Source organism: Oncorhynchus mykiss, chromosome 14, assembly GCF_013265735.2.
Source record: "Oncorhynchus mykiss isolate Arlee chromosome 14, USDA_OmykA_1.1, whole genome shotgun sequence".
NCBI classification, from domain to species: domain Eukaryota; kingdom Metazoa; phylum Chordata; class Actinopteri; order Salmoniformes; family Salmonidae; genus Oncorhynchus; species Oncorhynchus mykiss.
Window position 1 is genome coordinate 34748523 of NC_048578.1, and position 72089 is coordinate 34820611.

The 72089-nt window shown below is 39.9% G+C and overlaps 4 protein-coding genes and 1 long non-coding RNA gene across 10 annotated transcripts; all 5 read left to right on the plus strand.

Moving 5' to 3' along the window:
• The first annotated feature begins 4878 nt into the window (after window positions 1–4878).
• Window positions 4879–13688, plus strand: LOC110489182 (vesicular integral-membrane protein VIP36). Of its 3 annotated transcripts, none has more exons than XM_036943396.1 (8): window positions 4879–4960; window positions 9631–9749; window positions 9928–10045; window positions 10234–10316; window positions 11214–11375; window positions 11649–11763; window positions 12430–12549; window positions 12734–13688. In XM_036943396.1, exons 3-8 carry the CDS (start codon window positions 9952–9954, stop codon window positions 12892–12894), a joined length of 735 nt encoding a protein of 244 aa, XP_036799291.1. In that variant the 5' UTR covers window positions 4879–4960; window positions 9631–9749; window positions 9928–9951; the 3' UTR covers window positions 12895–13688. The 3 variants fall into 3 exon arrangements, with proteins under 3 accessions (XP_036799291.1, XP_036799290.1, XP_036799289.1); XM_036943395.1 differs by lacking the exons at window positions 4879–4960; window positions 10234–10316 and adding exons at window positions 5020–5276; window positions 10368–10447; XM_036943394.1 differs by lacking the exon at window positions 4879–4960 and adding an exon at window positions 5029–5276.
• A 276-nt stretch (window positions 13689–13964) lies between these two features.
• LOC110489185 (transmembrane emp24 domain-containing protein 9) lies at window positions 13965–19338 on the plus strand. Its single transcript, XM_021561802.2, has 5 exons — window positions 13965–14186; window positions 14763–14863; window positions 15020–15145; window positions 15306–15452; window positions 17707–19338. The coding sequence occupies exons 1-5, from the start codon at window positions 14039–14041 to the stop codon at window positions 17854–17856; spliced, it is 672 nt and encodes a 223-aa protein (XP_021417477.1). The 5' UTR covers window positions 13965–14038; the 3' UTR covers window positions 17857–19338.
• Window positions 19339–19713: 375 nt separating this feature from the next.
• Window positions 19714–24693, plus strand: LOC110489184 (xylosylprotein beta 1,4-galactosyltransferase, polypeptide 7 (galactosyltransferase I)). Of its 4 annotated transcripts, none has more exons than XM_021561799.2 (7): window positions 19714–20593; window positions 20929–20970; window positions 21367–21699; window positions 21957–22182; window positions 22529–22612; window positions 22859–22963; window positions 23108–24693. In XM_021561799.2, the coding sequence occupies exons 1-7, from the start codon at window positions 20541–20543 to the stop codon at window positions 23261–23263; spliced, it is 999 nt and encodes a 332-aa protein (XP_021417474.2). In that variant the 5' UTR covers window positions 19714–20540; the 3' UTR covers window positions 23264–24693. The 4 variants fall into 4 exon arrangements, with proteins under 4 accessions (XP_021417474.2, XP_021417476.2, XP_021417475.1 ...); XM_021561801.2 differs by having other exon boundaries at window positions 23104–23237; XM_036943398.1 differs by having other exon boundaries at window positions 20457–20593; window positions 20818–20970.
• A 1067-nt stretch (window positions 24694–25760) lies between these two features.
• LOC118938727 lies at window positions 25761–27291 on the plus strand. The gene is made up of 2 exons (XR_005035989.1): window positions 25761–26309; window positions 26528–27291. It is a non-coding gene; the product is annotated as an uncharacterized LOC118938727 (long non-coding RNA).
• A 4004-nt stretch (window positions 27292–31295) lies between these two features.
• LOC110489187 (homeobox protein EMX1-like) lies at window positions 31296–54104 on the plus strand. Its single transcript, XM_021561804.2, has 3 exons — window positions 31296–32074; window positions 51451–51635; window positions 52795–54104. Exons 1-3 carry the CDS (start codon window positions 31732–31734, stop codon window positions 52963–52965), a joined length of 699 nt encoding a protein of 232 aa, XP_021417479.2. The 5' UTR covers window positions 31296–31731; the 3' UTR covers window positions 52966–54104.
• The last annotated feature ends 17985 nt before the right edge of the window (window positions 54105–72089 follow it).

Genomic DNA, 72089 nt, shown 5'->3' on the forward strand with positions numbered 1-72089 from the left:
TAAATACTTTTTTGCCCCACTGTATATATATTTTTTAAACCAGCCGATTAAATCGGTAACAGCTTTTTTTTGGTCCTCCAAGAATTGGTATTCATCTGTGTCTGGTGTTAGCCAGTTACCGGCTAGTTAGGTCTTCATCTGTGTCTGGTGTTAGCTAGGTCTTCATCCGTGTCTGGTGTTAGCTAGGTCTTCATCTGTGTCTGGTGTTAGCTAGGTCTTCATCTGTGTCTGGTGTTAGCTAGGTCTTCATCTGTGTCTGGTGTTAGCTGGGTCTTCATCTGTGTCTGGTGTTAGCTAGGTCTTCATCTGTGTCTGGTGTTAGCCAGTTACCGGCTAGCTAGGTCTTCAGCTGTGTCTGGTGTTAGCTAGGTCTTCATCTGTGTCTGGTGCTAGCTAGGTCTTCATCTGTGTCTGGTGTTAGCTAGGTCTTCATCTGTGTCTGGTGTTAGCTAGGTCTTCATCTGTGTCTGGTGTTAGCCAGTTACCGGCTAGCTAGGTCTTCAGCTGTGTCTGGTGTTAGCTATGTCTTCATCTGTGTCTGGTGTTAGCTAGGTCTTCATCCGTGTCTGGTGATAGCTAGGTCTTCATCCGTGTCTGGAATTAGCTAGGCCTTCATCTGTGTCTGGTGTTAGCTAGGTCTTCATCTGTGTCTGGTGTTAGCCAGTTACCCGCTAGCTAGGTCTTCATCTGTGTCTGGTGTTAGCCAGTTACCGGCTACCTTGGTCTTCATCTGTGTCTGGTGTTAGCTAGGTCTTCATCTGTGTCTGGTGTTAGCTAGGTCTTCATCTGTGTCTGGTGTTAGCTAGGTCTTCATCTGTGTCTGGTGTTAGCTAGGTCTTCATCTGTGTCTGGTGTTAGCCAGTTACCCGCTAGCTAGGTCTTCATCTGTGTCTGGTGTTAGCCAGTTACCCGCTAGCTAGGTCTTCATCTGTGTCTGGTGTTAGCTAGGTCTTCATCTGTGTCTGGTGTTAGCTAGGTCTTCATCTGTGTCTGGTGTTAGCCAGTTACCGGCTAGCTAGGTCTTCAGCTGTGTCTGGTGTTAGCTATGTCTTCATCTGTGTCTGGTGTTAGCTAGGTCTTCATCCGTGTCTGGTGATAGCTAGGTCTTCATCCGTGTCTGGAATTAGCTAGGCCTTCATCTGTGTCTGGTGTTAGCTAGGTCTTCATCTGTGTCTGGTGTTAGCCAGTTACCCGCTAGCTAGGTCTTCATCTGTGTCTGGTGTTAGCCAGTTACCGGCTACCTTGGTCTTCATCTGTGTCTGGTGTTAGCTAGGTCTTCATCTGTGTCTGGTGTTAGCTAGGTCTTCATCTGTGTCTGGTGTTAGCTAGGTCTTCATCTGTGTCTGGTGTTAGCTAGGTCTTCATCTGTGTCTGGTGTTAGCCAGTTACCCGCTAGCTAGGTCTTCATCTGTGTCTGGTGTTAGCCAGTTACCCGCTAGCTAGGTCTTCATCTGTGTCTGGTGTTAGCTAAGTCTTCATCTGTGTCTGGTGTTAGCTAGGTCTTCATCTGTGTCTGGTGTTAGTTAGTTTACTGGCTAGCTAGGTCTTCATCCAGCATGGAACAAAATGGTGTGGGGGGAGGGGGTTCGTTCAAAACTCTGACCCTGTTGTCATGCCAACACATCAGTCAGTGCTGCTGTGAACCGCATCACACGAGACATACCAAACGGGAGATGTGTGTATATATATATATAAAAAAATAAAGAGCCTGCCTTTTCAAACTTCCTAGTAGTTAGTCATGAGATAAAAAGTATTTAGTCAAATGTATCATTTCTATCCCCCCAAAAAATATTATGGGTGATATTGGAGTCAATCAAAAGGCTATTTTACATGGGAATTAGAATGACTGTTCAGGACCTTTATTAACATGCCTCAAGACATCACGTTTATCTACTCTTGATTAACAGTTGAGACTGCAATTCTGGGCTATTTTGTTCCGTTATATTAAAATACAGAATGTACAGAATGTTATGTCAAAGAAATCGCTGACATAAATGATAGAGAAATGTCTGGTGCATTTATGGATGACTTTGTCTCATTGATCAGGGATCAACCAACCCTAGATACTGCAGAGTAGATTGGATTTATTTAGATTCATTGAGAGAAGTCATGACTATACATGAATCTGAATTTTTTTTAATTAAAATTTTTACATGTGGTTTGATAGTTATTGTGTAATGAACGCGGCCTGTTTCTCTTTAGTCAGGATACGAGGATGGAAGACATCAGTAACTCAAGGTAAGCTGTCAACTAGCAAATAAATCAAATGATATTTGTCACATGTGCCGAAAACAACAGGTGTAGATCGCATTGTGAAAATTCTTACTTACAAGCCCTTAACAAACAATGTAGTCTAAAAAATAGAGTTAAGAACAAAAAAAATGGCAATAAAATGCCGGTGCAAAAAATTATGTAACACATACAATGTTTGTTTCTTCCCATAAGAACAGACCGAGTGCTTAACTGATTAATTCTATTTTCAGACTGGACATATGATAAAGCTGGAGTCCTATCTGATGTCAAACATTATTAAGCCGTCATGGACGGTAGGCCTTTCTGCTTAAGTTGAGCTCTTTATAATCAAAGTAAAAAAAAACATAGCAGGATAGTTATGGTTTTGTTATTGATGTTGCTGAATGATAAGATCGCTACACTGAACAAAAATATATTTACTGAGTTACAGCTCATATAAGGGAATCAGTCAATTTAAATAGATTAATTAGGCCCTAATTTACAGATTTCACATCACTGGGAATCAAAATAAATTTACATTTAAAAAAAGTAGGGGCGTGCATCAGAAAACCAGTCAGTACCTGGTGATCTCCATTTGCCTCATGCAGCTCGACACATTTCCTTCACATAGAGTTGATCAGGCTGTTGATTTTGGACTGTGGAATGTTGTCCCACTCCTCGTCAATGGCTGTGTGAAGTTTCTGGATATTGGCTGGAACTGGAACACGCAGACGTAAGCGTCGATCCAGAGCATCCCGAACATGCTCAATGGGTGACATGTCTGGTGAGTATGCAGGCCAAGGAAGAACTCGGATGTTTTCAGCTTCCAGGAATTGTGTACAGATCCTTGAGACATGGGGCCGTGCATTATCATGCTGAAATATGAGGTGATGCTGGCAGATGAATGGCACGACAATGGGCATCAGGATCTCGTCACGGTATCTCTGTTTATTCAAATTGACAAAAATGAAATTGTGTACATTGTCCGTAGTTTATGCATGCCCATACCACAACCCCACCTTCACCATGGGGAACACTGTTCACAATGTTGACATCAGCAAACCACTCGCCCTCACGATGCCATACACGCTCGCTATCTGCCAGGTACAGTTGAAACCTGGATTAATCCGTGAAGAGCACACTTCTCCAGCATGCTAGTGGCCATCGAAGGGGAGCATTTGCCCACCGAGGTCGGGTACGACTCCGAACTGCAGTCGGGTCAAGACCCTGGTGAGGACGAAGAGCACACAGATTAGTCTTCCTGAGATGTTTTCCGACAGTTTTTGCAGAAATTCTTCGGTTATGAAAACCCACACTTTCATCAGTTGTCCGGGTGGCTGGTCTCAGATGATCCCGCAGGGGAAGAAGATGGATGTGGAGGTCCTGGGCTGGCTTGGTTACATGTGGTCTGCGGTTGTGAGGCCAGTTGGATATACTGCCAAATTCTATTAAAAAAAACATGAAGAGTAGCTGCTCACAACTTCCTCCAGCTAAATCAAGACAAGACCGAGGTACTTATTGTTGGAGTCAAAGCATACAGAGAGAATCGATAGCCACACAATCGAATTCACGGGCAATAAAGATAAAACCAGGTTTTTTTTAAAAACTAGGTGTTATTTTAGATTTTGAACTAAATTTCAAATCACACATTAGGAATGTGACCAAAATGGCTTTTTACCACCTGAGTAATTTCGTCAAGGTGCGGCCTTTTCTCTCTTATGCATGGATGAGTCTCTCTGTATCAGCCTAGTGGTTAGAGCGTTGGGCCGTCATTGAAAATAAGAATTTGTTCTTAACTGACTTGCCTAGTTTAATATATGTTAAATCATAAAAAAATACAAGCAGGCTTGACTACTGTAATGCTCTGTCTGGTCTACCCAAGAAAGCCATTGGTCAACTTAAAACCCTACAGAATGCTGCAGCACGGGTACTGACCAAGACCAGATGGAGAGGACACATTACATCGGTTTTGAGGTCTCTGCCTGTGAGTTTTAGAATTCATTTTAAGATTATTCTATTGGTTTTTAAATCAATAAATGAATATGCATCCCAATACATGCCCAGACAGACATGCTTTTAAGTTATGTACACACTAGGCCCCTCGGGTATTCTGGCCTTAAGTATCCCAAAGCCTAGGACCAAGACTCATGGAGGCAGCCTTTAGTTATTACGCCCCCAGCCTCTGGAAGAGCAGCACTGCTGCTTGTAAGTATTTCACGGCAAGGTCTACACTTGTTGTATTCGGCGAATGTGACAAATAAAGTTTGATTTGATCTGTGGACAAATTGAAAAGAGATCTTAAAACATATTTTTAGCTTTGCTTTTCCTTAGGGTGCTTTTTTAATTGTTCCGTTTGTGTCATTTCGTTTTTTTATATATTTATTTTTGTTGTGAAGAAATATTTCAGCTTTATTTTCATAGTTTTTATTTGCGACCTTGTGGGTCGACACAGTAGGAAATTACGAACTCTTCAAATAAACAAACTGATGTAGTGGCACCATCTAGTGGAGAAAAAGAAACGTCAGTCGTGCCATTTGCAAAGTTGTGAACATTTGCATACTTCGAACATTCCAACTACAACCAAGCTCCTGATTGGTAGTTTTTGTTGTCTTTAACTATGTGGTCGTCCATGATTGGCTATAGTAATATTTTACCAACAATGAAAACATTATTTACAACTACAAGTTCAAAGCGATAATCAAACAAAACGCTGTTTGAACTTTGAAAGGTAACAATGAAAATATTACTTTCATATAGACGGTTATTTCAACAACAACAAAAATAGGACACGGTTAAAGTTCCTGAACTGAAAAGTAACATAGGAACTATTTTAGTGGGAGTTGCTGTGTCCTACCCGGATCATGAAGATGGTTATCCAGGATCTATGGTGTCTTTCCGAGGCAGCAAAATGAGAGGTGTTGGTACATTTATCAGCAGACCACTGCCTTTCCTATTACTTCACTTTACTCTATTGAAATGCGATATAACAGACGGCAATGTAGAGCACTTAAAGCGGGAGCATTCGCTCATGAAACCGTACCAGGGTAAGTACGCTAACGGCATGTGATAATGATAGCTAACTTTTATATTGTCAACGTTAGCTGCAAGGAGCCAGTTATACTAATTAACTAGATAGTTTGCTAACTAGCCAAATAGTGTGCAACTGCAGCCCGCAATTCGGGGCGTTCCTGCATCCCATTGGTTCCGTCACAACATGCTGACCAGACCGCTCGCGCAAGTTGATTTTGACGCGATCAGGACACGCAGGTTGAAATATCAAAACGAACTTTGAACCAAACTAAATTAATTTAGGGACAAGTCGAAAAGCATTAAACATATGTCAATTTAGCTAACTAGCTTGCTGTAGCTAACTAGTTTTCACCACCCTAACCCCACTCTATTCAGGGGAAACTCACCACTCTAACCCCACTCTATACAGGGGAAACTCACCACCCTAACACCACTCTATTCAGGGGAAACTCACCACTCTATACAGGGGAAACTCACCACCCTAACACCACTCTATACAGGGAAATCTCACCACCCTAACACCACTCTATACAGGGGAATCTCACCACTCTATACAGGGGAAACTCACCACTCTATACAGGGGAAACTCACCACCCTAACCCCACTCTATTCAGGGGAAACTCACCACTCTAACCCCACTCTATACAGGGGAAACTCACCACCCTAACACCACTCTATACAGGGGAATCTCACCACCCTAACACCACTCTATACAGGGGAATCTCACCACTCTATACAGGGGAAACTCGCCACTCTATACAGGGGAAACTCACCACCCTAACACCACTCTATACAGGGGAAACTCACCACCCTAACTCCACTCTATACAGGGGAAACTCACCACTCTATACAGGGGAAACTCACCACTCTATACAGGGGAAACTCACCACTCTATACAGGGGAAACTCACCACTCTATACAGGGGAAACTCACCACTCTATACAGGGGAAACTCACCACTCTATACAGGGGAAACTCAACACTCTATACAGGGGAAACTCACCACCCTAACACCACTCTATACAGGGGAAACTCACCACTCTATACAGGGGAAACTCACCACTCTATACAGGGGAAACTCACCACTCTATACAGGGGAAACTCACCACTCTATACAGGGGAAACTCACCACTCTATACAGGGGAAACTCACCACTCTATACAGGGGAAACTCACCACTCTATACAGGGGAAACTCACCACTCTATACAGGGGAAACTCACCACCCTAACACCACTCTATACAGGGGAAACTCACCACCCTAACACCACTCTATACAGGGGAAACTCACCACTCTATACAGGGGAAACTCACCACTCTGTACAGGGGAAACTCGCCACTCCATACAGGGGAAACTCACCACCCTAACACCACTCTATACAGGGGAAACTCACCAACCTGACTCCACTTAAATACTCTTTATTTGTATGTATTTTATTGGCCTATACACCCCTCTATTCGGAGGACAAAAATAATTTTGTTTTACATTTTTGTTTTTACAGATATTTTGGTACATATATATTATTTCCTAATGGGATCTTTACTGACCAAAGAGCTGGAACACCCGTTTTAAAGTCCCTCTTTCAATTTGATTGATAAACATTAGTACTTCAACATTATTCAAATTAAATGAATGCTATAAAAGTGTATAGTATAAATGACAGTGATTTGTCTTTGAACTTACTGCCTTCTTATCCCTTTCAGCAGCATCTTTGGCTTTGTTTGTCTGTGCCCTGGTGGCATTCATACCACGTTGTGCCCACGTCTTGAAACGGTTACTCTCCCTGCTGAGTTTTTCCCCTGCCAAAGCCGTTGCATCTATTGCAGGTCAAAAAATATGATATTTTACTATTAGGCTGGGATAGAATATATTACTTTTAGGATGGGATAGAATATATTACTTTTAGGATGGGATAGAATATATTAACTTTAGGATGGGATAGAATATATTACCTTTAGGATGGGATAGAATATATTAACTTTAGGATGGGATAGAATGTATTACCTTTAGGATGGGATAGAATATATTACCTTTAGGATGGGATAGAATATATTACCTTTAGGATGGGATAGAATGTATTACCTTTAGGATGGGATAGAATATATTACTTTTAGGCTGGGATATAATATATTACTTTTAGGATGGGATAGAATATATTAACTTTAGGATGGGATAGAATATATTACCTTTAGGATGGGATAGAATATATTACCTTTAGGATGGGATAGAATATATTACCTTTAGGATGGGATAGAATATATTACCTTTAGGATGGGATAGAATATATTACTTTTAGGCTGGGATAGAATATATTACCTTTAGGCTGGGATAGAATATATTACCTTTAGGACGGGATAGAATATATTACTTTTAGGACGGGATAGAATATATTACTTTTAGGACGGGATAGAATATATTACTTTTAGGATGGGATAGAATATATTACTTTTAGGCTGGGATAGAATATATTACCTTTAGGATGGGATAGAATATATTACCTTTAGGATGGGATAGAATATATTACCTTTAGGCTGGGATAGAATATATTACTTTTAGGATGGGATAGAATATATTACTTTTAGGCTGGGATAGAATATATTACCTTTAGGACGGGATAGAATATATTACTTTTAGGCTGGGATAGAATATATTACTTTTAGGCTGGGATAGAATATATTACTTTTAGGACGGGATAGAATATATTACCTTTAGGACGGGATAGAATATATTACTTTTAGGCTGGGATAGAATATATTACTTTTAGGATGGGATAGAATATATTACCTTTAGGACGGGATAGGATATATTACTTTTAGGCTGGGATAGAATATATTACTTTTAGGATGGGATAGCATATATTACTTTTAGGACGGGATAGCATATATTACTTTTAGGACGGGATAGCATATATTACTTTTAGGACGGGATAGAATGTATTACCTTTAGGATGGGATAGAATATATTACCTTTAGGATGGGATAGCATATATTACCTTTAGGATGGGATAGCATATATTACCTTTAGGATGGGATAGCATATATTACTTTTAGGACGGGATAGCATATATTACCTTTAGGATAGGATAGAATATATTACCTTTAGGACGGGATAGCATATATTACCTTTAGGACGGGATAGAATGTATTACCTTTAGGATGGGATAGCATATATTACTTTTAGGACGGGATAGCATATATTACCTTTAGGATAGGATAGCATATATTACCTTTAGGATAGGATAGAATATATTACCTTTAGGATGGGATAGCATATATTACCTTTAGGATGGGATAGCATATATTACTTTTAGGACGGGATAGCATATATTACCTTTAGGATAGGATAGAATATATTACCTTTAGGATGGGATAGCATATATTACCTTTAGGACGGGATAGAATATATTAACTTTAGGATGTCATTATTACTATTAGGATGAGATATCATATATCACTATTAGGATATTATATATTACTATTAGGATGAGATATCATATCACTATTAGGATATGATATATTACTATTAGGATGAGATATCATATATTACTATTAGGATATCATATATTACTATTAGGATATTATATATTACTATTAGGATATTATATATTGCTATTAGGATATCATATGGGGCGGCAGGTAGCCTAGTGGTTTGAGCGTTGGTCTAGTAACCGGAAGGTTGCAAGATGGAATCCCCGAGCTGACAAGGTAAACATCTGTTGTTCTGCCCCTGAACAAGGCAGTTAACCCACCGTTCCTAGTCCGTCATTGAAAATAAGAATTTGTTCTTAACCGACTTGCCTAGTTTTTAATAAAGATAAAATAAATGATAAGGTCCTTGGACCTTGAGGAGTAACGGTAGGCTCCTCCTTAACAGTACATCTTGGGCCAGGCTTGGGGTAGCCAACTCCACTCTACTCTGTTTAGTCCGCTTGGCTAATTCATAACTCTTGATTCCATTGAGCCATTGACCATTACATTGAGCCATTGACCATTACATTGAGCCATTGACCATTTCATTGAGCCAAATGACCATTCCACTTGTGAGGGGAATGGTATTTTGCTAAACTGCGCACAGTAATTTTGTATTTGAAAGATTCTTTCTTGTTTATATGAAAGTTAAGTTTCAAAGGTTTCCAAAACTATATTGCTAGTGAGGATTAATAATGTTTCTAAATGTTAAAACAGAGCGTCGGGGTTGTAGTTCACATGGAGCCAGCTGTTCTCCATACCATCAACTGAGAACCCAATAATGGCTTCTCGAGAGCTGGGCTAGGGGTGGCAATGAGTAATTGATGAACAACGGAATTCTTCACATTCTTCTCCCATGTGTCCCTAAAATCCTGCTTGACTCTTCACCAAAATGTTGTACAGGTGTTGGAAGCAGCCCATCCAGTCAGTGGGACTTCTGGGGGAGCACGCTAGTCACCAGCTCGTATGTGCGCCTGACACCTGATGAGAGAAGTAAACAGGGATCCATATGGAACACAGTGGTGAGTAAGGAACTAGCTTCTATGAAATGTATTCTGTTAGGCATTACAGACCGAAAATACAGTCCACTCTCAAATCCATTATAGCTTGATTGGAGAATATCTACATTTTAAACTAAATAGATAGGTCCAATTCCTGGTTGAACTGATGATCCAATGTCATTGTGTTTTCTCTGTGCAGCCTGTTCATCTGAAAGACTGGGAGATGCACGTGCAGTACAAGATCCACGGGTCGGGGAAGAAAAACCTCCATGGAGACGGCATCGCCATCTGGTACACGAAGGAGAGACTTCATCCAGGTAATACATCATCTTGCCAAAATAGAATCTTTGTCATCAATCACTTCCTCATTCCAGTACAAAGCTTTGGCAATCAAATCAGTAGACTAGTCAATGTGATGTGGTAGCACTGGGTTGCATTTGCCGTAATCACTTGTAAGTCTCAGTCATGTGCTCATCATATCTCAAACTCTTTGCCTTCCATTCAGGCCCAGTCTTTGGAAACCAAGATCATTTTGTTGGCCTGGCTTTATTTGTGGATACCTTCCGCAATGATCTCCATGGGATGGATGTAAGTGCAGCGATCTGGCTGGTTGACTTGACGTGATTCTTCCCTTTGCAGGGTCTGTGTTTGGCAGCAATGCCAAGTTCCACGGCCTCGCCCTTTTTATAGACACCTACCATAACGATGAGGCGGCTGACGTGAGTTGACGCAGCTACATTTATCATTATTCTCCTGCGTTTCATGTCAAAGTGATGGAAGGATTTTAATGTGATGTATTTTCTTTTTGAGTTTCTTTGTTATTTATTTTCATATGAAGCTTTTTAGTTTGTTTCCGAGAAGGACCTTTTTGTAGCATCATCAACATCTCCTTTAATATGTTGCATTCGGCTTATTCAACATTTGGAAATACATGTACAAATAATTTTGTGTCCGGCCGCGACCGGGAGGTCCGTGGGCCGACGCACAATTGGCCTAGCGTCGTCCGGGTTAGGGAGGGCTTGGTCGGTAGGGATGTCCTTGTCTCATCGCGCACCAGCGACTCCTGTGGCAGGCCGGGCGCTGTGCACGCTAACCAAGGTTGCCAGGTGCACGGTGTTTCCTCCGACACATTGGTGCGGCTGGCTTCCGGGTTGGATGCGCGCTGTGTTAAGAAGCAGTGCGGCTTGGTTGGGTTGTGTATCGGAGGACGCATGACTTTCAACCTTCGTCTCTCCCGAGCCTGTATGGGAGTTGTAGCGATTAGACAAGATAGTAGCTACTAAAAACAATTGGATACCATGAAATTGGAGAGAAAAAGGGGTAAAATTAAAAAAATATTTTTTTTTTTTGCATCACAGCGTAAGATGGATTGATTGGTAACTGAGTCAGGACTAGGATCAAATTATTGATTCACAATGTCTTATCTTTATTGAATATTTTTTGTTTGTTGTTTTCTGTTGTTACATCCCTTGTGCTTTACACTAGCGTTCCTTTCCCTACATCTCTGCCATGGTGAATAATGGTTCTCTGCCCTATGACCATGGGAATGATGGACGTACCTCTGAACTGGGAGGCTGCTCTTCTGAGATCAGGAACAAAGACCATGACACCTACCTCGCCATTCGCTACTCCAAGGGTAGACTCACGGTAGGAATCCCTTTTTAAGTGATATAAATTACTATAGTCTAGACATCTTGGACTGGTATCCTAAACACAGATTAGGCTTAACCCAGTCCTGTATTAAATGGCATGCTTAATAGAGATGCTCCTTGGAGCATGCTTTTTGGTCCAGGACTACGCTTCATCTTTGTCTGGGAACCTGGCCTCTTGTGTTTATAGACTATAAGTTATGTAATTGACATGATACATTTCTATTCAAATAATGGCAATTGCTGAATTGTGCCATTCTGATCTCTACAGGTGATGATTGACATTGATGATAAGAATGAATGGAAAGAGTGCATTGACATCGGGGGTGTCCGCCTCCCCACGGGGTACTACTTTGGGGCTTCTGCTGCTACAGGAGATCTCTCTGGTAGGTTGGATCAGGTTGTGGAGACTGATAATTGCTACAGTGGATCTCTGGTAGGTTGGGTCAGGTTGTGGAGACTGATTATTGCTACAGTGGATCTCTGGTAGGTTGGGTCAGGTTGTGGAGACTGATTATTGCTACAGTGGATCTCTGGTAGGTTGGGTCAGGTTGTGGAGACTGATTATTGCTACAGTGGATCTCTGGTAGGTTGGGTCAGGTTGTGGAGACTGATTATTGCTACAGTGGATCTCTGGTAGGTTGGGTCAGGTTGTGGACACTGATTATTGCTACAGTGGATCTCTGGTAGGTTGGGTCAGGTTGTGGACACTGATTATTGCTACAGTGGATCTCTGGTAGGTTGGGTCAGGTTGTGGACACTGATTATTGCTACAGTGGATCTCTGGTAGGTTGGGTCAGGGTGGATTAAATAGAGACTGATTCTTTCAAGATGTAGATCACATTTCTTTTTAGGTCTCGAACACAAATTTAAAAACTGCACGCTGAGAAAGATAATGCCTGACCTTGATTTAAATTCTTATAAAAAAAAAAACCTTGCTGTGCAAAAGAGTACACACAGATTGAACTAATTATTTGTTTGTCATTTCACAGTCTGGCGTTGTACATTTGAAGTCTATGGTGATTCATGCTAACACAACTCTCATGTTGCAGATAACCATGACATCATCTCTATGAAGATGTATCAACTGATGGTGGAACACGCACCTGATGAGGACAGTCTGGACTGGACCAAGATTGAGCCAAGCGTCAGCCTGCTGAAGTCCCCCAAAGGTAGGTAGATTTTATTTGATAAAGAAAACTCATTTCTGTTCTAACCAAATAGACAAAGATGGTATTCCATTTGACAACCGTTAAGTATTTGTCATCTTACTATAAATCATCTACGGTAGGTGAGTAGACTTGTTAGATTAAGAGTTAACCATGATCATTCTTCTTTCATTTTTCTCTTTCAAAGACAACATTGATGATCCTACTGGTAACTTCCGAAGCACACCTCTTACTGGCTGGAAGGTCTTCCTGCTTCTGCTATGTGCTCTACTGGGAATTGTAGTTTGTGGTGTTGTAGGGGCTGTAGTCTTTCAGAAGCGCCAGGAAAGAAACAGGAGGTTTTACTGAGAGGAAAAACATATTTCTGTATGTGAGAGGTATTTGTAAAATGAACTGTTGTGAAAAATACAGATTCAGAAACACATCCAAAGTGAATTTTCTAAAGATTGTACAAATGTTTATATCTGCTGAAGCACCGCGATGATTACAGTCACTTATGGTATCGTCCAATGTTTGTGAAATAACCATGACTAATGGTTACTACCACGTATATGAGTGACCTTTTGATGGAGGCAGTTTGTTTTAGTTTTTATTCACACCCTTTCCCCTGTTATTTTTGTTTTCACAGTACAGGGGATACTTGTGAATTTGGATCAACCTGTAAAAACACTGATTTGTTAAATAACTTTCAAATGAGATTTACTTTCACAACATGTTCTGTATAAGTTGATTTATTTTCACCTCATCTTTTTATACCATTGGATTCTGAGTGATTGGACTGATTTTTAAATATGTTTAGGATTTCAATTCGTTTTTTTACATTGATCTCTAACTGCTCTTGACTTTGAATTCAATATGGGTGTTGGTAAGGATTTCGGGCACATTTACATTCGGTAAGGCCTACCTTGAGGGGCTTTACAAATCTCTCATGTGAGATTGCATCACATTTTACATTAGATCCATGGGAATTGTGTTTTTAACGATTCTGTATAAAGTGTTTCTTTCCTTTTGAGGTGGCTGCTTAAACACGGATTATTTGAGTAGAAATGTCCCTTTACTGTGATTGACTGATTCAAACTGACCAAGGCCGTGTTGCGTTATCCTGTAAGACTCAATAAAACTGGTCTCCCCAAATGATTAAACTCAGTGTCTTCTAATGTGTAGTCCTAAAGCTTTCATATCATTTTGTGTGACAGACAGTACACGTTAGCCCTGCACTTTTTCTAGTGAAGCTCTACTACTGATTAAACTAATTGATGTCTAAATTGAAGACCATAGTCAGTTAATTATTTTCATTTGCATTGTTAGTGTCGGATTTTAAAATAATAATAATATATGCATAATCATGAAACCGGAAGAACATTACTTAGAACTACCATAACCACAAGTCTAACTCGAGTGTTGATTGGACGACGATAAGCGATAGGTTACGTGGCATTGGTGTCCGCGCAGACTCAGATCACAACATCCTTCGTCTATCATCGCCTGGAAGATGGTGGCAGTCAAAATGCAGTCTTGTGTGTTGTTAGTTTTGCTTTTGAACGTTTATTACACCTTTGTCTCCTCGCTGTACTTTCACATCGGGGAGACTGAGAAGAAATGCTTCATAGAGGAAATTCCGGATGAAACCATGATCATCGGTCAGTAACGTTATCTTGGGATTGCTATGCTATTTAGCCTCGGGAAGTCAGCTAACGTTAACCAGCAATCTAGTTAGTTAGCTAGAAATCTAGCCAGCCAACATTACATGTGTCTGTAAACTTACTTTTCAGTTTACTTGTTGAGATACATGGCTAGCTAGCTTCTCAAATTCATGAGCAGGTTAGCTAACTAAGTTCACCAGCTAGCTAACGTTAGCTATACAAATCAAATACAATTTTATTAGTGGCGTACACATTTGCAGATGTTATCGCAGGTGCGAAATGCTCATGTTTCTAGCTCCAACAGTGCAGTTATATCTAACAATAAAAACCTGACACTTGTTATATTGATGTCCTCAACTAGCTACAACTATCATGATGTGGATACTTTTAATAAATATAAACCATATCTAGTGTAACTACATTTTACTGTCGTACCATCCATATTGTAGGTCCTGAAACGACCCCTGACCCTATCAGTTTACCCTCTAGCTAGGCACTTGTAAGGATAAGACCGGTAGAAGCAGTCATTGGCTGGCATGTGTAAACAAATACATTTTTGTCTCTTTTTTTAAGGAAACTATCGTACACAATTGTACGACAAACAGAAAGAAGAGTACCTTCCTGCCACACAGGGTCTGGGGATGTTTGTTGAGGTGAAAGACCCTGATGAGAAGGTAGGATGTTACACTCTGCAACCACTATCATTCACATCATATGGTATTCTCTGAGAGAAGCCTGTGAGAATAATTAAAAACCAAGCTACATTGAATTGAATAGTAATTATACTGAAAAAGTGTTGCTTCCTGTGTGTTTTCTTATCTGGACTCTAGGTGATCCTGTCTCGTCAATACGGCTCGGAGGGAAGATTCACCTTCACCTCTCACACCCCTGGAGAACATCAGATCTGCCTTCACTCCAACTCCTCCAAGTTTGCCCTCTTCGCTGGAGGAATGCTTGTAAGTACATTAGTGTGACAAATGTGGGGGAAGGGTATTGCACACACAATGTGGGTCAATAAGAAAAGCTGATGGCAGGATACAATGGGTGGGGGGGGGTGTAAGTGTTTTGAAAATACCCATGTTTATGCTCCTCTGAATTGCTGTGAACCACCCTCAGAGAGTTCACCTGGACATCCAAGTGGGAGAGCACACCAATAACTATGCAGAGATTGCAGCCAAAGACAAGCTGACAGAGCTGCAGCTGAGAGTGAGACAGCTGGTGGAGCAAGTGGACCAGATCCAGAAGGAGCAGAACTATCAGAGGGTGAGTACATTTTTAAATGTATTATTTTTTTGAACCTTTATTTAACTAGGCAAGTCAGTTAAGAACAAATTCTTCTTTACCATGGCGGCCTACTCCGGCCTAACCCAAATCAAATTTGATTTGTCACATACACATGATTAGCAGATATTAATGCGAGTGTAGCGAAATGCTTGTGCTTCTAGTTCCGACAATGCAGTAATAACCAACGAGTTATCTAACCTAACAATTCCACAACTACTACCTTATACACACAAGTGTAAAGGGATAAAGAATATATACATAAAGATATATGAATGAGTGATGGTACAGAACGGCATAGGCAAGATACAGTAGAGGGTATGGAGTACAGTATATACATATGAGATGAGTAATGTAGGGTATGTAAACATTATATTAAGTGGCATTGTTTAAAGTGGCTAGTGATACATTTTTTTACATAAATTTCCATTATTAAAGTGGCTGGAGTTGAGTCATTATGTTGGCAGCAGCCACTCAATGTTAGTGGTGGCTGTTTAACAGTCTGATGGCCTAGAGATAGAAGCTGTTTTTCAGTCTCTCGGTCCCTGCTTTGATGCACCTGTACTGATCTCGCCGTCTGGATGATAGCGGGGTGAACAGGCAGTGGCTCGGGTGGTTGTTGTCCTTGATGATCTTTATGGCCTTCCTGTGACATCGGGTGGTGTAGGTGTCCTGGAGGGCAGGTAGTTTGCCCCCGGTGATGCGTTGTGCAGACCTCACTACCCTCTGGAGAGCCTTACGGTTGTGGACGGAGCAATTGCCATACCAGGCGGTGATACAGCCCGACAGGATGCTCTCGATTGTGCATCTGTAGAAATTTGTGAGTGCTTTTGGTGACAAGCTGAATTTCTTCAGCCTCCTGAGGTTGAAAAGGCGCTGCTGCGCCTTTTTCACGACGCTGTCTGTGTGGGTGGACCAATTCAGTTTGTCCGTGATGTGTACGCCGAGGAACATAAAACGTACTACCCTCTCCACTACTGTCCCGTCGATGTGGATAGGGGGGGTTCCCTCTGCTGTTTCCAGAAGTCCACAATCATCTCCTTTGTTTTGTTGATGTTGAGTGTGAGGTTATTTTCCTGACACCACACTCCGAGGGCCCTCACCTCCTCCCTGTAGGCTGTCTCGTCGTTGTTGGTAATAAAGACTACCACTATAGTGTCGTCCGCAAACTTGATGATTGAGTTGGAGGCGTGCATGGCCACGCAGTCGTGGGTGAACAGGGAGTACAGGAGAGGGCTCAGAACGCACCCTTGTGGGGCCCCAGTGTTGAGGATCAGCGGGGTGGAGATGTTGTTTCCTACCCTCACCACCTGGGGGCGGCCCGTAAGGAAGTCCAGTACCTAGTTGCACAGGGCGGGCTCGAGACCCAGGGTCTCGAGCTTGATGACGAGTTTGGAGGGTGCTATGGTATTAAATGCTGAGCTGTAGTCGTTGAACAGCATTCTCACATAGGTATTCCTCTTGTCCAGATGGGTTAGGGCAGTGTGCAGTGTGGTTGAGATTGCATCGTCTGTGGACCTATTGGGGCGGTAAGCAAATTGGAGTCGATCTAGAGTGTCAGGTAGGGTGGAGGTGATATGGTCCTTGACTAGTCTCTCAAAGCACTTCATGATGACGGAAGTGAGTGCTACGGGGCGGTAGTCGTTTAGCTCAGTTACTTTAGCTTTCTTGGGAACAGGAACAATGGTGGCCCTCATGAAGCATGTGGGAACAGCAGACTGGGATAAGGTTTGATTGAATATGTCCGTAATATGACGCTGGGCCAATTGTGCCCCGCTCTATGGGACTTCGGATGACGGCTGGTTGTGATACAGCCCGGGATCTAACCAGGGTCTGTAGTGAAGCCTCTAGCACTGCTTAGACCGCTGTGTCACTTGGGAGCCCAAGTCTACATCCGCTGTCCTCTTGAGTAAAGCCCTGGACACACTGGTAGTGTTTGCTTGCCATGAGTCCTTGGCACCTCTGAAAAGAGAGCTGGCTGTAATTTACAAACCGATTCTACATGTAGAAAAATACTAAAATAATGTCAGTCAGACGTCTACCGGCAGGTGGTCCGTAAAACGCAATCAGGGAAACGAACCATTTGGTGCAATGTTTTCTCCTCAAAATACCAGTCTTTTCAAGGCAGTTTGATTTAAGACATTTGCTGAATTCCACATTTACCTCTAGTTCAGATATTGATTCCCTTGGCTTGTGTGCTACTATTTTGTATTCATAATTGCTCTGTCTTTTCCAGTACCGCGAGGAGCGCTTCAGGCAGACCAGTGAGAGCACCAACCAGAGGGTTCTGTGGTGGTCCATCGTTCAGACATTGATCCTGGTGGCCATTGGCTTCTGGCAGATGAGACATCTCAAGAGTTTCTTCGAAGCCAAGAAATTAGTGTAGACCTGCACTCTCATTTTGTTGTTTACCTGAGTCCGGGTTGGGGATCAAATCAGTAAATTCAGGAAGTGAACTTTAACTCTATTCAATTGAAAATTCTCCCGTTGTTTTATATGAGGCATTTTTCATTCATCAATTCAGGTTTTAAATTCACTTCCTGAATTGATGAAAGTGAAATGAACCCAACCCTGGTCTGAATGCAGTACTCAAAACATCAGTCAGAATGTGTGTTTGCTCCCGGAAGTATATGTGCAGACTGGTGAAGTTACTATCCTATCAGTGAAAACCACCCAATTACTTTGTATTTTGATAGGGCTCTGCTTTTGGATTTTTAAGACCCTTTTATGACCTTGATATTCCCCATCCCTGTTTCTATAAGGTATCAGTCTGCAATTAGTTTTATTTATGACCCTCTACATAATGTTTTACTTTAGGCTGGGAAAAAAATGTTTTTTTTTTTACTATTGATGACTATTGATATCAAACATTGTTCTTCGGAAAGTTAAAACCACTTGTATTTCTTTTCCCACACATGCTGCCCCTCCCCTCCCCTTCCGTAATATATTTCTGTTTGTGACTGTCAGTCATATTATAGGCTGCATCTTCTCTCTCAAAATAACAGGTGTGTTTTCAAACTAATTAGACGATGTTCTCACTCTTACATGCGTTGTAATGGGGGTTTTTGTTACTAGCTGAGAGAGAGAGCACCTATTTTAGTTTTAGAGCTGTACAACAGAAATGGTGACTTGATTTATGGAATGTATTTTTGGTCATGTGTGCATACTGGTCTTTGTATCTGGATGTTTTTTTTTATTTAGATTCAAATTAATTTACGTTTCAACCCCTGATGTATTTAGTGTCAGTCATGGTCTGTGTGTTTAGAAACAGAAAGACATCCAGCATTTTTTAAAAATTTTTATGGAGATCTTGAAAATGTGGAACCTTCTCCTGTCTTGTTAGCCAGTATCTGTATTCACAAAGCACCTTGGAGTAGGCTTGCTGATCTAGTATCTGTTACCCCTTGCTATTCATTTGGATTTAAAAGTCAAAGCTGATCCTAGCTCAGCACTTCTATTCTGAGACGCTTACTGATTACGGGCTCGGTCTGTGTTTTATTTAATGGTCCATTTATAAAGCTGGAAAGTGAGACAAGAAACATGACATTTTAATTAATTAAAGGGTGGTGATAGTGTCTCTTAATATGGTAGTTCTATGGAAGAAAAAAAAAGTAATGTGAAATACTAGCTATGCATTTGCTTAAGTAAGTGAGCAGTTCACACAGTTTCTCCCTAACTTGCTGAATACACTGCCAAAGATGTTCACTTTAAAGAGATTTGCTTGTTTTTTTCCCCATCTATACTGCATATCTAAGTGAACCAGGATAGATGGTGTTTTTGGCTTCTGTTTTGTCCATTTCCTTTCTCCAAATTCTCAAGTAGAGTTTTGAAGACACTGATTTAATTCAATAAAGAACTGCTGTCCAGTTAAACAGTTTGCTCTGGTTCTCATCATATACAAGGAGTAAATATCAATTGTACACTTGAAAAGTATTTAGCCAGAAAGCAGTTGCTTCTTGTCTATCATAAAACAATAAGAACTATACTGGATAATTTTTGCAAAAAAATGTTTTCTTCAGTTAATCTGTTTTTTTGTTTTTCCATGATGTTCCTAAAATGATTCCTAATTGTGTTAGTTCATCATTGGCGTTTTTTGTTGTTGCCTTTTGTTATGGTTAGATGTCAGAGGTTGTTGAGTATGATATTAATCTAATTGATTTGAATTGTTTATTTTGGGTGGGGATATTTCAGATTCTGTCAATTTGAAAACTTGTCTAAATTGCACTCAAATATAAAGTTTTGTGACCTTTTGGCTAGCTAGCTTGAATGACTATTTCCCTAGACACTTTGCCAAACAAAACGATCAGACGAAGGTCCATCCATAGGGAATGCGTTCTATAGTTCCCCAAATGCATAGGAATGTTTAGTCTTGATCGTGTGTTTCTCCCGGAGCAATGTCTTAGGCGAACTTTAGTAAAAACAGTTTGTGATATTTTCTTGAGTAGAAGCTCTTTAGTCAACTAACGAATGATGTCAATGTAACTGTCGTATGGTAGTGTGTGAAACACACCGTTAATTATCGAAACAAATTATATTTGTATAGTTTGTTGCTAGACTTCTTTTGTTTCCCGAAATCCGCGGTAGGTCATGGCGGGTAGGAACAACATTTCCCTTGCTCCTCTATGTTGCCACGTGTCCACCCGGGGCGTCTTCATTACGCCGATTCTGTTGCAAAACGTTTCTTAAACGGAAGGGAACGGGACTGGACCTACCCGAATGTGTCCAATATAAACACTCGTTTGTAGCTGTAAAACTGTTTACAACAGTTTGGACTAATTATTACACCCCTGCTAGACAGCTCACTAGTCATTAGCCAGCGTCAAGCTAAAGCTTTGCCAATGTAACAAGAAAATGGACACGGAATGTCAGTAACCAAAGGCATATTGTGACATTTCGAGGAAAAATATGACAAAAATATCAGTTGGACATCGAAATCTGACTGCAAAGGAGAGAGCCAGGAAGAATGGGGAAGTTCGATTGTAGAATCACGACAACAACATTCTCTTGTTTCACGAGTAGCTAGCTAACTTCTGTGCAACCTTGAAGCTGTTGTCATTTGCAACTTTGAAAATGATGTATTCATCAAGAAGAAAACCAGTCCTCTATTTCAAAGAAGACAGAAGGTAAAACATAACGGTGTTCGGTATCTCTAATGTTAACAATGAGAGAGTATCCAATCCTAGACTGATTAGGCTAGACGAGGGAACAGATGTATGCATTTCAAGACATTAGCAAACTAGTCAAATGTGTCATGTTTTATCTACTAGTGAGGCCTATGTGAATCATAAAAATACACTACTACTGTAGGTACACTAAAGCCTAAATCTCTATTACATTGGGCCACTAGCCTATTTCTCAAAAACGTGTGAGAATGCAGCCGGTGTAGATGGATTGCAGTCAGGTGTTGAAGATGGTTCAAATATTTCACATCATTTCTTGGTATTGTTCAACCTCAAAGAAATGAAACACCAAAAGCACCTCGCCCAGAAGAGTGTAATCAGTGAGTAGTTGACTACAATAGAAGTGTGTTGCTCTCAGATTTTGTTGTGTGAAATAATCTCGGTGCATTGATTTTAGTTTGTTTTCTGGTAAAATTGCACGATAATATTTTGAAATCAGCCATTCCTTATAATCTGGACGTAGCCAATGCATACAGTGTGTATGGGTTTGGTTGTGCAAGCGTTTTAATGTACAATACTAATGCCTAACTTGAGTTATTGAAACGTTTGAACTATTAGCTGTTTTCCAATGGCAATGTGATGTGTCTTTCAGCTACTAAACCGCTCACTTTTACATGCATGGCACTTGATCAATTTGTGGTTAAGGTGTGCATCATAGCATTGATTGACTATACTACATTGCTCAATATGAGACTTGCTATTACTTCTACTTTCAGATTCTGTTCTGGGAAATGCACAGTATACAAACTATTTGGTCTGTGTGTGGTGCTGGTACTGGTCTCCCTCCTATGGCTCCAACTCAGCTGTACAGGAGACATGAGCCGGGTTGTAGTGGATGACAGACGCCTCCTCCATCAGCCCTGTCCGCTGGAGAGACAGGCATCCGCTGCGGACGACCCTTCCTGGGGTCCTCACAAGCTGGCCCTCCTGATACCTTTCAGGGAGAGGTTTGAGGAGCTGCTGGTGTTTGTCCCCTTCATGCACACCTTCTTGAACAACAAGAAAATACTGCATAAGATCTTTGTAATCAACCAGATGGATCACTATCGGTAAGTGATGGAAGATGTTATTTTGCCCTGTTAGTCATTAGGCCTACAACAGAAGTGTTGTCTAATCTGAAGGCCACAACATATTCTATTCTGTTCTATCCTGTTCTATTCTATTTCAGTCCAATGGTTGTTGATGAATTCTAATTGGCATAGGTGAACTATAGTCTGGATGTGTGCCTAGTTGATTTGTGCCTTACCAAAGAAATATTGACTCCTCCTGGTAGTAAATAATGAGTTCCACCCATATCTCACCGCAGGTTCAATAGAGCCTCTCTCATTAACGTTGGTTACACGGAGAGTGGTAACGACACTGATTACATCGCCATGCATGATGTGGACTTGTTACCTCTGAATGAAGCTCTGGACTATGGTTTCCCAGAGGAGGGCCCGTTCCATGTGGCCTCACCAGAGCTGCACCCCCTGTATCACTACAAGGCATACGTGGGAGGAATCCTACTGCTTACCAAACAGCATTATCACATGGTAGGTTAGCCAATTGTTAAGTTAATCATTCATTATCCATAATAATAGACAGCACTTCAAATCTCCAATATGTTCTTTTTTTTCATAATCGGTCGACCTCTCGTAGACATTACTGTGAAATGCTTACTTAAGAGCCCTTACCAATGATGCAGAGTTTAAAAATAGTAACACAAGAGAAATATAATAAACAAAAATGTAGCTATATACAGGGAATACCAGTACCAGATCAATGTGCAGAGATATGTACATGAAGGCAGGGCGAAGTGACTCGGCATCAGGATAGATCATAATAATTGTATGATTGTGGTGTGTTGTTTTAGCTGTGTCGTGTTCTGTGTTCCTAAAGTGCAACGGCATGTCCAACCGGTTCTGGGGATGGGGGAGAGAAGACGATGAATTCTACAGGAGACTAAGAACTGCTGGATTACGGGTAAACCAGAACTGTCCTTTACGTGTCACAAAGAGACAGAGATAGCTAAGAATTTGGGTTAATCCCTGAAAATACTCCAAAATAATGATAAAGCCAATGAATGATTAGCGTCAGTATCTGACATCTCTCCCTACGTAGTAGAACAACTCAAGAGTACGTTTGCATGTAGATCAGCAAAACAGCTACTGCCACGTCTCTATAAATACTATGAATAATATAATCAATCTGTAACTTTCTGTTTGCCAGCTCTTCAGGCCCAGTGGGATAAAAACAGGGTATAAAACCTTTCGCCACATCCATGACCCTGCCTGGAGGAAGAGAGACCAGAAGAGAGTGGCTGCACAGAAACAGGTGGAGATGCATTCACTGGGAACCTCCTACCGTGTTGTATTGCTATGTGTTGCATTCTCAGATAAACGGATACTGGATTTATCTCTTTGGTTGTATTTCTAATCACAGTACTGACATTGTTTTTCTCTCCTCGTTTTTTGGAAGGAACAATTCAAGGTTGACCCTGAGGGCGGGCTGACTAACTTGCAGTACAAGCTGGAGTCGAGACAGGAGCTGACTATTAGTGGAGCCCCTGTCACTGTCCTCAACACCAAACTGGAGTGTGACACAGACAAGACTCCCTGGTGTCTGTTGAACTAAGATGGCCCCCATGATAGACTTATGCTGCCTCTCATCTGGGTTATGTTCATTATCTACCAAACGGAATAAAACAGACTAAAACAGGGAGGGACTACCTGAGCTTCTCCAATGAGAAACACTTGTTTTTGTGTGCCCTAATGAATATGACCCCGGTGCTACAGAGGGGTGCTGTTAACCCCTGCTTACTGTGCTACTTCGGGACAGTTTCTGGTCCTGAGGACATGGCTAAAACAAACAACCGCACCAGGAGACATGGGTACCATATTCTGTCTGGTCCAGAGAAGAGCCGTTGACCTTTGAACCCAGCAACGCCTTCCCTCATTGGAGAGATGGAATGTATTTATAAACTAGCTAAATTATGATGTCTTTTAGAACTGCGGCATAGCCGTCTGACTTGCATTCAGAACTGTGAGTGACTGGATCTCAAGCAGGCCTAACTTCAGGGTCTTTTAAACTACAGACACTTTGCCAATATTGATGACACACAAAAGGAAAGGTGTACTGAAATCATAAGCAAAGGCCTTTGTGTCTGTTTATCCAGGTGACCGACCAGGACCAACCCTGCTTAGCTTCAGAGGCCAACCAGCAGTGGGATGTTGGGTGGTCTGGCTCCTGGGTGTGGTACTAGTGGACCATTGCCTGTCTTTCAGTTGAAGTCTGCTATACTGTCTGGATGAATGTCTTATCATCAGAGTTAGTTTGCTATGAAAGGGTTTTCTTTCTGACCTTGTGATGCACCGGGATTGGCATGCCACCTCCATGGTACATAGCGCTGTATTCTCATCCGGTATCCATTGTGTCCCATCATGTACTCAACTAGTAGTGAGTTGAGTATCAGAGTGCCCTTTTGGGTTTGTTGTTGATGGTAAAATCAGCTTTTAAGGTTTACAGTTGTGCTTTAGAAAGTTTTCAGGGAACGACTAGATATTATGAAAGTATGTTTAGGTAATGTCAAGCACATGTTACAACAGTTTGGCCATATACCATACTGCTGTAATGTCAAGCGTATGTTACAACAGTTTGGCCATATACCATACTGCTGTAATGTCAAGCATATGTTACAACAGTTTGGCCATATACCATACTGCTGTAATGTCAAGCATATGTTACAACAGTTTGGCCATATACCATACTGCTGTAATGTCAAGCATATGTTACAACAGTTTGGCCATATACCATACTGCTGTAATGTCAAGCACATGTTACAACAGTTTGGCCATATATCATACTGCTGTAATGTCAAGCATATGTTACAACAGTTTGGCCATATACCATACTGCTGTAATGTCAAGCATATGTTACAACAGTTTGGCCATATATCATACTGCTGCAATGTCTTTCTGAATGATTCGACAAGTCAGTGGTACCCGAAAAATGTATTTGTACAATATTCAGTATTTATATAAAGTTATGATTCAAAACCCCGGGAATACATGCACATTGTCTTATTCTCATTATAAATGTCTTCATTGTACATATGATTAACACATCTGTATCGTATTTTCAGTACTGAACATGATCCAATTGATCCATTTCTAGATCTGTATGACAGACCATTGTGCTTAGACTTTGTTATGTTGACGTTTCTCACTATAATTGAAATTGTAAAGTACTTGATCCAGTTGAAACCTTCTGAGGAAATGCTAATAAGGATTCGTTAATAACTGATGGCACTTTGCATGACAGTGTAAATGAAGTTGTGTCACCTCTTGTTCAGATTTCAGGTGCTTAAAGTGACCACTGGCCTGTCATTCCAGGTGTGTCTTTAATCTTCCTGGTCCAGTATACAGGTGTGTCTTTAATCTTCCTGGTCCAGTATACAGGTGTGTCTTTAATCTTCCTGGTCCAATATACAGGTGTGTCTTTAATCTTCCTGGTCCAATATACAGGTGTGTCTTTAATCTTCCTGGTCCAGTAAACAGCCTTTGAAGTCAACCCTGCGTTGTCCCGCTGGTTATAGACAAGCCACATTTTTTAATCCACTAGATACACGTATCACTGCCCCAGAAGTCTACAATAGCCTGTCTGAAATGTAGTATATGGTATTATAAGTTTATAAAATCAGGCATAACTTGTTATGCATTTAAAGTCAGCTCAGGACTGCAGGAGTTAGGCCTATTTCTGCTTTATGACCATGAAAGTTTCATTATTGCATTTAAATAGCCTAGGGAGCAAGCTATCATATGTCCTGTCCATATGCGATTATCGTTGTATGCCTTGTTGTAGCCTAATACTTATAGAAAATACTATAGCATATTTATTTCATAAGCACAAACTAAGTCTCACTCAATGGCAACTTTGCCTAATTCTGGGGGCAGACGTTTCCCAAAACCCAATGGCATTCGTTTTCGATTAGATCGTGATTTCATTTGAATATCACAATGAAAACATTTAGGCTTGTCTACTGAATCATGACTGTGGTGATTTGTCACTTCAGCCCCGCATGTAAAGCTCCTGTAAAGCTCCTGAAGTCTTTTGTCAGGTCATAATTGATCCATCGGCTCTTGGTCGACCAGAACACGGCACCATTTAGGACAGGCCCCATCAAGAAAGGTTTACACTAATCTCCTCAAAGTAGTTTCTGACTCGATGCGACAATACCTCTCAGGCCCTCTGATCTATCTGTTGAGGCGGGGTATAAAGTCCTCGCCTCCCGCCTGGAGAAGGGCCCACGTTGAGCCACACTCAACCGCGCAGCATGACGAGAGGAAGCCTGAGCGCGAGTTCCCTCAACGGGACATCTTTCTCCTTACCATCATACTTTCCTTTTTATGTTGGAGCAACAGACATCTCCTCATGCTTGACAAACACGATTCTATCAACAACACAGACAAAAAAAAAGCGCGATCCTTCAGCATAGAAGTGATTCATTCCGTGGGTCTTTCCGGGGAAGCAGCCGCACAACAAGCCATGCACATCCAGCCACCAGACGGAGGCGCACTGCACCATCCGGCGATGCTGACTTGGGCGCATTTTGGAGACACAAATTCACTTCACCCAGTTTACTAGAGGCGTCTAAGTGGTTATAATCAAGTTCTGTAGAACGGTAAGATTTCAAATTGAAATTATCTCGTAAATGTTTCCGACTTGTATTGTTATGGTCCAAGGGAGAGTAGCATACATTATAGGTCTCGCGTCGAATTGTTTTGTAAAACGGATGATCTGACTCCTCTATTAATTCCAAATGGAATACGGAATAGGGGTCATTGGGATAATGTATAATTAAGAATATATAGCAAATTAATGTTTGTTTTCTCTCTGCAGGACAACCGGACAGTCTATAGGGGAACCTTCGTGCGGAGATCCCGCACTATCTACACACCGACAACCAGCTGACTAAACTAGATGAGGTGTGCAGTAAGCAGCGGTACATGACCGGGACCGAGAAGATTATTCTGGCCTCATCGCTGAGACACGGGTCAAGGTCTGGTTCCAGGACAGGAGAACGCGGTGGAGGAAGGCCCACGGGGACATTATCGGTGTACCGGAGAGACACGCTCACGGTGAAACGTCGAGCAAGGAGGAGGATGAGTTGGACAATGACGAGTTTTTTTAAATATGTTTTATATTAGTAAATGCCTTGAGCCCACCACACACATTCATGGTGATTCTTGAATTCTTATTATTGTCAAACAAGAGATAATATTGCCGATATTTTACCACTGCGTGGCCTGGCATGGTATGCTTGTGCTCATCAGCTGACAACTAGGCTATGAGTCACTGAAGATTTAGCCATATAATTTGTGTAATATATTTTATATTCCCCATATCACAACATTCCTTATGTGATTTAATTTTCCCCTGCATTCCTTTTACACATGCAGTTTTTATTGGGTTTCCTTTCAGTTTATGTGGCGGCATTTATCCACGTACCGAACCCAGGATATAGGCCTAGCTTTATACCGAACCCAGGATATAGGCCTAGCTTTATACCGAACCCAGGATATAGGCCTAGCTTTATACCGAACCCAGGATATAGGCCTAGCTTTATACCGAACCCAGGATATAGGCCTAGCTTTATACCGAACCCAGGATATAGGCCTAGCTTTATACCGAACCCAGGATATAGGCCTAGCTTTATACCGAACCCAGGATATAGGCCTAGCTTTATACCGAACCCAGGATATAGGCCTAGCTTTATACCGAACCCAGGATATAGGCCTAGCTTTATACCAAACCCAGGATATAGGCCTAGCTTTATACCGAACACAGGATATAGGCCTAGCCTTGTACCGAACCCAGGATATAGGCCTAGCCTTGTACCGAACCCAGGATATAGGCATAGCCTCCTATATTGCTGTTGTTTCTGTTCTTAATGTGGAATATTTTGTACTGATCACTGTCTCTATATTGTTGTTTTGACTGATATGTTTTAGCTACTTGATATGTAATTCTCTTGTATTTAAAAAAATTTAAATAAACATTTGGCTTATAGATGTGAAATGATTAATAATATATAGGAATTGCCGTGTCCAAAACAGCAAGTTTGGATTTATTAAAGAACACACTATTTGCTGCAAATAATTATAGGCTACATAAATATATCATCCAAATCGACTAATTCTAATATACTCGGATGACAATAGTGTGATGGACACAAGACTGCAGATATAGCACCAAACTGAGTGACTGATGCATTATGGGCCACTACAGACTGTTTATTCGTTTTCAATGAGTTAAGAAGTCCCCCCAGGCATACTGGCCTTCACTTAACCAGGTATTATGTTCCTAGAAGCCAGGTGTGTGGAGGTAAAAGCTTAAAGTCAGACCCAACACTGACATTCTTTTCCCTAATTGACCTTTATGGACTCGAGCTGACAGCGACAGGAAATGTTTGTCCGCGAGAGTAAATAAATCAGACAGTCCGGAGAGAGAGAGACAGCCATAAGGGCACAAAACGTTCCACAATTTGAGCCTAAATATGCTTCAAGGTTAAATTCCTCCTCACGCCATTTGCACACACTGTACATAGACCTTTTTTTCCTATTGTGTTATTGACTGTACGCTTGTTTATTCCATGTGTAACTCTGTGTTGTTGTTTGTGTCGCACTCCTTTGCTTTATCTTGGCCATGTCGCAGTTGTAAATGAGAACTTGTTCTCAACTTGCCTACCTGGTTAAATAAAGGTGAAATAAAACATTTAAATAAAAAAATGGCAATTAGGTAGTAGATGGAAGTTTCCATTATGTAGTTATTAAAAAATAATACGTGTGAAATTAATTCACATGATATAATTAATAACGAATAAAGTTAAAGTAAATTCGGGGTAAATAAAATAAAATAGAATATTGTTGAATTTAATTAAACTTTTTTTTTTTTGCATAGGTAATAGATCTATATATTATAGAGAATATCATGAATTCTATCCCAGATCTGATTTGAACAGAATATCAATATTATCTTTAAAAGTAAAAGTTTTTACTCAGCACGCACTTACCTTTACTGAGACCATTAAAATCCACTAGAGGGCATTGACCACATAATAGTTTGTGTGAATGCATTGACATGGAGGCTACATGTGCCCTTAAAAAAAACATGTATGTAGTTCTGTCATTGAGCTGTTCTTGTCTATTAATGTTCTGTATTAGGTAATGTTTCATGTTTTGTGTGGATCCCAGGAAGAGTAGTTGATGCTTTTGCAACAGATACTGGGGATCCTAATAAAATGCCAAAAAAAAAATAGAGCTCCCAAAGTAACTAATGAATTCACTTGAAATCATTCATTCACCACCAAATGAAATGCAAATGAAAATAAATTATTAAACCAGCACAAGATTTGACAAAATGATGCCCCTCAACTTTACCCTTGACAAATGTACTTAACTAGGGCAATACTGTAACTATTTGAATTGATAAAGTTATTATTAAAATACTGATTTAATATCATCAACAACAATGTATATTTAATAACCGTTTTCTTCATTCCATTTCTCATTCAATGTACTGAAACCATGAAGGTAATCTGTAATGACCTGATGTTGTCCATGAACGTTCCATTCATCAGAGTTCTATAAACGGCTCATGTTTTTCATGTCCTTTATACTGTAGCTTACTATGTATAATAAAGTAAATTACAGGCATTTCCTATAACACATCCTATTTCTGTTCCTTTCTGAATAGAGTAACCTCATTCCTTGTAAAAGGGACTTAACTCCAGTTAGCTGATTCAAGGCAGACCATGCAGGGGGACAATAATCACATTTTAACTCAGCTTCACACCCCTGCGTGCCTACAAAAACTCCAGCTGCTTAAAACCTCCTTTCAGACCAGCAAATTCTGTCATTAATTGCCAGAGGCAAAATTAATAGTTGTTAATGGCCACCTGAATCAAAGGCTCCGGGGCTAGATCTGCCAGTAAAACCTATTAATTCTATACAGGGGGACTGGGCGGTATAGGATTGGTATAGGGAACAAGAGGGGTGGAGAGTAAACTCCTTTGGGACTCAAAGGACTCTTTGGCCCTTGGTGGTTCACATCAGCTTCCACAGAGCAGATCATGAAAGATGGAAGCAGGGGGCTTTTGTGGTTCGTCCTGATTATTTCTCCCCTGAAAGGACTGACATCTGTCCTGGGTTCCTGGGACTGGCTGTTCCTCTGATCTACTGGTACCCCCACCTCTCCCTCAACAACATCTAAGATGGTAACTACCAAAAGAGGGAGGGAAGGTACCCTGGACATAGCGTAAAGAGGACATATTTCCCAGACCTTTGACCTTAGTAAAACAATACCTCTTTAACTGACCTATTCTCAAAAGGAGTTTCATTTAGCAGACCTATAGGCCTATTCTGTAAAGGACCTCCATTTAGCAGACCTATAGGCCTATTCTGTAAAAAACTTTCATTTAGCAGACCTATAGGCCTATTCTGTAAAGGAGTATCAAATATCAGATCTATAAGCTCATTCTGTAAAGGACTTTCATTTAGCAGACCTATAGGCCTATTCTGTAAAGGAGTATCAAATATCAGATCTATAAGCCCATTCTGTAAAGGACTTTCATTTTGTAGACCTATAAGCCCATTCTGTAAAGGACTTAAATTATTTTCAGTCATCAGTGGTTTTGGATACCTTGACTAAAAAAAAATCATAGTAAACCTCAGAGATATTTTGTAGTTAATCCCTAGAATTATCAGGGACTAGTCTGATGACTAGTCTGATCTTTGACCTAGAATTAAATTGATCAATAAACCTACAGGTGCCACTGTCAGATATGGGCTATAAGATAGGAAATAGATATGGGCTATAAGATAGGAAATAGATATGGGCTATACGATAGGAAATAGATATGGGCTATAAAATAGGAAATAGATATGGGCTATAAGATAGGAAATAGATATGGGCTATACGATAGGAAATAGATATGGGCTATACGATAGGAAATAGATATGGGCTATAAGATAGGAAATAGATATGGGCTATAAAATAGGAAATAGATATGGGCTATACGATAGGAAATAGATATGGGCTATAAGATAGGAAATAGATATGGGCTATAAAATAGGAAATAGATATGGGCTATAAGATAGGAAATAGATATGGGCTATACGATAGGAAATAGATATGGGCTATAAGATAGGAAATAGATATGGGCTATAAAATAGGAAATAGATATGGGCTATAAGATAGGAAATAGATATGGGCTATAAGATAGGAAATAGCAGAATAACTCATTTGTGTGAGAATCTTTTTTTATGGTTTTCTATTACAATGCTAATTTCCTAGATTTTAGGGACCATTTGGGGACGGGACATAGGGAATAATAAACTTGTTTTGAGTAAGTTATAATTAGTCAATCATTAACAAGAACATCTCATATTATGGTGCTTCTGATTTAATATGATATCACTTTGCAACATTTAAATAAACGTATATGGATAGGCTATTATTAGTCACAAGTCAATTCAATGGAGCATAAGTCAATCATTCAGACTAACAAAATGGCTGTCATCCGCTAGGCTACACGGTCGTATCTGCGCATGCCCACCACACCTCTGTCACCGACAGTAGAGACCAGGTATTGAGTCTGACGAGTGACAGGCTCTTTCTCAAAGGCTTAGCCTACTGATCCTGGCTCCCAATACAGCACAGTCCAACAATGGTTTCCAGGAGTGATGAGACCGAGACAAGAGCCAGGCTGTCATAAACCTAAAGTAATCACAGACTAATAGATCTGACGTTGCAGTGGTAACTAGAACCGAAACTTGATTTTTGGCATATTGTTACAGCAGAGAAAACCGGACGATATCCTGAGACAAGTGACGGAGACAACTGAACCGGCTCTACAGGCAACCCGCTTCCAGACGTCCACTGATATTGGCAACGAGGTTTGCACGCGCAAGGAACTGCGAGTTATGGATTTCCCGGGAACTGTTCTACTGCTTCTGTTGTGAGGTTTTCTTCTGCATCACCTGTTTTATAACAGTGTTATTGAATATATTATTAGAAATATATAAACTACAACCTATTTGATCATGTACCAACACAGTAAGAAATGTTTTACCATCGAATCCCTGGTTGGGAAAGACGTGAACTCTTCGACTACCGGCGACGAACCGATCAGACCTACAGCGCTGAGGTTCACGGAATCAATTCACCCGGCGCCCTTTGGGAGTTGTTTCCAGAACTCCGGCAGGACTTTATACAGCAGTCCAGACATGATGTTCCCTGACCCGGGCACACACACAGGGAACTCCGGTCTGCCCCTGCATCCCCTCCAGCTTCCATCTCAGCCTTTCTTCAACCCGCATCAGAGAGACACGTTGAATTTCTACCCGTGGGTTCTTCGAAACAGATATCTCGGACACAGGTTCCAAGGTAAGCGAACAAGTACTTTAATTGAACGAATATTGTTAAATTATTTTAAATAATATCATAGGTTTATGCATATCCTTGTTATTGCACACGTATGGGGACATATTACGCACGAGCTAAATTACAATGAGTGTAAGCATTAGAATTGAGAACTCACTCTATAGTTCCGTGATGGAAGAAATGTCCCTATGATCCCTGAACATGCAACATGTTGGTAGGGATGGTAATTTATTCAGGAAACAAAAAAATTCTAAAAAAACGTCGTAAACAAAGCAACAAAAACAGGATCAATGCAAATGACTGAAACTACTGTTTGCAGAGGACAAAGTTTCAACATCCAGCTATAGTTATTTTACTCCTTAAGTTATAGGTCTATTCATTATTGCTACATTTTCTGAGATTGGATGCATTAAAATAAGCATAAAACAACGCACCCAGGCGTTGAACCCGCCGGTAGCTTAAAAAGCCTGTAAAAAACATAAAGGCATTCTTTTCGTCCATTTCCAGTAGTGATTTAAAAAACCCATTAATACATGTTTTAATTCAATGAAAGTAGACTATATTGTTTATTTTTTATGCATTTATTCATTTACACATCGAAGCCATTGCACTTTCTTATAATATCTGTTCCGATAAAGTTGTTAGGAGATCAATAGTCTAATATGTTTAATCATAATAATAATAATAATAATAATAATAGGGTAAATTCAATTAAATGTGTAAGTTGTATGCAATTATTGAAATAAAATAGGCCTATAATCAATAATTATTTCACTTTTGCCTAACCATTCGTTTTAGGTTTTGCATCATTCAAAAAGTCAATCATAAGTAGTGGTGCAAAAAGTACCCAATTATCATACTTGAGTAAAAGTAAAGATGTCTTAACAGAAAATTACTAACGTAATAGTAAAATACGACTTGAATAAAAGTCTAAAAGTATTTGTTTTTTAAATATACTTAAGTATCAAAAGCACAAATATAAATGATTTCACATTCCTTATATTAAGCAAACTGGACGGCACGATTTTCTTGATTTTAAAATTTACGTATAGCCAGGGGCACACTTCAACACTCAGACATAGTTAACAAACGAAGCATTGTGTTTAGTGAGTCTGCCAGATCAGTGGCAGTAGGGATAACCAGGGATGTTCTCTTGAGAAGTGCGTGAATTGGACCATTTTCCTGTCCTGCTAAGCATTCGAAATGTAACGAGTACTTTTAGGTGCCAGAAAATGTATGGAGTAAAAAGTACATTATTTTCTTTAGGAATGTAGTGGAGTAAAAGTAAAAAATATATATAAATAGTAAAGTGAAGTACAAATACCCCAAAAAACTACTTAGTAGTACTTTCAAGTATTTTTACACCACTGATTATAAGGATTTTTGTTTCTCAAATATTTAGATATAATTACCGTAACTAATATTTAATTAGACAATTTAATGTTCAAAGTTATTTGGATTAAAAGTAACAAAAGACAGGAATAATGTAATATTATTAATTTGTAATCATATTATAGTATTATAACAAATAATAACATAAATAATAAACAATAAACAAATAATAACAATATTATTTAATTGAAATTTGCTTTGTGTTCAAATTTTGATTTAAGGGCTGCATATTTCTGATAAGACAATGGACCAGATACAAAAGTCTTTAGGAACCAAATAAATCCATGAGAGAAATTGAATATTGGAAAATCTCAGGATTCAGTGACCAAAACTTTAAATCTTCTTACTCAAGCTATGTGCAGTGCATTCATGCAATATATGGTGAACCTCCTTAATAACTGATGCTGGGTGGTCCTCAAAAAACAAAGCAATTTGTTAAACCAGACAGATCAATAACTTTCAACACTCATCTCATTAACTCAGTGGACAGCAGTAGTTAGCCACATCAGGTGTGCTCTCAGGTATGTTACACTCTGACCAATCCGCCCAGGGCTGTATTCACAGTGTCTCAGGGTATTAGTGCTGATCTAGGATCAGCCTTTTAGATCATTAATGAATGAGATTATGAGGACAAAGGGGGGAATCTGATCCTAGATCAGCACTCCTCTTCTTTACGGTCCTGTCCAGGCAACCTTCAGGGTGTACCTCAGTCAGGTAATCAGTGGGAGTCAGAGGTTGTTGTCACTGTTGCTCAGATCAGGATCTCAGATAAAGTGGCTTTGTTTACAGACACAGCCGATCCACTCACTGATGGTGTCCAATAACCATGAAAACTAGTGTTTAGACAAGGCTAACTACAGACCGGAGGAGTGAGAGGAGAGGATTAGCCATCATGACTGTCACTTACTGTTAGGGATGGATGGGAGATTTATTTTCTTTCATACTCCCCACACTTCCTGAGAGGCTGAGAGAGAGAGAGAGAGAGAGAGAGAGAGAGAGAGAGAGAGAGAGAGAGAAAGACAGAGAGAGAGAGAAGTACAATATAAACAGGTTCGTAGGTCTTACACATGTGAGCAGCTCTTTATATTGGGGTGCATTTCAGTGTGTAATCTCTGGGGTACATTTGAGTGTGTATGAGATTGTTATGGGATTGTTATCATCAGGAAGGAGGGCAGACAGTTCATTCACCCATCTCATCTCCCAATGGTCTGATGGTCTGGAGGTTTGCTTTGACACATTTTTATTCATTAGGAGGTGTTGAATGTCAGGAGGTTAACTGATAGGATAACAGGGCATTGTAAACATTATTTTCCAAACATATTGGATAGTTCATAGAAAACTCCTCTTTTGTTTTTGTTTCAGTCTTTGGTTTATAATCAGACAGAAAAACAATCAATCAATCAATCAATCAATCAATCAATCAATCACTGAAATAAAGACGGACTGTGTGAGGAGGATAAAACATTATGATTACTTGCATATAAAATCCAATAGATACAAACGTTGTATGTAAAGAATCATTTATGCAGGAATTGATAGTTTCCTTTTCACATTCATTAATTAGCTCTCTACACGTATACTTTATAGTCCATTTAGTGATAAACGGAAATAGGTCATCCTAGTCCTTAATAACAGCCATCCGGCTCCCTCTGTATTCATCCATCCAGGGTTAGAATGAGAGATTGGCCCCCACCACTACCCAGTGTGTAGCTGACTGCTGACAAGACCATTCTTGTTGGTGCCAAGGGACTGGTGTTATTGGTGATGAACACAGCTCTCTGGCTGGCGCTGCCATCTGCTCCCTGGTAGTCATGTTGGAGGCATGTTCCCCCATGTTCCCCCACCCGCTGACTACAGGCCAGAGTGTTGAAGGCTCATCGCCTGGAGGGTATTCCCTCTGTGGTTGGGGCTGAGCCTTACAGTTTAGGGTTAGTATTCACAAAGAGTCTCGGAGTCGGAGTGTTGATTTAGGATCAGGTCCCAGAGTCCATATAATTATATTTATTATGCTCTATAAGGCTCTATTGATCCTAGATCAGCACTCTTACTGAGTGGAGGTCTGAGCAGAACCAGCATTAGTGTTCAGGCCTAGTGTTCAGCCTGGTGAGTTCCTCCCCAGTCTCAGTCTTCTCCAGGGGGATGTGAGTGGAGGTGACGCCACTAACGCCATGCAACAGATGATGCCAGTCTGCCTGTCTATCTGAGTGGCTAAACCACCAGCCAGAACTAGCATGGGGTTCACCAGTGTGTGATAGGAGGGAAAATTCTCAAGGAAAATCATATTGTTTATTTCCTTATCAATGCATTACTATATTAGATGAAAACTACAATAGTTACTACTGTTAAAAATTAAGACTTTAACACGATATATATTACATTACATTCTCCTAAATTTATTTAATTCGGCCTAACGCTGAGATTTACAAAATAAATGTACCACAAAATGGAGATACTATTTAGTTATTGGACCCTAAAACCAGGAAATCCTGTGACTTCTGTGACAGTATGGCTCGTTGGTGTTCAGTGCCCCTTGAGAAGCATTTAAGACTAAAGTTTTCATCACCTGCAGCTGCAGTGGATCTCTTTTTACATTCACCTGCTCTACCAGAGTCGCGCTCCTCACATTCTCTCTCTTCAGAGGTGTCTCTATTGTTATCTTCTCTGATGTTCAAAGCATTTTCGGCACGCCAGCTGAAGATGGTTGTTAATGACAGTCCTGTGGCAGAAAATATGCATTCTTTAGTTAGCTAACACAGCTGAAGTGCTGGAGAGCATACCGTATTTGGTGCAGACCCCAATATACTGTTATCCATGGCATTGTTAGTGCTATAGCCTATTTATTGTAGCAGTAAGGGGTGCTACAGTGCCTTCAGAAGTATTCACACCCCTTGAGTTTTTCCACATTTTGTTGTGTTACAGCCTGAATTTAAAATGTATAACATTAAGATTTTGTGACACTGGCCTACATACAATAGCCCAAAATGCCAAAGTGGAATTATGTTTTTAGAATTTTTTACAAATGAATTAAAAATGAAAAGCTGAAATGTCTTGAGTCAATAAGTATTCAACCCGTTTGTTATGGCAATCCTAAATGAGTTCAGGAGTGAACATTTGCTCAACAAGTCACATAATAAGTTGCATGGACTCACTCTGCGTGCAATAATAGTGTTTAACATTATTTTTGCATGTCTACCTCATCTCTGTACCCCACATACAATTATCTATAAGGTTCCTCAGTCGAGCAGTGAATTTCAAACACAGGTTCAACCACAAAGACCAGCGAGGTTTTTCAATGGCTTGCAAAGAAGGGCTCCTATTGGGTAAAAAAATAAGAAATAAAAGCAGACATTGAGTATTCCTTTGAGCATGGTGAAGTTATTAATTACACTTTGGATGGTGTATCAATACACCCAGTCACTACAAAGATATGGGCGTCCATGAGGCCAATGTTGACTTTAAAACAGTTGCAGAGTTTAATGGCTGTGATAGGAGAAAACTAAGGATGGATCAACAACATTGTAGTTACTCCACAATACTAACCTAATTGGCTGAGTGAAGAGAAGGAAGCCTGTACAGAATACAAATATTCCATTTTTTTTTTTTTTATTATTAATTTTATTATTTACAATGACGGCCTGGGAACAGTGGGTGAAAGGCCTTGTTCAGGGGCAGAAAACATTTTTTTTACATTGTCAGCTCAGGGATTCGATCTAGCAACCTTTCGGTTACACACCCAACGCTCCAACCACTAGGCTACCTGCCGCCCAAAACATGCATCCTGTTTGCAACAAGGCACTAAAGTAAAACTGCATAACATTTGGCTAAGAAATGTCCTGAATAAAAAGCGTTATGTTTGGGGCAAATCAAACACAACACATCACTGACTACCACTCTTCATATTTTCAAGCATGGTGGTGGTTGCATCATGTTATGGGTATGCTTGTCATCGGCAAGGACTAGGGAGTTTGGAGCTAACCATGGAGCTAAGCATAGTCAAAAGCCTAGTGGAAACCTGGTTCAGTCAGCTTTACAACAGACACTGGGAAACAAATTCACATTTCAGCAGTACAATAACCTAAGACATACGGCCAAATATACACTGCATTTACTTAACATGACGACATTGACTGTTCCTGAGTGGCCTAGTTACATTGTTGACATAAATCTATGTCAAGTCTTGAAAATGGCTGTCTAGCAATGATCAACAACAAACTTAACAGAGCTTGATGAATTAAAAAAAATATATATTATGCAAATATTGTACAATCCAGGTGTGCAAAGCTTTTAGAGGCTTACCTTGAAAGACTCACAGCTGTAATCACTGCCAAATGTTATTCTGACATGTATTGACTCAGGGGTGTGAATACTTATGTAAATGAAAGATTTCTGTGTTTAATTTTCAATACATTTACAAAAATGTCTAAGAACATGTTTTCACTTTGTCATTATGGGGTATTGTGATGTCATTATGGGGTATTGTGATGTCATTATGGGGTATTGTGATGTCATTATGGGGTATTGTGATGCCATTATGGGGTATTGTGATGTCATTATGGGGTATTGTGATGTCATTATGGGGTATTGTGATGCCATTATGGGGTATTGTGATGTCATTATGGGGTATTGTGATGTCATTATGGGGTATTGTATGTAGATGTGTGAGGATTTATTTATTTTTAATCCATTTTGAATTTAGGCTGTAACACAACAAAATGTGGAATAAGTCAAGGGGTATGAATACTTTCTGAAGGCACTGAGTTTACAAAACATTATAAATGGCATTTCCCATGACATAGAGCAAGGGTCTCCAACCTTTTCTAGCATAAGAGCTACTTCAAAAAAAATGTAACATGTCACAAGTTAAAAAAAAAATTCCTAGTCATTAAATAGGCCCATTCTTCTCTTCTCCCCTGCAACTCTTCCCTGGGTCCTTGGTGTACAAGATAAAGTAGTGCGCTGTATTTTATGTCAATATACCTTGTAAAATAACGGTTCACAAACAACTCTAAGGGAGGCCTTATAAAATCTGAGATTTTTTTCCCAAATTCTGTTTCATATTTTCCCAAATTCAATATACCTTTCTCAGTTTTAGTTTTCCTGGTTTTAGTTTAGTTTTTCGCAATCAAAAATACAATTGTTCATAGAGAAACAACGAAATTGGACGTTCTGTGTTGATGGCAATGCTAAAATCATATCACATTTGTTTTAGGTCTGGAAGAAAACAAACACATTCAGATTTTTTTTGTGTAATTCCCCTTTAATTGCGCATCTAGCGAGTGAGGATTGTGCCATCTAATGTGCTGCTCTAGCGATGGTACTAGTGGCAAAGTTAGTAAATAACAAATAATAGATACAAATGATATACTCATGATATACTTCTGCCAGGTAAGCAAGCCTACTTTGCAGTTAACATTTAATTGAGAAGGTTTGGGGGAAAGTATTTCTGTCAACCCACAAGACGTTTATCACATCAAATCGCCACACATGGAGTGATTAGCAAACACATGCACCACACAGACATACAGGGGCAATATTGCTGGAAATTAATTGGCAAATATTGTGTTAGGTTTGCCCTTTTAAACCAGTAGTAGCTAACCAGGGTGGGATAATGTCAATCTTGCGTCGATAAGATAGTAGCTTGGAACTTGCTGCGTCTGATGTTTGTGAGATTTGTTAATGACAGTATGCGGTGGAACACATGAAAATCACATTACCTTCAGAATTGTTTGGCAAACTACTCAGCGATCGACCTGTTGGAGACCCCTGAGACACAGACTGTCCAGGTGAATCCAGGTGAAAGCTATGGTCCCATTTTCATGTCACGTGTTAAATCCACTTCAATCAGTGTAGATGAAGGGCAGGAGACAGGTTAAAGAAGGATTTTTAAGCCTTGAGTCAATTGAGTATGTGTGCCATTCAGAGGGTAAATGGGCAAGACAAAAATATTTAACTACCTTTGAACGGGGTATGGTAGTAGGAGCTAGGCGCACCGGTTTGTGTGAAGAACTGCAACGCTGCTGAGTTTTTCGCGCTCAACAGTTTCCTGTATGTATCAAGAATGGTTCACCACCCAAAGGACATCCAGCCAATTTGACACAACTGTGGGAAGCATTGGAGTCAACATGGGCCAGCATCCCTGTGGAACGCTCTCGACACCTTGTAGAGTCCATGCCCTGAGGAATTGAGTCTGTTCTGATGGGAAAATGGGGGAGGGGTACAACGCAATAGGACGGTGTTCTTAATGCTTTATACACTCGGTGTATATTCATCTGTGCATGTTGAAAAACATTGTTGTAGCATTGTTTTGAATAGAAGCTGAGGAAACCTGCTATTAGCTAGTATTACCTGGTGCTAATAAGAAATATTATTTATTTATTTGATATATTAGGATCCCCATTAGTCGACGCCGATGGCGACAGCTAGTCTTACTGGGGTCTGACACATAACAAATAATACATTACAGACAAAAAAATTTACAATTGACACACATTTGGGGCGGCAGATAGCCTAGTGGTTAGAGCGTAGAGGCGGCAAGTAGCCTAGTGGTTAGAGCGTGGAGGCGGCAGGTAGCCTAGTGGTTAGAGCGTAGAGGCGGCAGGTAGCCTAGTGGTTAGAGCGTGGAGGCGGCAGGTAGCCTAGTGGTTAGAGCGTAGAGGCGGCAAGTAGCCTAGTGGTTAGAGCGTAGAGGCGGCAGGTAGCCTAGTGGTTAGAGCGTAGAGGCGGCAGGTAGCCTAGTGGTTAGAGCGTAGAGGCGGCAAGTAGCCTAGTGGTTAGAGCGTAGAGGCGGCAGGTAGCCTAGTGGTTAGAGCGTAGAGGCGGCAGGTAGCCTAGTGGTTAGAGCGTAGAGGCGGCAGGTAGCCTAGTGGTTAGAGCGTAGAGGCGGCAGGTAGCCTAGTGGTTAGAGCGTAGAGGCGGCAGGTAGCCTAGTGGTTAGAGCGTAGAGGCGGCAAGTAGCCTAGTGGTTAGAGCGTGGAGGCGGCAGGTAGCCTAGTGGTTAGAGCGTAGAGGCGGCAGGTAGCCTAGTGGTTAGAGCGTAGAGGCGGCAAGTAGCCTAGTGGTTAGAGCGTAGAGGCGGCAGGTAGCCTAGTGGTTAGAGCGTAGAGGCGGCAGGTAGCCTAGTGGTTAGAGCGTAGAGGCGGCAGGTAGCCTAGTGGTTAGAGCGTAGAGGCGGCAGGTAGCCTAGTGGTTAGAGCGTAGAGGCGGCAGGTAGCCTAGTGGTTAGAGCGTAGAGGCGGCAGGTAGCCTAGTGGTTAGAGCGTAGAGGCGGCAGGTAGCCTAGTGGTTAGAGCGTAGAGGCGGCAGGTAGCCTAGTGGTTAGAGCGTTGGGCCAGTTGCTGAATCTAATCCCTGAGCTGACAAGGTAAAAATCTGGCCTTCTGCCCATGAACAAGGCGGTTTACACACTGTTCCCCGGTAGGCCGTCATTGTAAATAATAATTCGTTCTTAACCGACTTGCCTAGTTAAATAAATGTAAAACATTAATGTGTGTGTGCATCTATCAGTTACACATACATGTTAGTTCATACACACAACAAGTAGGTCACATGGGGGAGAGGTGGTGTTGCTGTTCACTTCCGCTACATAAGATGGAAGGAAGTTCCATGCACTCATGGCTCTGTATAATACTGTACCTTTTCTTGAATTTGTCCTGGACCTGGGGACAGTGAAAAGACCCCTGGTGGCATGTCTGGTGGGGTAACTATGTGTGTCAGTGCTGTGTGTAAGTTGACTATGCAAACCATTTGGAATTTCCAACCCGTTAATGTTTCTTATAAAAACAAGAAGTGACGAAGTCAGTGTTTCCTCAACTTTCAGCCAAAAGAGACTAGCATGCACAGTATTAATATTAGCCCTCTACAACGAAGAGCAAGACGTGCCACTCTGTTCTGGGCCAGCTGCATCTTAACTAGGTCTTTCTTTGCAGCTCATATGACTGGACAATAATCAAGACAAGATCAAACTAGAGCCTGCAGGACTTGCTTTGTGGAGTGTGGTGTCAAAAAAGCAGAGTATCTCTTTATTACGGACAGACCTCTCCCCATCTTTACAACTATTGAATCTTTTGACCATGACAGTTTACAATCTAGTAATTTAGTCTCCTCAATTTATTCAGCAGCCACACAATTCATTACCAGATTCAGCTGAGGTCTAGAACTTAGGGAATGATTTATACCAAATATAATTCTCTTAGGTTTAGAGATGTTCAGGACCAGTTTATTACTGGCCACCCATTCTAAAACTGATTGCAACTCTTTGACTTTTATTAGCTGTGGTTGTTGATGCGTATATGATTGAATCATCAGCATACATGGACACGCATGTTTTGTTTAATGCCAGTGGCATGTCATTGGTAAAAATATAAAATAATAGAGGGCCTAGAGAGCTGCCCTGTGGTACACCACAAGTTACATGTTTGACATTAGGGAAGTTTTCATTAAAGAAAACCCTCAGAGTTCTATTTGATAGTTCTGAATCCACTATATGGCAGAGGTTGAAAAGCCATAACATATGCTGAACAAACTGCTGTTCACAAATGCTCTCCATCCAACCTCACTGAGCTCGAGCTGATTTGCAAGGAGGAATGGGAAAAAATGTCAGTCTCTCCATGTGCAAAACTGATAGAGACGTACCCCAAGCGACTTACAGCTGTAATCGCAGCAAAAGGTGGCGCTACAAAGTATTAACTTAAGGGGGCTGAATAATTTTGCACGCCCAATTTTTCTGTTTTTGATTTGTTAAAAAAAGTTTGAAATATCCAATAAATGTCGTTCCACTTCATGATTGTGTCCCACTTGTTGTTGATTCTTCACAAAAAAATACAGTTTTATATCTTAATGTTTGAAGCCTGAAATGTGGCAAAAGGTCGCAAAGTTCAAGGGGGCCGAATACTTTCGCAATGCACTGTACGTTTTCTCAACAACAGCTTATGGTCAATAATATAAAAGACCGCACTGCAATCTAACAGTACAACTCCCACAATCTTCTTATTATCAATTTCTTTCAACCAATCATCAGTCATTTGTGTCAGTGCAGTACATGTTGAGTGCCCTTCCCTATAAGCATGCTGGAAGTCTGTTGTTAATTTGTTTACAGAGAAATAGCCTTGTATTTGGTCAAACACAATTTTTTCCAACAGTTTTCTAAGCGCTGGCAACAAGCTGATAGGTTTCCTGTTAGAACCAGTAAAGGCCTCTTTACCACTCTTGGGTAGCGGAATGACTAGTGCAGCTGGTAATTCCAGGCATGTCAAAGAAGATATTAAAAGTTGACCATAAGCAGATGTGATTTGTTATGCTAGGTGAGAAACTGTACGGTTGTTTCCAAAAAAATAGTGCTTTCATTGAACTCATTTAATAGTCTGTAGTAGAGAGCCAGGTCAGTTTCGAACTAGGTTTATATTAGCATGACATTATCCCTATAATATTGTAGTGTGTGCAAATCTGTCATTAAGGCAAAGGGTGGCTACTTTAAACTATATTTTTGATTTGTTTAACACTTTTTTTGGTTACTTCATGATTCCATATGTGTTATTTCAATTCTACAAATTCTACAAATTCTACAATTCTACAATGTAGAAAATAGTAAAAATAAAGAAAAACCCTTGAATGAGTAGGTGTGTCCAAACTTTTGACTGGTACTGTATACAAATTATCATAATGTCACAATATAGAGAGGAGAAAAGTCACTGAACGGGCCATCAACAGTGGTAATATAATCCTCTATTTCTGAATCAACCTGCCATCTACAGTGGTAATATAATCCTCTATTTCTGAATCAACCTGCCATCTACAGTGGTAATATAATCCTCTATTTCTGAATCAACCTGCCATCTACAGTGGTAATATAATCCTCTATTTCTGAATCAACCTGCCATCTACAGTGGTAATATAATCCTCTATTTCTGAATGAACCTGCCATCTACAGTGATAATATAATCCTCTATTTCTGAATGAACCTGCCATCTACAGTGATAATATACTCCTCTATTTCTGAATGAACCTGCCATCTACAGTGATAATATACTCCTCTATTTCTGAATTAACTTTCCATCCAGTGTGGTAAGATACTCCTCTAGTTCTGAATGAACCTGCCATCTACAGTGATAATATAATCCTCTATTTCTGAATGAACCTGCCATCTACAGTGATAATATAATCCTCTATTTCTGAATGAACTTTCCATCCAGTATGGTAAGATACTCCTCTAGTTCTGAATGAACCTGCCATCCAGTGTGGTAAGATACTCCTCTAGTTCTGAATGAACCTGCCATCTACAGTGATAATATAATCCTCTATTTCTGAATGAACCTGCCATCTACAGTGATAATATAATCCTCTATTTCTGAATGAACCTGCCATCTACAGTGATAATATACTCCTCTATTTCTGAATGAACTTTCCATCCAGTATGGTAAGATACTCCTCTAGTTCTGAATGAACCTGCCATCCAGTGTGGTAAGATACTCCTCTAGTTCAGAATGAACCTGCCATCCACAGTGGTAGGATACCCCACAGCTTCTGAATGAAGTGGGAATCAGTATTGAAACTAGATGATCTACACTGAACACAATTATAAATGCAACATGCAACAATTTCAAAGATTTGACTGAGTTACAGTTCATATAAAGGAAATCTGTCAATTTAATTAAAATCATTAGGACCTAATCTATGGATTTCACATGACTGGGAATACATACACTACCGGTCCAAAGTTTTAGAACACCTACTCATTCAAGGGTTTTCCTTTATTTGTACTATTTTCTACATTGTAGAATAATAGTGAAGACATCACAACTATGAAATAACACGTATGGAATCATGTAGTAACCAAAAAGTGTTAAACAAATCAAAATATATTTTAGATTTGAGATTCTTCAAAGTAGCCACCTTTTCCCTTGATGACAGCTTTGCATACTCTTGGCATTCTCTCAACCGGCTTCACCTGGAATGCTTTTCCAACAGTCTTGAAGGAGTTCCCACATATACTGAGCACTTATTGGCTGCTTTTCCTTCACTCTGCGGTCCGACTCATCCCAAACCATCTCAATTTTGTTGAGGTTGCGGGATTGTGGAGACCAGATCATCTGATGCATCACTCCATCACTCTCATTTTTGGTAAAATAGCCATTACACAGCCTGGATGATTGTTGGGTCAGTGTCCTGTTGAAAAACAAATTATAGTCCCACTAAACCCAAACCAGATGGGATTGTGTTTCACTGCAGAATGCTGTGGTAGCCATGGTAGTTAAGTGTGCCTTAAATTCTAAATACATCACAGACAGTTTCACCAGCAAAGCACCCCACACCATAACACCTCCTCCTCCATGCTTCATGATGGGAACCACACATGCGGAGATCATCCGTTCACCCACACCATGTCTCACAAAGACACAGAGGCGGGATCCAAAAATCTCCAATTTGGATTCCAGACCAAAGGACAAATTTCCACCGGTCTAATTTCCATTTCTCATGTTTCTCATGTTTCTTGTCCCAAGCAAGTCTCTTCTTCTTATTGGTGTCCTTTAGAAGTGTTTTTTTTTGCAGTAATTCAACCGTGAAGGCCGGATTCACACAGTCTCCTCTGAACAGTTGATGTTGAGATGTGTCTGTTACTTGAACTCTGTGAAGCATTTATTTGGGCTGCAAATTCTGAGGCTGGTAACTGTAATGAACTTATCCTCTGCAGCAGAGGTAACTCTGAGTCTTCCATTCCTGTGAGGGTCCTCATGAGAGCGAGTGTCATCATAGCGCTTGATGGTTTTTGTGACTGCACTTGAAGAATCTTTCAAAGTTCTTGAAATATTATGTATTGTCTGACCTTCATGCCCTAAGGTAATGATGAACTGTCATTCTCTTAGCTTATTTGAGCTGTTCTTGCCATAATATGGACTTGGTCTTTTACCAAATAGGGCTATCTTCTGTATACCACCCCTACCTTGTCACAACACAACTGATTGGCTGAAATGCATTAAGAAGGAAAGAAATTCCACAACTTTTAAGAAGGCACACCTGTTTATTGAAATGCATTCTAGGTGACTACCTCATGAAGCTGGTTGAGAGAATGCTGAGAGTGTGCAAAGCTGTCTTCAAGGTAAAGGGGGGCTATTTGAAGAATCTCAAATATAAAATATATTTTTATTTGTTTAACACCTTTTTGGTTACTATATGATTCCATATGTGTTATTTCATAGTTTTGATGTCTTCACTATTATTCTACAATGTAGAAAATAGTTAAAAATTAAAAATAAAATCCCTTGAATGAGTAGCTGTTCTAAAACTTTTAGTGTTGTGAAACGGTAGAGTATATGCATCTGTTGGTCACAGATACCTTTAAAAAAAGGTAGGGGCGTGGATCAGAAAATCAGTCAGTGTCTGATGTGACCACCATATGATGCATGCAGCACGACACATCTCCTTCGCATACAGTTGATCAGGCTGTTCATTGTGCCACTTCAATGTTGTGCCACTTCAATGGCTGTGCTAAGTTGCTGGATATTGGTGGGAACTGGAACATGCTGTTGTACATGTTGATCCAGAGCATCCCAAACATGCTCAATGGGTGACATGTCTGGTGATTATGCAGGCCATGGAAGAACTGGGACATTTTCAGCTTCCAGGAATTATGTACTGATCATTGAGACATGGGGCCGTGCATTATCAAGCTGAAACATGAGGTGATGGTGGCGGATGAATGGCACGACAATAGGCCTCAAGATCTCATCAAGGTATCTCTATGGATTTAAATTGCCATCAATAAAATGCAATTGTGTGCATTGTCCGTAGCTTATGCCTTCCCATACCATTACCCCACCCCCACCATGGGGCACTTTGTTAACAACGTTGACATCAGCAAACCACTTGCCCACACAACGCCACACACACTGTCTGCCATCTGCCCGGTACAGTTGAAACCGGGATTCGTCCATGAAGAGCACACTTCTCCAGCGTGCCAGCGGCCATCGAAGGTGAGCATTTGCCCACTTACATCAGTTACGACGCCAAACTCCAGTGAGGACGACGAGCATGAAGATGGTTTCTGAAAGTTTGTGCAGAAATTCTTTGGTTGTGCAAACAAAACACTTTTATCAGCCCTCCGGGTGGCTGGTCTCAGATGATCCCGCAGGGGAAGAAGCCGGATGTTGAGGTCCTGGGCTGGCGTGGTTACATGTGGTCTGCGGTTGTGAGGGCAGTTGGACATACTGCCAAATTTTCTAAAACGACATTGGTGGCAGCTTCTAGTAGAGAAATTAACATTCCGTTTTCTGGTTACAGCTCTGATGGGCATTCCTGCAGTCAGCATTCCAATTCTCCCTCAAAACTTGAGACATCTGTGGCATTGTGTTGTATGAGAAAATTGCACATTTTAAAGTTACCTTTTATTGTCCCCAGCACTGTGTAATGATCATTCTGTTTAATCAGCTTCTTGATATGACACACCTGTCAGGTGGATGGATTATCTTGGTAAAGGGGAAATACTCACTCACAACAGGGATATAAACAAACTTTTTTTTTTTTTTGTGCATTTGGAACGTATCTGAGATCTTTAATTTCAGCCCATGAAACATGGGAACACTTTACATGTTGCGTTTATATTTTTGTTTAGTATACCTGGGGCTCCCAAGTGGCGCAGCAGTCTAAGGCACTGTATGTCAGTGCCAGAGGCATCACTACAGACACCCTGGTTCAAATCCAGGCTCTATCACAACCGGCCGTGAATGGGAGTCCCATAGGGTCTCACAATTGGCCCGGTTTGGCCGGTGTAGGCTGTCATAAATAAGAATTTGTTCTTAACTGACATCCCTGGTTAAATAAAAAAAATACTTCTAGAGGTTTTATTGAGTCTAGCCTAAGAAAAGTATTCACAAAGATTTATGCAATAACTCACTTTAAATTACAGTATTATTTGTTACGTTGGCACTCCTATGCAATTTAACGTTTCTTATTTTGAAACACTTTGATCTGAATAGCAAACATACATTTCTCTCACAATAAACATATGCTTATAAAAAATTAGGCACTTGAGCAAATTTCAGGTTTGCTGAGTGCAAACTTGAACTGTGTGAAAATTCTGTGCAACTTCCAGCACACGTTTGCTGAGGCTGTACCCACTTTAAGTTACTGTTTCAAAAAGTATTCTACTGTGGCTATTTGATCATAATGTAGACTTAACAGAGTAGCCTACCATCAACAACAATTGAGAAATTGTATGTTGTTCAATATAGGACTACATTCCGTGAGTAAAAATAAATAAATAGACATTACCCTGTTGATCCACTTGTCCTTCAGACAAGGAGGTGACTGAACATGTTGTGGTGTCGATGCAGGAAACCACTTTACAAAATTAAAGATCTTTATTATTCCCATACCATAATTACAGAGAATCAGACAAATTATTCTACCCTCTGCCTATTGGCTACTGAGATCATAATTACAGAGAATCAGACAAATTATTCTACCCTCTGCCTATTTGCTACTTAGATCATAATTACAGAGAATCAGACAAATTATTCTACCCTCTGCCTATTGGCTACTGAGATCATAATTACAGAGAATCAGACACATTATTCTACCCTCTGCCTATTGGCTACTTAGATTATTCAAGCATGTCTGAAAATACAACATTGCCCCTTAATTAAAGACAAAAAAAAGCTTTTACCTGACTCGCTTTTCAAAGATGTACAGCTTTTCTTCTCTTGTAGGAAGAAATCACTCCCCCATTGCTGACTACAAATAATATATAACTGGGCTAATAACTCACTAAATAGCAAGGATATGAACAAATGTGCACATTTGGCTACATGCAGCTCTCGCTTTGATCTCAAAACAAGCGCATCTACTCATGACCGCTCATCCTGTTAACACAGTCCAGTTCAAAGTGAATGGCACAGATCCATATATGGCAATGGTCTATTTACATATAGGCCTACTGCAGCTCTGATTGGTTATGCCGCACTGGTCTGGTCTGTGTAGAGTACGGGGCCTGACTCGTGCCTGATAGTGTTTAACTAAGTTGGAAAACTCTAGAAAGTTGAGTGAAGTTCAATCTAGTGCATCTCTCTGTGCGGTAGTCCCAGGGGTGCGCACGAGCGCAGCTGAAGGCCTCAGTTTAGCTGAACTTGGCTAGCCGAACTGAACGAGTGTGCTCACAAACTCCCTTAAAAGACCGTCGCTTGAAAAATGAGAAAATAAGCAGCAATGGTAAAATACCTTCGCTTGAAAAATGAGAAAAAAATCAGCAATGGTACTGTTTTTCCCTTTTGAGACGCCATAGCCAGTATACACTTCCTCAAAATAGTCAGAATTAATCTAAGATAACTCAAGAAATGTGTAATTAATTTTGACGTTTAGTCGCGCAATTTTACATCTAACTAAGATGTTGACCAATCACCGACGAAGAGGCGTAGACTTCGGCTCCAAACTTCGGCTTGCTTCCAGAAAAAAAGTGTTCCCGAACAACCGAAAAAACCCTCACCGAAGTCCAAAACAAACAAAATGTCGTCATAATATGTGCACGAACTCTACCGACCTGTTTCAGCTGGGAAGAATGCAGACACATTTATTATTAGAGGGAACATTGGTCATGACCTTCATATATCCGTTTTTTTTTCTTCTTTCAAATGTTCTTCTCTCTCTCTCTGTGTGTGTGTGTGTGTGTGTGTGTGTGTGTGTGTGTGTGTGTGTGTGTGTGTGTGTGTGTGTGAGGAACCATTAGGCTCGTTGTTGAAAGTCCCTGGAGGTGGATGCCGTCCATGTTGGCTGAACCAACATGTCAATCATTCAACTCTACTATTTCCTAACTGTGATGACATTCAACTCTACTATTTCCTAACTGTGATGACATTCAACTCTACTATTTCCTAACTGTGATGACATTCAGCACTACTATTTCCTAACTGTGATGAAATTCAGCACTACTATTTCCTAACTGTGATGACATTCAAACCTTATGTGTAATGCATACAGTATATCATCTCCTTAACGATAAATCTGTCTACATACTAGAACAAGCATGTGGAATGAGGTGTGGTAGCATTGTGAAATGGAGGGATAATGTCACAACCAAACATTAGTAGCGTTTACCTGTACATTAATCAATTACTCACGTTATGGGAAAGTGTCATGAATGATGAGTCAAGTGAAGATGCCCATCGGGGCACATTCATATGGCTGATACTGGCCTAGAGAGCAACATGCAATGTGTTTCAACACTGATGTCCTGCTTAGCAGCATGCAACACAAATCAACACTGATGTCCTGCTTAGCAGCATGCAATACATATCAACAATGATGTCCTGCTTAGCAACATACAATACTGATGTCCTGCTTAGCAACATGCAATACAAATCAACACTGATGTCCTGCTTAGCAACATGCAATACATATCAATACTGATGTCCTGCTTAGCAGCATGCAATACATATCAATACTGATGTCCTGCTTAGCAACATGCAATACTGATGCCCTGCTTAGCAACATGCAATACATATCAACACTGATGCCCTGCTTAGCAACATGCAATACATATCAACAATGATGTCCTGCTTAGCAGCATGCAATACTGATGTCCTGCTTAGCAACATGCAATACTGATGCCCTGCTTAGCAGCATGCAATACTGATGCCCTGCTTAGCAGCATGCAATACTGATGCCCTGCTTAGCAACATGTAATACTGATGTCCTGCTTAGCAACATGCAATACTGATGCCCTGCTTAGCAGCATACAATACTGATGCCCTGCTTATTCAGTTCTTTGTCCTCCCTTTGAGGTGTAATTGGACAAGCTATTGATCACAAACAACACCAAAGCCTACAAACAAACCATTAGTATCAGTTTGCTGAGTTGTACAACAGTTAGTATAATATAGTTAGTATACCGCAGTTAGTATACTATAGTTAGTATACTATAGTTAGTATACTATAGTTAGAATACAGCAGTTAGTATACTATAGTTAGTATACTATAGTTAGTATACAGCAGTTAGTATACTATAGTTAGTATACAGCAGTTAGTATACTATAGTTAGTATACTATAGTTAGTGTACTATAGTTAGTATACTATAGTTAGTATACTATAGTTAGTATACAGCAGTTAGTATACTATAGTTAGTATACTATAGTTAGTATACAGCAGTTAGTATACTATAGTTAGTATACTATAGTTAGTATACTATAGTTAGTGTACTATAGTTAGTATACTATAGTTAGTATACTATAGTTAGTATACTATAGTTAGTATACAGCAGTTAGTATACTATAGTTAGTATACTATAGTTAGTATACAGCAGTTAGTATACTATAGTTGGTATACAGCAGTTAGTATACTATAGTCAGTATACTATAGTTAGTATACTATAGTTAGTGTACTATAGTTAGTATACTATAGTTAGTATACAGCAGTTAGTATACTATAGTTAGTATACAGCAGTTAGTATACTATAGTTAGTATACAGCAGTTAGTATACTATAGTTAGTATACTATAGTTAGTATACTATAGTTAGTGTACTATAGTTAGTATACTATAGTTAGTATACTATAGTTAGTATACAGCAGTTAGTATACTATAGTTAGTATACTATAGTTAGTATACAGCAGTTACTATACTATAGTTAGTATACAGCAGTTAGTATACTATAGTTAGTATACTATAGTTAGTATACAGCAGTTAGTGTACTATAGTTAGTATACTATAGTTAGTATACTATAGTTAGTATACTATAGTTAGTATACTATAGTTAGTATACTATAGTTAGTATACAGCAGTTAGTATACTATAGTTAGTATACTATAGCTAGTATACTATAGCTAGTATACAGCAGTTAGTATACTATAGCTAGTATACTATAGCTAGTATACTATAGTTAGTATACTATAGTTTTTCTCTTTACCGGTCTCTTTACACATACAACAAGAGCTGCTACAGGGTCATTCCTGTCTGTCAACCCTAAGTCTAACCCTTCACTTTCTCTCCTTCCTCTCCTCTCTCCAGATGAGGACAGCAGCCCAGAGAACCTGCTCCTTCATGGGCCTTTTTCCCGCAAGCCGAAGCGCATTCGGACAGCCTTCTCCCCCTCACAGCTCCTCAGGCTGGAGAGGGCCTTTGAGAAGAACCACTATGTGGTAGGAGCAGAACGGAAGCAGCTCGCCAGCGGCCTCTGCCTCACCGAGACACAGGTGTGTGATGAGGGGACTCAGCGATGTTGAACGCACCCTAAACCCCTAGGGCCTAAAAGCCCATTTGTGCTTGATCCGAAAATGTGTTCGGAGGCTCCGGATGGAGGGGTGTGACACAATTGGGAGGCTTGCGGAGGCCAAATCGAACTCTGTACCGCATCGTTATGCTCCTTCGTATAGCTCCGCGTTGACATGATTGGTTGACGGTAGGTCCAGTATGAACATAAACTCACTTCCTTGACAACTTCCTTGACAACAGCTCTGCTCAGCGAAGTGCAAGAAGTGTACATGCCCTGACTTTAGAGGCTGTATCATAGTAAATGCTGTATGGGCCACTGCAGAACGCGGATTTACCGTGCAAAGCCTTTAAGGCATGGCTGCATTCCAGAGCGCTGAAACAGGAGATATGAGTAGACTCGTAGTCAGAACTCCACAACGCCCCCTCAACCAACGTATAGCAAAACCAGGTTTCTCAACCACAAGCTGTTTGTCCTACGGTAGCTATCGGGATGGGCAAGGTGATGTCAATAAATGATGTAGCAGATTTCACAATGATTATTTATGAGTTCATTTCCCTAATCAACATCAGAAACACACTGCTGATAAACAGCAATTTAGGCTTTTCGCAATCCTCTCATGCAATTTATTATACATTGGGAATACAGTATTGCGATGTGCTGAACTTTTCATTTCAAAGGAATTAAACCAATAATTGAATCAAGCTTGTAAATGTGATATAAAAATTACAACCAGACAATGCCTGAAACATGAGATAGAAATATGTTGCTAACTGCAAACAGCTGTAAAGAACGAGAGTATGTGAAGCCTTAGGTAAAGGCAATGTTTGCCAGTGCTATAGAGACAATATGGAAGCAATAACAGTTTTACACCATGTGAAATATTGTGTTGCCATTGTTGCTAGGACACTTTGAAAAAAGATTTGCTTAAAAATCATAGGGGAGACACACGCAGACACTTTTATAACTAGGAAAGGTACATTTACTGAAGAAAATGTGTGTGCTTACTTCAGCTGTCTCATGGTGTTTCATGGACGTGGAAGAACAAGTAGTAGTAGTTTTTACAGCAAGCACATTGATACTATATATTTTGCCAATGTTTCTTCCAGTACTAAACGTGATATCTCTCCTTTCTCTCCCAGGTAAAGGTTTGGTTCCAGAACAGGAGGACGAAGCACAAGAGACAGAAGCTGGAGGAAGAGTCACCTGAGTCACAGCAGAAGAGGAAAGGAAGCCAGCACGTCAGCCGCTGGAGGGTGGCTACGCAGCAGGGCAGTGGCCCTGAGGACATCGATGTCATCTCAGAGGACTGACGTACGTCGTCGTTGTCACCTTGATTAAACCATCATAAATCATTTGTCATGAATGCAGACTGACTGACTGACTGCTGACTGACTGTGTCGGCAGTCTGTGTGCTCCTCTGAACACCTGGTTTGACCTTTCAATGAAAACGATCACTGCTTTAAGTTGGACCGAAGAAGGCCAAGTTCATCATTTTTATTACACAGCTCTGACTGCTGTAAACGTGGTGGACATCTGCATTTTGGTCTATGTTGCTTGCCGTAGCAGCACAAATGACTGAAGAGAGACGGTTTGACTGAGAGGAATCCATTCAATACAGTTGGTTACTCTATTGTCTACCTGAACTTGAGATTGTCCTTCCCTCACACTCACATTTAACAAAACATTGTCGTTGTTTTAGCGTTTTCAGTTTGTCGTGTAATTGTACAATGCTAAATATGCACAATATGTTTGAGGTCAAAAAATAAGCCATTGGTATGATAGCTATAGAGGAACCACCTAGAACCTGCTGATTCTGTTTAGGATTTTGTTTGTCTTAATTATAGTCTTTACACCAGTCCCACTGAAAAGTAGGTAACCACCACTACAGACAATACATCAGATGCCACATTACCCTGAGATATGTTTTGGAGTCTCACATTGGAATAGTTTGGACAATTTAAATTGTAACTATTTATGTACATCTAAAAATGTTATTCTATGCATATTTTGTCCTTGTTTTGTTTCCTCTGTATGTTTAAAAAGGCAGTGTTTGTCCAGTTTGTTACTCTTTAAATTCATTGCAAGTTTGTTTTTGCCCTTTGACAAATATTTGATCAATTCTACCGAGACCATGTAGAATGTACAGTTTCAGGCACATTACAACTTGTCCACGAGAATGACATGGAAAAACAAATGTACCTCAATACTACATTTATTTCAGCAACCATTACAATTCCTGTGATATCATGTTATGTAGCACTTCGTAGTGGGAATATATATATATATATATATATATATTTTTATTTGTTTTAAATAGATGTTAGAAATAACGCACTATAAGTAGGCCTACACTTTGATTTTCTTTGAGCCTTTGCCCCGAGAGTGAACGTTTTTTGTACTTTCTGTGTGTGGTCAGATGACTTTGGAAAATAAATAAACATCAACATACCATTATTTGTACAATACTACTGATATGTTATGTGCGAGGATGTCTAAGCGTTAATGCTATAACCTACTTTCAACATCTATAATTGTCGACACGCCAAACTACAAAACACATGTCGGTTAAAAGACAACGACACAGAACTTGAAAAAGTAAATTGATTCACGACGATTTGGTATTTGTTAAATGGTCTACACCTTTGTAGAACAGCTGTTAATATTTTTTGCGAACTGCGGTTGAATAGTCCAAGCTACTGATCAGCATAGTTTTGTGACATGTATACATTTTTTTAAAAATTTTTATAAAAAAGTACAGAAAGCCTAGTCTAGCCTATATACAGAGGCATGGTTATAGTTTATAACGCTTTATCTTGTGTTGTTAAACGTGTTATCCATAAGAAACCCAAATGGTCTGTGTTTTACTCATCTATATTCAGTCTGCAGATAGCCTTTATTATTAGGCCTATCCTAAATTATACATTCTCTATAATAGGGTTATTAACAATTAGCCTAGATTATTAATACACCTTTTGACGAAAACATTAAACATAAGGAGGTTCTTTAGACGGCAGTAGGCCTATTAAGTTAGGGCCAATCCTTTTTCAATGTATTCTCCGTCTGGACTTGCCTGTAGGTCTATAATCTGTAACTCAATGAGACACTGGATAGGTTGCGATGAGTGCAGGGCCAAATACGACGACACGTTCAAAGCGATATGAAGCAAGTTTAACATAACTCGGTGTCAATACACACGCTGTTCCGTCTCGTGCTCTTCAAAGGACATCTTTCACCAGAAATGTTGTTGTGCCAGAGATGTTTTTCTTTCCGGACACACCGAAGGACACGCGCAACACTTACAACAGCAAAAAATAGAGAATGACAAACGTAAATTGATTAGCATCTTAGGCCATAACTCTTCAGACGAAAGTTTCCAAAAAGGTAAGGCCTATGTCAGACTCAGAATCAAACGCATATTTTTTGATTCCATTTTTTGCCATGCATGAGATGAGGATATGCTGCTATGGGAAAACAACTTCACTGCTCCGTTACACACACGCACGCACGCACGCACACACACACACACACACACACACACACACACACACACACACACACACACACACAGACGAGTAACGGCTGAGAAATAGACAATCACAGCAAGACACAGCGGGCCAAACGGACATGATCAACCTAACAACAGATCAAAACCCGTCCCTGCTATAATTACTAACATGATATTTCCTCCTTACTAAAACGGCTTTCTTTGGGGAATAGAGACAAGTCTAGCGTGAGCCATAGCATTAATCAGTGATATATGGAGCATAGTCACTGAGTGGTCAATCATTTAGAGCCGTTGTTCTTCGTACTCAAACTGTCCCTAATTTCATTCTACGTTTTATTATATTCTATGTCACCATTGTTGTGTTTGATATTCAGCTTGTATTAATGTAGATTGGTGAAACGTTGCTTGAAGGGCCTCTGCTGGGCCTTCGGTTCTGTGTTTTACCAGCTGGAAAATTAATTCATATCACCTTTATGCGTTGTGATTTACACCTGCTAATTCTTCAAGCCCCGAGCAATTGAGAGGTGTTAGATTTGCGTCATTTTCATCACCTTTTTACAATAGACAGCCTCATTATCGGCAGATAGGCGCATAAACTGTGAACAAAATGTAGGAGCAAACTATTCATATTCTCGGTAATTGGGACTTGAATCTTTTTTTCCAGGGTACAATTACATAGTCAATTACATACTTTCAGACACATTGATGATACGAGCATTGAAATAGGGTTAGAAAAATCCGCCAAGGCAACATGATTGCCAGGATTTTGTTGTTAAATTGATACAGTTGTTTCTGTTCTGCTTGACGCATGAGTGGAATGCAAACCAGCTCTCTTTTAGTAATTCTAAGTAATCTTATTTGTACTGTTGGAATGGGGATTAATCTATAGTATATTTAGTATAGTATAGTTGATTATATTATATTATTGACTGGGTGGTTTGAGCCCTGAATGCTGATTGGCTGACAGACATGGTATATCAGACCGTATACCACGGGTATGACAAAACAGCTCTAATTGCATTGGTAACCAGTTTATAATAGCAATAAGGCACCTCGGGGGTTTGTGGTATATGGACAATGTACCACGGCCAAGGGCTGTATCCAGGCACTCCTCATTGCGTTGTGTTAAGAACATTCCTTAGCTGTGGTATATTGGCCATATACCACACCGCCCCGTGCCTTATTGCTTAAGTATAGTGTAGTACAGTATAGTATATCATAGTATAGTATAGTACAGAATAGTATGGATCGCTGTAGTATATTATAGTATAACACATTGTAGTATAGTATATTATACCATAGCATAGTATTACATTTGTATTACATTACATTTGTATAGTATAGTGCAATAAAGTCTGGTATAGTATAATATTGCATAGTATAGTATAGTAGTATAGTACATTACATTATAGTACAGTATAGTACAGTATATTATATTATAAAGGGGAAAGGAGAAAGGTGTATACTTAGTCAGTTTTAAAACTGAATGCATTCTACTGAAATGTGTCGTCCGGATTTAACCCAACCCCTCTGAATCAGAGAGGTGTGGAAGGCTGTCTAAATCGACATTCACATCTTCGGCGCGCGGGGAACAGTGGGTTAACTGCCTTGCTCAGGGGCAGAACGACAGATCTTTACCTTGTCAGCTCTGGGATTTGATCCAGCAACCTTTCGGTTAGTACAGTATAGCATATTATAGTATAGTACAGTGCAGTACAGTATGGTATTGTATAGTAAAGTAGTATTGTATTGTATAGTAAAGTAGTATTGTATTGTATAGTAAAGTAGTATGGTATTGTATAGTAAAGTAGTATTGTATTGTATAGTAAAGTAGTATGGTATTGTATAGTAAAGTAGTATAGTATTGTATAGTAAAGTAGTATGGTATTGTATAGTAAAGTAGTATGGTATTGTATAGTATAGTAGTACTGTATTGTATAGTAGAGTAGTATTGTATTGTATAGTAAAGTAGTATGGTATTGTATAGTAAAGTAGTATTGTATTGTAAAGTAGAGTAGTATTGTATTGTATAGTAAAGTAGTATTGTATAGTATAGTAGTACTGTATTGTATAGTAAAGTAGTATTGTATTGTAAAGTAGAGTAGTATTGTATTGTATAGTAGAGTAGTATTGTATAGTATAGTAGTACTGTAATGTATAGTAAAGTAGTATGGTATTGTATAGTAAAGTAGTATTGTATTGTATAGTAAAGTAGTATTGTATTGTATAGTAGAGTAGTATTGTATAGTAAAGTAGTATGGTATTGTATAGTAAAGTAGTATGGTATTGTATAGTAAAGTAGTATGGTATTGTATAGTAAAGTAGTATTGTATTGTATAGTAGAGTAGTATTGTATAGTAAAGTAGTATGGTATTGTATAGTAAAGTAGTATGGTATTGTATAGTAAAGTAGTATGGTATTGTATAGTAAAGTAGTATTGTATTGAATAGAATGCCTAAATTACTATAGATTATAGATTTGAAGATTATTTAGTAGTAGATTTATTAAAGTCTTTTCCTGAGCCATATATTTTGAGAGTTGGGCCAATTTATTATAGTCTGTCCCTGAGCCATATATTTAGAAAGTTGGGACAATATATTATAGTCTGTTCCAGAGCCATATATTTAGAAAGTTGGGCCAATATATTATAGTCTTTTCCTGAGCCATATATTTAGAAAGTTGGGACAAACGTTAAGAACATTTTCTAATTCTAGACATTCACAGCATTGTTTAAATATTCCCCATGTTATGTAATGCGGAGCTATCATGGCTACCATACAATGTTGTAGTGCCATGTAAATACATCATGATGCAGAAACCTCAATATCCCCAGCTCTCTAAATATATTGCACTGGTCTGTCCAAATGCCCTCAGTTCAGTTGTATCCTTATGAACCCTGTGAGTGGTTTTATTCAGGGGAAAACATTTATACACGTTCCTGCTACCTGCCTCCTTGGCGTTGCCATGGAAATTGGAAATTTATAGGGACAAATAAAATACCAGATGGTAGAATGCATGTAGGTGCACAGAATGATCAGCTTTATTCAGTAGCCACCATATCTCAAGAGAAATCAAGAGAGAGATTTATTGTTATGATTATATTATGCTGTTGATATTTATTATAATAATTTAATATACTAAAGTATTTAATGTCTGGATTCCTTATTTTCATATCCCATTTTACATTTACTTTTATGTCGGTTAACTTATGCACACAACAGAGTAGTTGTGTGCAGCCAGCCATACAGCTGGCAGATCAAGAGGCCTATAACTACTGTATATAATTAAGTATTAGAACTCTAGAACTAGAGACTAGAACTATATAATGACATATTAGAACTCTAGAACTAGAGACTAGAACTATATAATTAAATATTAGAACTCTAGAACTAGAGGCTAGAACTATATCATTAAATATTAGAACTCTAGAACTAGAGGCTAGAACTATGGAATGAGCCATGAGTGTTCTTCTTTCTGCTGATTGAAAGATGTAATCATCTTTATTACTAATTAGTGACTGACAATCCCACGAGGCTCCATTATGAGACCTCTGTTTGTCTGGATGTCAAAGACAAAGACACAAACACAGCTCACATTGACATGACCTTAGATAGATGGATGGAGAAGTTCCCTGTTGCTTTTCTCAAGTAAAAAACTACTACTCTTCTTTCTTATTCAAATGTTTTTCTCAACCATTAGGCTTAAAATAAACACCATGAAGTGAAAAGAAGTTCGGTTCCTTTGTTGAAAGTCAGATAAGGGTTGTCAAGGGTTGTGTGAAAATGAATATGCCTTACGGTGTAATAGTGTTGTGAAAACTGCCGGAAGTGTAGGCTATTAGTAGCAGTTTTTATAATGACCTGAGTGATTGCAGTAATCAGAAAATGACACAACCCCCAGTACCTCTGTGTGTGTTTATGTGTGTGTGTGTGTGTGTGTGTGTGTGTGTGTGTGTGTGTGTGTGTGTGTGTGTGTGTGTGTGTGTGTGTGTGTGTGTGTGTGTGTGTGTGTGTGTGTGCATTAGTGCACTGTAAAAAGTCATTAGTTCTGCTAACAATTTAATTTGGCGGAAACCCGCTGCCTAGAACCATTCGAGTAACCCAACTCAAAGTACAGAGCCTTCAAAAATGATTCACACCTCTTGACTTATTCCCCATTTTGTTGTGTTACAGCCTGAATTCAAAATTGATTCAATTTATATGTTTTCCTCACAACATCTACACACAATACTCCATAAGGACAAAGTGAAAACATATTTTTAGAAATGTTTGCAAATGTATTGGAAATTAAATCCAGTAATATCTAATTTCCATAAGTATTCACACCCCTGAGTCAGTACATGCTAGAATCATCTTTGGCAGCGATTACAGCTGTGAGTATTTCTGGGTAAGTCTCGAGGAGCTTTGTACACCTGGATTGTACAATATTTGCCCATTATTCTTTTCAAAATTCTTCATTCTCTGTCAAGTTGGTTGTTGAACGTTGCTAGACAACCATTTTCAAGTCTTGCCATAGATTTTCAAGCAGATTTGAATCAAAACCGTAACTCGGCCACTCAGGAACATTCACTGTCTTGTTGGTAAGCAACACCAGTGTAGATTTGTCCTTGTGTTTTAGGTTATTGTCCTGCTAAAAAAGGTGAATTCATCTCCCAGTGTCTGGTGGAAAGCAGACGGAACCAGGTGTTCCTCTAGGATTTTGCCTGTGCTTAGCTCCATTCCATTGTTTTTTTTACCCTGAAAAACTCCCCAGTTCTTGACGATTACAAGCATACCCATAACATGATGCAGCCACCACTGTGCTTGAAAATATGGAGAATGGTACTCAGTAATGTGCTCTATTGGATTTGCCCCAAACATAACACTTTGTATTCAGGACCAAAAGTTAATTGCTTTGCCAATTTCTTTGCCTTGTTGCAAACAGGATGCATGTTTTGGAATATTTGTATTCTGTACGGGCTTCCTGCTTTTCACTCTGTCAATTAAATTAGTATTGTGGAGTAACTACAGTGTTGTTGATACATCCTTAGTTTCCTCCTATCACAGCCATTAAACTGTTTTATAGTCACTATTGGCCTCATAGTGAAATCCCTGAGCGGTTTCCTTCCTCTCCGGCAACTGAGTTATGAAGGACACCTGTATCTTTGTAGTGACTGGGTGTATTGATACACCATCCAAAGTGTAATTAATAACTTCACCATGCTCAAAGGAATACTCAATGTCTGCTTTCTGTTTTGTTTACACATCTACCAATAGGCGTCCTTCTTTGCGAGGCATTGGAAAACCTCATTGGTCTTTGTGGTTCAATCTGTATTTGAAATTCACTGCTCAACTGAGGGACCTCATAAATAATTGTATGTGTGGGGTACAGAGATGAGGTAGTCATTCAACAATCATATTAAACACTATTATTGCACACAGTGAGTCTATGCAAGTTATTATGTGACTTCTTAAGCAAATGTATACTACTAAACATATTTAGGCTTGACATAACAAAGGGGTTGAGCAATACAGGATACTGAATTAACCTCTGTCATTAAGAGTGGTGCATATGGCCTTGTGGATGGCGGGAATGGCTTGTCTCGTTATTTAATGTCAATTTGCTGGACGGTTTTGATATCCATTCATCATCATCAATTACAACTCATAGCACAACAAGCTGCTTCATACTATTTTAGAAATATACTTTTCTTTCTTCAAACATGCATACACCATTGTGTAAAAGGATAATAAAGTTTTTTAAATTCCAATTACCCACAATCCTCTAAAAACAGAGACAAGTGGCACTATTACAGTATATCCCAATTGTTTACACACTAAAATTGGCCCATGTGGCACAATGACCCAAACCTGTAACTAGTAGAACCAGACAACACATCTGCAATACTACATGTTTTGCTTTACACTCATAATCTAACAAACATTTGGCAAAACACAACACACAATTCTCTACCTTTGGCACAACCTTCACAACTAAAATGTATTGTGTGAAAAGGAAAAACAACACTGTTCAACAAGCTAAGATCAATTACCAATTGATCACTTTCTCTCTTCACATGTGCCAACACTAATTGTGTAAATGTTCACTTTACAATCAGACCTCTGGTATGGATAAAAAGGCCACTTGCGTGTGTTTGGAGAACAATGTAAGCAAACTTGGCAGACAGAGGTAGAGGTGGAGGTGGAGGTGGATGTAGAGGTGGAGGTGGAGGTAGAGGTGGAGGTGGAGGTGGAGGTGGAGGTGGAAGAAGACCAAGAACAAGGAGAGTCATCTCTGAGAGAGGTTGGTCAACCATGGTTTAACCTTGAGAGAGGCTGGTCAAAAATGTTTTAACCTTGAGAGAGGCTGGTCAACCATGGTTTAACCTTGAGAGAGGTTGGTCAACCATGGTTTAACCTTGAGAGAGGCTGGTCAACCATGGTTTAACCTTGAGAGAGGCTGGTCAACCATGTTGTGACCTTGAGAGAGGTTGGTCAAACATGGTGTGACCTTGAGAGAGGCTGGTCAACTATGGTTTAACCTTGAGAGAGGTTGGTCAACCATGGTTTAACCTTGCGAGAGGTTGGTCAACCATGGTTTAACCTTGAGAGAGGTTGGTCAACCATGGTTTAACCTTGAGAGAGGTTGGTCAACCATGGTTTAACCTTGAGAGAGGTTGGTCAACCATGGTTTAACCTTGAGAGAGGTTGGTCAACCATGGTTTAACCTTGAGTGAGGTTGGTCAACCATGGTTTAACCTTGAGAGAAGCTGGTCAACCATGGTTTAACCTTGAGAGAAGCTGGTCAACCATGGTTTAACCTTGAGAGAGGTTGGTCAACCATGGTTTAACCTTGAGAGAGGTTGGTCAACCATGGTTTAACCTTGAGTGAGGTTGGTCAACCATGATTTAACCTTGAGAGAGGTTGGTCAACCATGGTTTAACCTTGAGAGAAGCTGGTCAACCATGGTTTAACCTTGAGAGAGGTTGGTCAACCATGGTTTAACCTTGAGAGAGGTTGGTCAACCATGGTTTAACCTTGAGAGAGGTTGGTCAACCATGGTTTAACCTTGAGAGAGGCTGGTCAACCATGGTTTAACCTTGAGAGAGGTTGGTCAACCATGGTTTAACCTTGAGAGAGGTTGGTCAACCATGGTTTAACCTTGAGAGAAGCTGGTCAACCATGGTTTAACCTTGAGAGAAGCTGGTCAACCATGGTTTAACCTTGAGATCCATCATCCAGACGTTCCAAAACGAGAAGAGGTTTGTTCTGCAGACATTGGACCTCTCTACTACTTTTACTACTTGACAGTAGTACAACATAAAGCACAGTGAAGACTGTAGATTCCAATACATACTGTAAGGGGAAACAAAGTCAATGTTTCATGTATTAATGTACGTATGACATTGAGAGCTATACTATTTTGTAACATGTTTATCGTGTATACTGTATTACTGTAGTGTTTACTGTACTGCACGCTATTTTGTTTTTGTAGAATGGAAAGACGACCACCACGCACGTGGTGGTAGAGCGCGTCTATTCACAGGAGAACAGGAGGCTGCCATTGTGCAAATGGTAGTTGAACATAATGCCATAAGACTGTGGAAATCCAACAACAGATGATTGAAAACCCTTCCATTTTGCATAACATCAGAGTGAGTTTATCAACCACAGTCGGCCTCCTTCATAAACACAATCTCCGGATTAAGCAAATCTACAGAGTCCCATTTGAAGGAATTCCCAAAGAGTGAAGGATAAACAGTACGGAATATGTGCAAGTAAACAATGTAGTATTATAACACTCTGGAAACATTAGAGACTCATTGATGTTGCCAGTGAACTTTTCTATACAGCAATTAAAGTATTCACTGTCATTTCAGAGATTCATGGAGTTGGATGCAAGTCCCATCCCCCAGGAACTCATACTCATAGATGAGGCTGGATTCAATTTAGCAAAGATGAGGAAGAGAGGAAGGAACATCTTTGGTCAACACGACATTGTTGAGGTACCTGGCCAGTGCAGGTACATTTGGGGAAATGTGGGGAAATGTCACCATATGCACAGATATGAGCCACAATGGGGTCCTCCACCGCCATGCCACCCTTGGACCATACAACACTTCCCATCTCCTTAATTTCCTGAACACCTTATATTACAATATTTTTCAGCCAGAACAGAGAGGGCCAGGTGATCCTGAGGAGCAAATGTATGATCTAATTTGGGACAATGTGAGTTTCCATCGGGCTGTTCAGGTCTACAACTGGTTCCTTGACCATCCCAGGTTTACAATTCTCCAACCATATTCCCCATTTCTCAATCCCATTGAGGAGTTATTTTCAGCATGACGGTGGAAGGTTGTCACGCCTGCTCCCGCTCTCCCTCCCTGGCGCTCGAAGGCGCTAGGCTCCCCAGCATTACGCACTCCAGCCACCATCAATATGCACACCTGCCTTCCCCCTGTCACGTGCATCAGCAATTATGGGACTCACCTGGACTCAATTACCCGTGTCATTACCTCTGCTACTGGCTTTCCGGACGGTGGTGATGTCGGGTCCGGGGGACGCGTCCGATGGAAAGAGGTGTGCCTAAGACAGTTCGTCGGGCTTCCACGCCCTAGCTGGCTCGAGAGGTTTTCTTGTCCCGGTTGGCTCGGCAGGTATCCATCCCACGTCAGGCCTCAGTCCGCTCGCCCGGGTTTTACGCCTCAGCCGACTCGCCAGGTGTCTACGCTTCAGCCGGCGCATCGGGCGCCCACGTTCCAGCGGGATCATCAGGCTGTCATGCCTCAAACGGGTCGTCAGGCTCCCACACCTCAGCCGGTTCGCCAGGCTCCCACGCCCCTGCCAGTTCGTCGGGCTGTCACGCCCCAGCTGGCTGGTCCAGCTCCCAGACCTCGGCCGGCCCGTCAGGCTCCCCCAGGCAGGACACCGGACTCAATCACCTGTGTCATTACCTCCCCTATATCTGTTTGTTCCCAAGCTCTGTTTCCTGCTTCAGGATTAATGTTTGTTTGTCTTTGCTTACCTGGTTCTGAAGCTGTCTCTGTCCTGTTTGTTGTCTGTTCCATATTAGATGCTCTACTCCCCGTACCTGCTTCTCTTCTCCAGCGTCGGTCCTTACAGAATGTGTATGATCGCAAACTCCATGAACGTATGGCCCTTCTCCAGGCAATGGAGGAGGCCTGTGGTGACATTCCAGCAGAGTCCTGTCAGGGGTGGATGTGTCACGCCAGAAGATATTTCCCCCGCTGTCTGGCCTGTGATATTGATGAAAATCTGTGGCTAGACCAAAACAACAGACATGACTGATTTTGTGTTCGCAATGGAGTATTTGTTTCTTGACTTATGACTTATGATTTGACTGTATTTTGACAGTTTCTTTATCTATTCTGTACAGTTGATCTAACATGCAGTACAGTAGTACAAATAGGCCTATTTTTATTCCTCTGCATATGCAAAATATATTGACTGTATGTTTGCATTTTTACTGTATGTGTGCTTACAGTATGCTGTTTGACATGTATTGAGTTGAAATATAAAACGGACATTTTTGTATTTGTGTTCCGTTCTTCAATATACAGTACAACAACAAAATATTAGTCTTTACACTGAAATTGGTTCTGATAGTAGTGTTTTGAATATGTCACATTAGTGTGATCTTGGTTGTCACTTAGTTAGATTCATTTGACGTGTGTGTGTGTGTGTGTGTGTGTGTGTGTGTGTGTGTGTGTGTGTGTGTGTGTGTCTCTGTCTCACTTTTTTTCATTTTGAGCAGGGAGTACATGATTTTGATTGCTGTGTTTCATTTTGAAAAATGTCTGTGGGATTTGGGGGAAATTGGCTAACTGTTTTGTGTTTCGTTTTTAGAGTTTTGAGTATCTGAGATATAGTGTGTTAACAATTGGGAAAAACTGTACGTATTCATCATTTGCAAAAATGTGATAATTCTAAATCAGCACAAGAACAACACAGATAAATCAAGTGTTCTAATATCTTTTTTTTCCATTTATTTATTTATTTATTTTTTAACCCCTTTTTCTCTCCAATTTCGTTGTATCCAAATGTTTAGTAGCTACTATCTTGTCTCATCGCTACAACTCCCGTACGGGCTCGGGAGAGACGAAGGTTGAAAGTCACGCGTCCTCCGATTCTCAACCCAACCAAGCCCCACTGCTTCTTAACACAGCGTCCATCCAACCTGGAAGCCAGCCGCACCAATGTGTTCTAATATCAATGTGTCTGACTACTACTTTATTATTTTAAGTAAGACATAAAACATAATAGAATCTAGTCATAACAACTTATTTTAATAAATGTTAGATTGACTTTAAAATAATTATAATTATAATAATCCTAACTTGTAAAAATCAATGACTTTAGATTAGCAGAATAAGCGTGAATAAAGTTCTCAATAACTTAAGAATACTCAATAACTTAAGAATACTCAAAAACATTAAGTGATAGATTAAGTGATCTGATTGACACCTGAATGAGTACCACTTATGTGATTTGAGTTCTAGAGGCAGTTGGAGATGGTTGAGTAACCACTACTCAATTGCTTTAATGAGTTAGACAATTACTTTTTACAGCGTGTACTTGTGTGTGTGTTAGTGTATGCGTGTGTGTGCATGAGTGCATGTGTGTGTGTGCATTAGTGTGTTTGTGTTAGTGTATGTATGTGTGTGTCCTGTTGATCAGAAAACAGGTCAACAGCTTCCACAGGGATAATTGTGATAATTATTGTGTTATTGATCAAAATGAGATGAATTAATACACGTATCCTGTGTTCCTATTTTAGTACTGATTTTATAATCTAGCAAATGTAGAAATGCAACAATTAAAATAAGTCAAATCAATATAATTAGTTATGGTTCCTCCTAGGACCCAGTAGTTATACACTTATGTACACATGATTAATGCTGTTATGATGATTAAAGTCCTTCAGATACAACCAGCCTGCAGTAGAGGCAAGAGAACATGAAACTAGTTGTGTTTGGATCATGTAGCATGAGCTACTATAGAGATCTGCCAGGGTAAAGGACTAAGATAGGTTAGCAGGGTTAAGAGTTAAGATGGGTTAGCAGGGTTAAGGGTTAAGATAGGTTAGCAGGGTTAAGGTTCAAGATAGGTTAGCAGGGTTAAGAGTTAAGATGGGTTAGCAGGGTTAAGGGTTAAGATAGGTTAGCAGGGTAAATGGATAAGACAGGTTAGCAGGGTAAAGATAGGTTTGCAGGATGAAGGGTTAAGATAGGTTAGCAGGGTTAAGATAGGTTAACAGACGAAAGGGTTTAGATAGGTTAGCAGGGTAAAGGGTTAAGATAGGTTAGCAGGGTAAAGAGTTAAGATGGGTTAGCAGGGTTAAGGGTTAAGATAGGTTAGCAGGGTTAAGGTTTAAGATAGGTTAGCAGGGTTAAGAGTTAAGATGGGTTAGCAGGGTTAAGGGTTAAGATAGGTTAGCAGGGTAAATGGATAAGACAGGTTAGCAGGGTAAAGATAGGTTAACAGACGAAAGGGTTTAGATAGGTTAGCAAGGTAAAGGGTTAAGATAGGTTAGCAGGGTTAAGATAGGTTAACAGGCGAAAGGGTTTAGATAGGTTAGCAGGGTAAAGGGTTTAGATAGGTTAGCAGGGTAAAGGGTTTGATAGGTTAGCAGGGTAAAGATAGGTTATCAGGGAAAGGGTTTAGATAGGTTAACAGACTAAAGGGTTTAGATAGGTTAGCAAGGTAAAGGGTTAAGATAGGTTAGCAGGGTTAAGATAGGTTAACAGACGAAAGGGTTTAGATAGGTTAGCAGGGTAAAGGGTTTAGATAGGTTAACAGACTAAAGGGTTAAGATAGGTTAGCAGGGTAAAGGGTTAAGACAGGTTAGCAGGGTAAAGCAAACCTATCAAACCCTTTACCCTGCTAACCTATCTTAGTCCTTTACCCTGCTAACCTATCTTAGTCCTTTACCCTGCTAACCTATCTTAGTCCTTTACCCTGCTAACCTATCTTAGTCCTTTACCCTGCTAACCTATCTTAGTCCTTTACACTGCTAACCGATCTTAACCCTTTACCCTGCTAACCTATCTTAGTCCTTTACACTGCTAACCGATCTTAACCCTTTACCCTGCTAACCTATCTTAGTCCTTTACCCTGCTAACCTATCTTAGAGTTAGGGTTAGGGTTAGGATCTTCCTAACCCATCTTAAGATAGGTTAGGAAGAGTACAAGGTTGACTTGCTTGACATTCCCTGTAGCTCCTAGTTGGTGAAGACAGTGAAGGGTTAAATTGCCAGCATTGTTGAGTGTCTGTAGAAATAGACGACAACTCACAACAAGCCCTGCATCCCCATAAATGATCATCCCCAAATCTTCCCCCCGTGTTAGGGAGTGGAAAGTTTCCCTGACACGTGACAGTTCTGCCACATCAGTCTTGCTGCCTTTATCCACATTGGATGTATTGTATGAATATACACTGTATGTATCATAGTATTGTAAACTTTTGGTAGTTATTTTGTCCGAGAGGAATTGTACAATATATTCATTTACATACTGTATACAGTACAGGTTAATGTAATCCTTTTGTTAATGTATAAAACATCTATTATGGATTTGATTCGACTGGTTTGATGTTTCAAGATCAATGCACAATACATATTTGATTTCGTATAAGAGTAGAATCATGCTCTGTGATGTCTGACATTGACTGAAGTAATCCAGGGGATATTTTATGTGATTGACAGGGTTGATGATGAAGGCGAGTGTAATGATGGGTGTCTAGAGTTATGTTGAGACAGGAGAGTGGAGATGGATGTCTGGAATTGTGTTGAGACAGGAGAGTGGAGATGGGTGGGCACCATGCAACCGATGGGTGTCATGACTTGGGAACTTCCAGAATAGTTTGAATTTCTTCTTCTACTGCGATCAAATGTTTGTCCTTGGTGCAGTGGTGGGCCTTCTATTGGTCAACCTCAATCACAGACCATAAAGACACCGATGAGGATAGATATACTGGAGTTGAATAAAGACAGTATGACCTCGTTTGTTTTGGGGATTTGGACCATTAGAAAGCCAGAGATAACATTTATAATATTTAATTCACATAACGTGCATTTTGATAAGTTCAACTTTTTTTTTTTAGACAATCTGATTTGATCAAGATAAGTGGCATGATCAGACATAACCAATTACAGATAGAGGAAGTTAGATATTAGTTCTTTGTGCTAAGTTAGATATTAGTTCTTTGTGCTGAGTTAGATATTAGTTATTTGTGCTAAGTTAGATATTAGTTCTTTGTGCTAAGTTAGATATTAGTTATTTGTGCTAAGTTAGATATTAGTTATTTGTGCTAAGTTAGAAATTAGTTTTTTGTGCTAAGTTAGAAATGAGTTATTTGTGCTAAGTTAGATATTAGTTCTTTGTGCTAAGTTAGATATTAGTTATTTGTGCTAAGTTAGATATTAGTTATTTGTGCTAAGTTAGATATTAGTTCTTTGTGCTAAGTTAGAAATTAGTTATTTGTGCTAAGTTAGATATTAGTTCTTTGTGCTAAATTAGATATTAGTTCTTTGTGCTAAGTTAGATATTAGTTATTTGTGCTAAGTTAGATATTAGTTATTTGTGCTAAGTTAGAAATGAGTTCTGAGGTCTTTATACCTTGTGCCATAGCATTACGTGCAACAGGCACCTCAACTCCTCCACCTCCATTCTGTCTGTCTGGGACCACATGACCAGCTAGATTTGGAGCTCAGAAATTGCTGCTGTGGATGTGATGACACCATGACAAGAGCGGGTGTGATTTACAACCCAAATGATGTAATAATTACAGGTTGACACGACCCGGGGAGCTAGTTGCTTTACAGACTGGAAGGGCCTGTTTCTTCGCCTGACACCTGTTTAGTCTGCAGTTATAGGCTACAGGGTACTAGAGAAAAGGACAGCAGCTCTAACCAAGTATAGGGTGCTGCCAGTCAGGCCCAGATTGCAATTCATTGGTTTTAGCAATCAGAAAAACAGGCTTTAAAGATGCAGTCTCTACATTTTTTTGTTAACAATTTCAGCCAGTAGATTTGAAAGTGGTGCACACGAGCCAAAAGTGGTCACTGTTTTTTGTGTACTATGTCATCAGATTGTGTACTATGTCATCAGATGGTGTACTATGTCATCAGATTGTGCACTATGTCATCAGATTGTGCACTATGTCATCAGATTGTGTACTATGTCATCAGATTGTGTACTATGTCATCAGATGGTGTACTATGTCATCAGATGGTGTACTATGTCATTATATGGTGTACTATGTCATCAGATTGTGCACTGTGTCATCAGATTGTGCACTGTGTCATCAGATTGTGTACTATGTCATCAGATTGTGTACTATGTCATCAGATTGTGTACTATGTCATCAGATTGTGTACTATGTCATCAGATTGTGTACTATGTCATCAGATTGTGCACTATGTCATCAGATTGTGTACTATGTCATCAGATTGTGCACTATGTCATCAGATTGTGTACTATGTCATCAGATTGTGTACTATGTCATCAGATTGTGCACTATGTCATCAGATTGTGTAATATGTCATCATATTGTGCACTATGTCATCAGATTGTGTACTATGTCATCAGATTGTTTACTATGTCATCAGATTGTGTACTATGTCATCAGATTGTGCACTATGTCATCAGATTGTGTACTATGTCATCAGATTGTGTACTATGTCATCAGATTGTGTACTATGTCATCATATTGTGCACTATGTCATCAGATTGTGTACTATGTCATCAGATTGGGTACTATGTCATCAGATTGTGTACTATGTCATCAGATTGTGCACTATGTCATCAGATTGTGTACTATGTCATCAGATTGTGTACTATGTCATCAGATTGTGTACTATGTCATCAGATTGTGCACTATGTCATCAGATTGTGTACTATGTCATCAGATAGTGCACTATGTCATCATATTGTGTACTATGTCATCAGATTGTGTACTATGTCATCAGATTGTGTACTATGTCATCAGATTGTGCACTATGTCATCAGATTGTGTACTATGTCATCAGATTGTGCACTATGTCATCAGATTGTGTACTATGTCATCATATTGTGTACTATGTCATCAGATTGTGTACTATGTCATCAGATTGTGTACTATGTCATCAGATTGTGCACTATGTCATCAGATTGTTTACTATGTCATCAGATTGTGCACTATGTCATCATATTGTGTACTATGTCATCAGATTGTGTACAATGTCATCAGATTGTGCACTATGTCATCAGATTGTGTACTATGTCATCAGATTGTTTACTATGTCATCAGATTGTTTACTATGTCATCAGATTGTGTACTATGTCATCAGATTGTGCACTATGTCATCAGATTGTTTACTATGTCATCAGATTGTGCACTATGTCATCAGATTGTGTACTATGTCATCATATTGTGTACTATGTCATCAGATTGTGTACTATGTCATCAGATTGTGTACAATGTCATCAGATTGTGCACTATGTCATCAGATTGTGCACTATGTCATCAGATTGTGTACAATGTCATCAGATTGTGCACTATGTCATCAGATTGTGTACTATGTCATCAGATTGTGTACAATGTCATCAGATTGTGTACTATGTCATCAGATTGTGTACTATGTCATCATATTGTGTACTATGTCATCATATTGTGTACTATGTCATCAGATTGTGCACTATGTCATCAGATTGTGTACTATGTCATCAGATTGTGTACTATGTCATCAGATTGTGTACTATGTCATCAGATTGTGTACTATGTCATCATATTGTGCACTATGTCATCAGATTGTGTACTATGTCATCAGATTGTGTACTATGTCATCAGATTGTGCACTATGTCATCCATTTCGTAAAATATGTTATGTCCTGCATACTATAATTTACAAATGTGTTGTGCTTAAGGTCCTGGAGTGTATCTTTAATTACAGTATAATGAATGTAGAAAATAACAAATATATATGCCACTGTGGATAAAAATCTGAAATATCTATTCTAAAGGGTCAGTGGAATAAGGATTTGATTGTGTGTGTGTGTGTTGCTCCTCAGGAGCAGTGTGTTTAGTTGGCAATACGCTGTAGTATAGAGTGTAGTTGTGATCAGACTAACACCATTCAGACTTATCTAAACATGTTCATCTCTGCCATTAAAACAAACACGATCTGTCTACACTAATCACAACACACTGACAGACAGTCATTTTAGCTATCACTAAGCATACAGTAACTGACATTTTGGATTGACCCAGAATGTCAGAACCAGATAGCCAAGTGTACTTAAAGTGCTATCTTAATGTAAGGAAGATATATAAACATTACTTTTATTTCTCACTCAATATGTCTAACAACTATTTCAGACATAATAAACCTGTATTTACTATCGTTAGAATAACACTGATTGGACGAGAATAAATCACCCATAGCAACCCTTAGGAATCCTTGCTGCCGGAAAACTCTGTAGAACCGGACCTGTGACTCCTTTAAGCTCACTGAAAGCCACAATTTTAAGTAAAGACTTTTGATTCTTACTTTGCTCCTATTCTATACTTATATTACAGTAATTTTTTGTTCCTAATGTATCCATAGTCTAGGTCAAACTGGGTCCTAATGTTTCTTATACAGTAGCCTACTATTGGCCATGCCAGACCAAATACTTGTTTGCAATCACAACTCTGAGAAACAGACATTCTCACTTTTGGCTCAGACCTTGACTGACAGTTGATTAATTGAGGACGTTGTCTGTTTATAGCAGCAACAGTTTTGCGTGGCTTTTAAGCAGACTTATCACTAATTAAGTCAATGCTACAAGACTTTTAGCCAAAGCCACTTTGTGCGTTATGTTCACTGTGGTGGGGTGTAAAAATACCACAGCTATTACTGTATCATATCTAGCTGATGATTAATAAACATTGATGAGAAGCCTTCTCTT

Excerpts from the sequence above, each read along its gene's own strand:
- LOC110489182 (XM_036943394.1), top strand. The coding sequence starts at position 5,117 with ATGGTGTCTTTCCGAGGCAGCAAAATGAGAGGTGTTGGTACATTTATC. Across the intron at positions 5,277-9,630 it reads GCTCATGAAACCGTACCAGG|GTGTTGGAAGCAGCCCATCC; the intron begins GTAAGTACGCTA and ends AATGTTGTACAG. Across the intron at positions 11,764-12,429 it reads TGCTACAGGAGATCTCTCTG|ATAACCATGACATCATCTCT; the intron begins GTAGGTTGGATC and ends CTCATGTTGCAG.
- LOC110489185 (XM_021561802.2), top strand. The coding sequence starts at position 14,039 with ATGGTGGCAGTCAAAATGCAGTCTTGTGTGTTGTTAGTTTTGCTTTTG. Across the intron at positions 14,864-15,019 it reads TGAAAGACCCTGATGAGAAG|GTGATCCTGTCTCGTCAATA; the intron begins GTAGGATGTTAC and ends TCTGGACTCTAG. Across the intron at positions 15,453-17,706 it reads AGGAGCAGAACTATCAGAGG|TACCGCGAGGAGCGCTTCAG; the intron begins GTGAGTACATTT and ends TGTCTTTTCCAG.
- LOC110489184 (XM_021561799.2), top strand. The coding sequence starts at position 20,541 with ATGATGTATTCATCAAGAAGAAAACCAGTCCTCTATTTCAAAGAAGAC. Across the intron at positions 22,183-22,528 it reads CCAAACAGCATTATCACATG|TGCAACGGCATGTCCAACCG; the intron begins GTAGGTTAGCCA and ends GTGTTCCTAAAG. Across the intron at positions 22,613-22,858 it reads TAAGAACTGCTGGATTACGG|CTCTTCAGGCCCAGTGGGAT; the intron begins GTAAACCAGAAC and ends TCTGTTTGCCAG.
- LOC110489187 (XM_021561804.2), top strand. The coding sequence starts at position 31,732 with ATGTACCAACACAGTAAGAAATGTTTTACCATCGAATCCCTGGTTGGG. Across the intron at positions 32,075-51,450 it reads TCTCGGACACAGGTTCCAAG|ATGAGGACAGCAGCCCAGAG; the intron begins GTAAGCGAACAA and ends TCCTCTCTCCAG. Across the intron at positions 51,636-52,794 it reads TCTGCCTCACCGAGACACAG|GTAAAGGTTTGGTTCCAGAA; the intron begins GTGTGTGATGAG and ends TTTCTCTCCCAG.